General features: G+C 37.4%; 3 protein-coding genes across 4 annotated transcripts; 2 read left to right on the forward strand and 1 right to left on the reverse strand.

Moving 5' to 3' along the window:
- Positions 1-3,820: 3,820 nt before the first annotated feature.
- Positions 3,821-7,391, reverse strand: LOC106060330 (hatching enzyme 1.2-like). Its single transcript, XM_013218159.2, has 3 exons — positions 7,227-7,391; positions 6,391-6,549; positions 3,821-5,339 (listed from the first exon to the last, which is right to left on the reverse strand). Exons 1-3 carry the CDS (start codon positions 7,272-7,274, stop codon positions 4,266-4,268), a joined length of 1,281 nt encoding a protein of 426 aa, XP_013073613.2. The 5' UTR covers positions 7,275-7,391; the 3' UTR covers positions 3,821-4,265.
- Positions 7,392-33,313: 25,922 nt separating this feature from the next.
- On the forward strand, positions 33,314-59,034 carry LOC106060323 (uncharacterized). 2 transcript variants are annotated; one of them, XM_013218150.2, is made up of 13 exons: positions 33,314-33,588; positions 35,159-35,265; positions 37,366-37,457; positions 38,301-38,395; positions 40,150-40,305; positions 43,395-43,596; positions 45,457-45,570; positions 48,027-48,150; positions 50,008-50,129; positions 51,125-51,232; positions 54,141-54,260; positions 56,949-57,026; positions 58,367-59,034. In XM_013218150.2, exons 1-13 carry the CDS (start codon positions 33,556-33,558, stop codon positions 58,876-58,878), a joined length of 1,863 nt encoding a protein of 620 aa, XP_013073604.2. In that variant the 5' UTR covers positions 33,314-33,555; the 3' UTR covers positions 58,879-59,034. The 2 variants fall into 2 exon arrangements, with proteins under 2 accessions (XP_013073604.2, XP_055870420.1); XM_056014445.1 differs by having other exon boundaries at positions 35,172-35,265.
- A 576-nt stretch (positions 59,035-59,610) lies between these two features.
- On the forward strand, positions 59,611-60,714 carry LOC129923297 (uncharacterized). Its single transcript, XM_056013567.1, has one exon. The coding sequence runs from the start codon at positions 59,611-59,613 to the stop codon at positions 60,712-60,714; it is 1,104 nt and encodes a 367-aa protein (XP_055869542.1).
- Positions 60,715-60,948: the final 234 nt, after the last annotated feature.

The following is a 60,948-nucleotide window of genomic DNA, read 5'->3' on the forward strand; positions in this document are numbered from 1 at the left end:
ATTAAAATTGTATACAATTTTCATCTTTTTTTAGGACCTCCTTAGGTCGTCTCGCGGACCCCTGGTGATCCGGGTACCACAGTTTGAGAAACACCACATTAATGCATGCACACTCCAGAGTACACTCGTGGTTAGGTTGAAGAGGATGTAAAGACAGGGGAAACCACTCATCCTTTGATATGAGTCAAGTATGAGCTTTACATTAACGTCTATACCAGAGTATCTCAAACGTGAGAGTAGTAAAGTTCCCATTTTTGACCTTGCGATGTATAGGGCAGATGATGTTAAGGTCATCTGTTTCTTTGACCAACGGTTAACGAGCAGGTTGTCATGTGGCCAGCACAACGACCAACCGTGTTTACTTTCACCATCATGTACCTATTAGACTTAGACTTAGGTCCTCCCGAGCCGTTGGGCGCATTGGGCGGCAAGCTGTCTCCATATTAGAGTTGGGTGGAATCAGGGGCGCCCTAAAAATCCCGTAATTCAAAATCTCAGTTATCACCGAGATTCGAACCCAGTCCCCAGGCTCCGAAGCCAAGTGCTTAACTACTCAGCCACCGCGCCCCCGCGTAACAGAATACTGGTGGACAAAAAATGAGGTTTTCAATTAAAGAAATGTTTGTTTGACAACGCAAAGCCTGATAGAGCAAAAGCATGTGAAGTTTCCCCTCTTCTTATATTTTCTCTTGAGTTGGACGTGAAATCGTGAGGACAATGAGAGTATGTAATGTTTTAGAGATTGCAAGTCTTGTGTGTCTCTACTGGTGTTGACGGTAATGGTGATTTTATTGGTGTTGGTGATGTTGTTGTTGATGTGTAAGATTTTGGTGAGGATGATGTTGCATATGGTGTTATTATGCTGTTTGTGATGTTATTGTTGAAGATGATGTTAATAATAATAATAATAATCTTTATTGTCCGTATGAAAATTTGTCTTACAATTTGTGCATTACACCAAACAAAAAACATTATAACTATAAGAAACCAAAGTGTACATTCACACCAGACTCACTCATAATTTACACATGACGTTGGTAATGATGTTGGTATGATGCTGCTCATAATGTTATTATGATGTTTCGATGATGATGTGATGATGATGTTGGGGATGTTACTGTTGTTTGTGCTGTTGGTGATCATGTTGTTGTTGATGTCGTGATGATAATGAGGATGTGGTCGCAGATGTTATTGATGCTATTGATGTTATTAATGTTGATGTTGTTGATGTTTTCGCTGATGTTATTAGTCAGTTGATGCTGTTAATGTTATGCTGTCTATCATGGTATTGATGTATTTGTTACTGCTGTTGTTACTTTCACTGTTAAATGTGTTTACTGTGGCTGTTGTTGTTGTTGCTGGGTGCTGACGTTTCGTTGTGGCGGAAGTAGCGTGAGCATTTTTTTGCGAGAACCATTAATGCACTTAGCCTTTCTTCGCGTGACGTTAAGGTCACTGTCATTGATGTCTTAGTCACGTGACTACATATTGCTGACATTACAATCTATTCATGTTGTCCAGGAACCAGGCTATCAACTGAAATGACCTACATATCGGTCTAGCCTTTTGGTAGCTCATTTAGTTCAGAACCATCGTTACGTAAAGGGCTTGGGACACCTAAAAGCCTTTCGGAAATCCTCACTTAGTTCAAACATCAAAAATAAAAAACTAGGAGATCAGATGAAATAGATAGACGAATTATCCAATTATTTTATCAATTAGTGATAATCAATTAATTTTGTTTTAAATGTATAAGGGGAGTTAAACCTTACAATAGCAAGAGTGGTAGGTGCAATTGGACAGTGCTCTCTCGTAATCTTGTGCTTTAAAAAAAATACATTTTTGTTTAATGTACTTGTTTTTGTACAATGCTGTATTCAACAATAAATTATAAAGGACTAGTATAATTTACCAACAATGCCTACTAAATAGCTGAATCATATTTAAATGTAACCTATTACTTATTTGGGTTGGGCCTTTACCGAACTAACTGCGACCCTCTTAGCTCATTGTTTTATCTCCAATTAAACAATGTCAAACTGTTTCGTCTGCTGTTTATCGTTGAAAAACTGACATCCGTCAAACACTTATGATGTTGGGATGCTGCTTTCTTTGGACTGGCTTCCTAGACCACTCCACCAATTCATTTCAAAGTATCACTTGACAGATAGATAGATGTCACATGTAAATTATGAGTGAGTCTGGTGTGAATGTACACTTTGGTTTCTTATAGTTGTAATGTTTTTTTGTTTCATGTAATGCACAAATTGTAAGACAAATTTCCATATGGACAATAAAGATTGTTATTATTATTATCATTATACTATACTCAAAACTTATAATATATATTAAATGTAATACTTGCCAGTATCAAATGTGGGACACCATTCAATATTAAATGCTCGAAGTTCATTTAACTTTATATATTGAAAAATATACAATTACTATATAAATATTCTAACCTTTTGATTTAAATGTTAAGTGCAATTGTTTTCCCTTGTTCGATACCAAAACAAAATAATTAATTACCATTAGTGAATTAATGAGCTGGTTAACTTTTTTACTGATTCTTTTGTTAGTTAAAGAAATAACTGTGCCAAATTTCAGCTAATAAATTCGTGATAATTCATTTTAAAAATTCGACTAAGAAAAAGGGAAATAAATATTAAGGAATTGATAAATATGGCTGTAAATGTGCGATTCTTTCCCTTATATAAGCTTTGTTATTTCAAAAAAAAAAGTTTGTTTTTCTTGTTGTTTTTCGTGTCTTTTTTTTTCTTAGCAATACCTCTATTCAACTCGTACCTTCATGGAAACGTCTAGATGGGTGGACTCAAAAACATTGACACGGATCTCGAAAACAGCTCAAACGATTTTCCTAACCATTTGACAGTTGATGTTTGTCGTTGTGAAAAAAATTACTACCAATTACCAGTTGGGAAAAACTCTAGTTGACCGTTAGAATTTTTCAAAGTATAAAATGGAATAACTTTAAATTTTGGCTCCAGAACTAGGAAATAGTTCTCTTGAGCAGACTATACCTCTTTGGTTATTTACACTGGTTGGCCCGAGTCATCAAATAGCTTAACCAATTGATATTCAGGAAAATGCTCGCACTGAGCTCTAACACTAGATATAAAGGCCTATCATAGGAATGTTATAAATTGTACCGTCTACATACATGCATTAATCAGGTTCGATATTCAGGTACGCCGTGTAGATCTTGAAGGCTCTTGATATAGCGGCATCGTTTTGTCTAGGCTTATTTATGTTTCAGAGTGTTAGTCCTGGGTCTATATTGTTTACGCCTATGGAGCCGTGACTAAGCCAGGTATTGGGCTGGTCAGTAAGCCTTGAATAGTGTATAGCCTTGCATCCCCCTTGTAGTAGTAGTTTGAGTTACTGGGCCGTGGAGGGCCGAAATTAAGTGTGCAAGTGCATGCGTGAGATGTGTTACTTTTGCAAAGCTACTAATATATGAAATTATTATTCACATTCGTATTTACTTTGTATATTAACATTCATTATATATTTATGTTTTATTTTTAAATATTTATTGTTAAGCGATCGTTGTTGTTTCATACCACTACTTCTGTCAAGTACGATTTCTATCCCTTGTTCGATACCCCAAACAAAAATTACCAATAGTTAATTAACTAATTGGTTCATTTTTTTTATTGATTCCTATTTAGTCAGGTACTAGAAATAATTGTACGAAATTTTGCAAAATTGGATGTGGGGAAATAACGTGTACAAACTTTTTACCTCACAGAGTGAGTTCATATAAGCTTTTGTGAAAATAATAATACTCAAATATAGGCATATTGCTATGTAATAATAACAATAATAATAATAATCTTTATTATCCATAAAGAAATTTGTCTTACAATTTGTGCATTACACCAATAAAAAAAATTATAATTATAAAAATATATATATACATATACATATATATATAAATATACATTCACACCAGACTCACTCATAATTTACATGCGGCAAGTTTATATCAGATAGTTTCTATACAAATGTAATTCACCCATAACCTATAATTTTAAATCATGTTAAGTACCAAAAGGGTGGAATGAAATATAAAATGCATACAGTGTACATTATTTGACTTTATTTTTACAAATTTTAGAAAATCAGAAGATCCAAATACAATTTTCTTTTGATTTCTACATTATTGACTTTTAAGCTAAGATAAGCTCTCAACTAATGTAACAAACTGACTAGTTTGGTCCTTAAATTAGAATCGATGGCATCTACGATTCAAATCTAGGTTTTGACTTCGCCTGTTTGTCGCATGTTTTGCAGGTTAACGGGCACATGGACCTCACATAAGTCTTGTAGATGCCGGCGGTACAATAGCCTTGCTTTTTGTAGCCTGCACATTTGTCGCTCGCGTCCTTACAGACGGGCGTTGGTCTGGTGCTGGTCTGACAATTTCCACAGGAGGCTCTGCAGTACATGCTGATGTAAGAGATTCTATTGCAGTAACCGGCCTTTGCCCAGCTCTGACAGCGGGTGTTCATGTCGCTGCAAGTTGGGGCTGGAGAGGTAGCTCGAGTCACAGGCTTGGGCGTTGTCTGCACGGTTCCAGTTTTCGCGCAGAGCTGGACAGGACTTCCGGGGCACCAACATCTGCAGTCTTTCCCCACGAACCCTTGCTGTGGGCACTGGATGTTGCCGCAGCGGTCGTGGCACTTGTACATAAGGTTGGCCAGCTTGATGTCGTTGAAGCTTAGACCTTCTCGGTTTCCTATGACGTTCTGGTACCTCGGATCCTTTGTCTGGATGGTAAGTCCATCATTATTGGAGAAGGCGCGCCCTCCGTAGTGCATCACGCTGCTGTAGTCGTAAGGTACCCCGTATGTATTGACAACATTGGCCGGGTACTTCACGAATTCCGTTAATGCATTCTGCAGAATGTTCTGCTTAAGAATAGTCACGTGGTTGTCCCTGTCGGGGCGGTTCTGCTCGTGAAAGAAACCACTGGCGTGTCCTAGCTCATGTATAATTATACCTTTATACCTACACGCGCGAGCTAGGTGAAGGGTCTGGGGCCCTTGAACCATTCCTACGTTGGAAGAACACCCGTTCCCGTTGTCTATTCTGACGTAGTTACTGTCTGATCTGGTAGCCCTTCTAAAGTTGATACATGTGTAGTTCTGCCACTCTGCGATGGCAGCATTGATCTCCCTCAAGTCACTGGTGCTGAATATGTTTGGAACTATTTCGTAAGGTATCTCTTTCTTGGGCCATCGGTAAACCTGGTCCCTTATAGCCTTTCTTTTCCATCTCTTTACCTTCTGCTCACCGCTGGCAGAACTGGATTCCTGAGAATTAAAGAAACACACACAAATATTGTCATTTCTAAAAACCCATTAATACACAGAACAAGCATACGACTTCAGAGTTTTCTATTATACTTAGTAATAGACTTCATTTTCAATTATACTTAGCAATAGACTCCAGAGTTTTTAATTATACTTGGCAATAATGGGGCGCAAAGTTAATTTCAAATTTGATTATATAGCGAGAACTACTGGCGCCAGAGACGACTGCAAAGCCAGGAGCGTTCATGATGCTCATGGCCTATATGCATATGTTCAATGCTAATAAAGGGCGTAGTCAAAGCTTTGAAAAAGGAGGTTTGATACACAACTTAATGTGTGTATGTACTGTGTTTCATATACAAAGACATGTAAGCATCTGCTAATTAAGTGACGGCAAGTTGAAACTCATGCGTGGTGTACAATCCTCTGCATAAAGACGCTCAGTTACAATCATCTCTTTAATTTTTAGTAAAGCTAGAAAGCTAAATGCACTGCTACCACTACGGAACTTGATGTAGATACCCTCATGCAGATGTATCACCAGCACTCTTGGCTTTATTCTTTGGATCAATGCTCAATTAAATTAAAGGCATAATAAATACAAACTAAAGGAACATAAGTAAAAAAAAAAAAAGCAAAGTTCCCCTTTCAGACATTGTGGTTAGGGATGTAAAGTTCATCTGATTCTGTGGCCCACGGTTAACGAGGGTGTCATGTGGCCAGCACAATGACCAACTGCTTTTACTTTCCCCAACTATCGTCAGGTACCCATTACAGCTGGGTGGACTCAGAGGCGCCCGAAGATCATGAAATAAAAAATCCCAGTCTTCACCAGGATTCAAACCCCGCACCCCGGTTAGGTAGTCAAGCGCTTTGCCGCTCAGCCAACGCGCCTCCTAAAGGAACCTGAAATATATTTTATAACATCCTTACAGCATACAACATGGAATGCAACATAAGGCATAGATCTACCAATAGAAAAACTAAAAAAAAAACTTGCTCTACTCAGTGTATAGATAAGAACTCACACGAATGTTCAGGATATACTTACATACAAGGCATTGTATTGATCTTTGGTCAATACCATATCTAGTTCACGCATGACCATCCCCGACTCTACATCTTTGAGATAGAAGTCACTCGACTCGGATGCCAAGACAATCAGTTCATCTATAGATCTACACGAAACCGGAAACAGTTGGGACGTCAGCTGAAATTTTAAACAAAAAATATAAAGAAAATCGAAGGTAGCATTCATTTTTCTAAAGGTCCATAAAGACATTTTTTTTGGAAGTTAAAAGTAAATGTTTCCTTTGCCGATAAAAGGGAATATCTGAAAATTGCAACAATGTATGTTCAATACAAAAACTCTATACACCGATCTTCTTACAAAGCTTTTATCAACTCTCTCCTTGCGTTTCTCTATCTGGTAAAAAGTTTGTACACGTTTGTTTTTTCTCAAATCTATTTTCGAATCAAGTTGAAACTTTGGTCAATTATTTATCGGTATAGACAAGACATGAATTAAAAAAAAAACTATGACTACGATAGTGGAACCACCACCACCACTACACCAAAACCAAATAACATTGAAGGCTTTGATTTAGATTTTATCCTGAATGTATCAGTATATTTATATCGCATTTGGGTCTGCATAGTCATGCGAATCACTGTGCGCATCCTTAATCTTCGGAATCGAAGACATTGCCATTATTATCAGTATATTTACAAAAGACATGCCAATGCATGTTAAGTAATAATTGTCATGACACTTCACTCTTCTACCTCTTCTTAAAATTAACAAATGTCAGCTTTCCATTGCCCCTAGGGGACGAACTTTCGTAACAATGACATACTCTGTCGCTAAAATTTTATAGCATAACTTACCAATATAACATGTATTAGAAAATGAGACTTTAAATCTACGATCGTCATTTTTGCGCCACTTTCATCCACTTAAAAAAATTTCAGAAATTTTAGAGTTGTCAAGCTGAACAAAACTCCTTAAAATATTTTTTTTGTAATCTATAGTCGAATGTGTGGACTATAGAAGTAATGGATATTAATGTCTTCATTGCCAATATGACTTTTTGGTTTATATAATGGCTCTTCGACAGTGCCACCCTTTTGTTCGTCTCAAGTGGCTTTCGTAACAATCTGCAGTGACTCAGATTTCATTCATGACGTGACTCTAATATCCTGGTTATATTTCTCACGGCATTTTTTCACTTAACATTGAAGGACAAGATCCACACCTAACGACTTCATCTTTGTATGTAAATTAGGACAACGAAACGAGGGCTATTCGTTGTAAAGGAGGTCCCAAAGAGTTTGTGTTAATAGGCTCTGTTCGAAACTTTTTCATAAAATGAATATTTAAAACAATAAAAATAGTTTTTAGAAATACTTTAAAAATAAAAACAAACTTGTTATTAAGTGCAATTGTATCAATTAGTTTGGATCAGTTATGTTATTATATGTAGGCCTATGACTGACCTAGACACATAAATCTGTGCTGTAGAAATATTTTTACCAATTGTTTTTGTTTAGCTGTTGTAGTTTTTTTTTTCAATACGCTCTGATCCTATCACTTGTCTAGGCCAGTTGTGAAAGGTGGAGGGAAGAAAGTCGTAACTTGGTGAATGTTTACATGATCGTTTTTTAAATGCATACAAAAAATGTTCACTCAGTGCTCAAGATTCCTCAAAGGGGACTAATTCAACTTATACCACCATATCTGTCAAGTACGATTTCTTTCCATTGTTCAAGATACCTAACAAAATAATTACTTAAAAGCTGAGACGAAGGCTCTTCGAGCTCTAAGTTTGTATGCCTGCTGAACAACCGTTATGTCTGGAAGAGATCCAAGTCTATGCCTATGTCTATTGCTATTTCCGATATATCTGGCACTCCGGGCGCATGGACTAGAATGCATGGCCGAAGGCCGAGTACACCGGATGCAACCGCCATATCCCTATGTTGGACCAAGCTAACCGTGCTAACCATTAGTGTAACGGTCCCTTGAGGAACGGCACATGGATTATCGACAGGCACAGGGAAGCTCTCTTTCAACTCCGCACCGTGCAATGGGAAAACTCTCGCATTCCCTTGGACACTCCCACAGGAGTTTTGTTTTGCTATTCATTTAGCCTAATCACTTCCTCAAATGATCGTTTCCACACGAGTGCCACGTTGAGGCAGAATGGCGTACCCGGGTTAGATATATTCCTTGTTGATGTCTAAGAGCTGAGCCGAAGGCTCTTCGAGCTCTAAGTTTGAAAAAAAACCTGTTGGGACGCCAAACAGTAAAAAAAAAAAAAAAACCTGTGTGAACACACAGTTCTGTTTGGGAGACACCCTAGACAATGCCTATGTAAGGCATTGCTGTTGACCGATACGTTTGACCCCCGACACGTGGGCTAGATACACGGCCGAAGACCGAGAATGCACCGGGGACTTCTGCCATTTTCCTTCAATGTACCAAGCTAACTGTGCGGGATCCGCCATTTGTAACGGTCCCTTTGAGGAACAGCGCATGGATTGGTGACATGTTTGTGGGGACTTTGTTACAACCCCGCCCGTGCAATGAGTGGACTCTCGTCTACCCGTGGGCATCCCCACGGGAGTCCTGTGTTGCTACCCATTTAGCCTAGCCACTTCCTCTAGTGGCCGTTTCCACGCGGGCGCCACGATGAGGCAGGGCAACGTGCCCGCGTAGATATATTCCTGATTGTGGTTAAGATCTAGTTCTAGGGCAATAACTAGATATATTCCTGATTGTGGGTTAAGATAAAGGGCAATAACTAGATATATTCCTGATTGTGATTAAGATCTAGTTCTAGGGCAATAACTAGATATATTTCTAATTGTGGGTTAAGATAAAGGGCAATAACTAGATATATCCCTGATTGTGATTGAGATTTAGTTTTAGGGCAATAACTAGATATATTCCTGATTGTGGTTAAGATCTAGTTGTAGGGCAATAACTAGATATATTCCTGATTGTGGGTTAAGATAAAGGGCAATAACTAGATATATTCCTGATAGTGGTTAAGATCTAGTTCTAGGGCAATAACTAGATATATTCCTGATTGTGGGTTAAGATAAAGGGCAATAACTAGATATATTCCTGATAGTGGTTAAGATCTAGTTCTAGGGCAATAACTAGATATATTTCTAATTGTGGTTAAGATCTAGTTCTAGGGCAATAACTAGATATATTCCTGATAGTGGTTAAGATCTAGTTCTAGGGCAATAACTAGATATATTTCTAATTGTGGTTAAGATCTAGTTCTAGGGCAATAACTAGATATATTTCTAATTGTGGTTAAGATCTAGTTCTAGGGCAATAACTAGATATATTTCTAATTGTGGTTAAGATCTAGTTCTAGGGCAATAACTAGATATATTTCTAATTGTGGTTAAGATCTAGTTCTAGGGCAATAACTAGATATATTTCTAATTGTGGTTAAGATCTAGTTCTAGGGCAATAACTAGATATATTCCTGATTGTGGGTTAAGATAAAGGGCAATAACTAGATATATCCCTGATTGTGATTGAGATTTAGTTTTAGGGCAATAACTAGATATATTCCTGATTGCGGGTTAAGATAAAGGGCAATAACTAGATATATCCCTGATTGTGATTGAGATTTAGTTTTAGGGCAATAACTAGATATATTCCTGATTGTGGTTAATTTCTAGTTCTAGGGCAATAACTAGATATATTCCTGATTGTGATTGAGATCTAGTTTTAGGGCAATAACTAGATATATTCCTAATTGTGGTCAAGATGAAGGGCAATAGCTAGATATATTCCTGATTGTGGTTAATTTCTAGTTCTAGGGCAATAACTAGATATATTCCTGATTGTGATTGAGATCTAGTTTTAGGGCAATAACTAGATATATTCCTGATTGTGGTTAAGATCTAGTTCTAGGGCAATAACTAGATATATTCCTGATTGTGGTTAAGATAAAGGGCAATAACTATATATTTTTCTGATTGTGGTTAAGATAAAGGGCAATAGCTAGATATATTCCTGAATGGGGTTAAGATAAAGGGCAATAACTAGATATATTCCTGATTGGGGTTAAGATAAAGGGCAATAGCTAGATATATTCCTGATTGGGGTTAAGATAAAGGAAAATAACTAGATATATTCCTGATTGTGGTTAAGATAAAGGGCAATAGCTAGATATATTCCTGATTGTGGTTAAGATAAAGGGCAATAACTAGATATATTCCTGATTGTGGTTAAGATAAAGGACAATAACTAGATATATTCCTGATTGTGGTGAAGATAAAGGGCAATAGCTAGATATATTCCTGATTGTGGCGAAGATAAAGGGCAATAACTAGATATATTCCTGGTTGTGGTTAAGACATATATCATGGGCCATAACAAAAACATATCAGATGTGTTATTAAAAATTAATATATCACCAAAAATCTTCGGCCCTCCTATACATAAATATACATTAAACATTACAATGGTTATGTTGTCTGTGTAAAGCATCGCGTTGACTTTTTAACTATTCTTAACTTTAATTATACAGTTATTTTTCACTTTTCTGCTGCTGTAATGAGAAATATTTTTCTATCTATATGCAGTATGGGCATTATGTATTGCATTTACATATGTATAAAATATCAGACACACAGGAATATATTTTCAAAGAGATAAGATTCTGGCTATTTATAAAAAAAAAAAACAGCGACACTAAAATAACCTTACACTTGACGGTTCTTAAGGAACTAATGTCCTCAAATAGTACCTACTGAGAATCCCTCAAAGTTACTTCCGGATAAAACCAGTTTCCTGTGTGGGTAAAAAAAATGTGTACAAATTCCTTTTTTAAAAGCAAAGCTTATCTAAGGAGAAGAACCACTGAACCACTGTCGTATATATCAATCTGTGGCATTTTACGTCTCGAGAGACAATCTTTTCCCTTTGCAACTTCTTGTGTGACTAAAGAGGCCAATCCTTGATACACAGCTGCGGTTTCAGGTTGGGCATATGTGATCACCAGGCGCCGTTGCATTTTCACCCTTCTTTCTGCTTCTGTTGTGTATGACATCTGCAATGTGGAGAGTGCCACTTTTTCCCACCTGCTAGTGTCGATTTTGAAGAGCTTCATGTCGCGTTTGCATATATCAGTATACCATAAAAGTGGGCTACCAGCGGCTCTCCTGCCTTCTATTAGATCGCCATACAGAACGTCCTGTGGAAGTCGACCTACTGGCATTCTTCGAACGTGGCCAAGCCAGCCAAGGCGTCTTCTGCTGATAACAGAGCGGATGTCCTGGCACCCTGCGCTTGCTGAATAAGCTGCCCTTTTTCTATATGGAACTCAATTAAATAACTACCACTAATTGATTACTTAATTGGTTCATATTTATTGCTTCGTGAATGGTCATCATCACAATTAGAAACTGCAGAACAATAAAACTCGAGACTGGAAAGTGGGAATAGAAACGTGGACAAATAAAATACATGTGCAAACTTTCAGCTTCATCCCAGATTAGTTGACTGAGAAATAAGGTGGACAAATAAAATACATGTGCAAACTTTCAGCTTCATCCCAGATTAGTTGACTGAGAAATAAGGTGGATAAATAAAATACATGTGCAAAGTTTCATCTTACTCCCAGATTAGTTGACTGAGAAATAAGGTGGACAAATAAAATACTTGTGCAAAGTTTCAGCTTGATCCCAGATTAATTGACTGAGAAATAACGTGGACTAACTTTGTACCAGACAGACAAAGTTTCATCTTACTCCCAGATTAGTTGACTGAGAAATAAGGTGGACAAATAAAATACTTGTGCAAAGTTTCAGCTTACTCCCAGATTAGTTGACTGAGAAATAAGGTGGACAAATAAAATACTTGTGCAAAGTTTCAGCTTACTCCCAGATTAGTTGACTGAGAAATAAGGTGGACAAATAAAATACTTGTGCAAAGTTTCAGCTTACTCCCAGATTAGTTGACTGAGAAATAAGGTGGACAAATAAAATAATTGTGCAAAGTTTCAGCTTACTCCCAGATTAGTTGACTGAGAAATAAGGTGGACAAATAAAATACTTGTGCAAAGTTTCAGCTTACTCCCAGATTAGTTGACTGAGAAATAAGCTGGACAAATAAAATACTTGTGCAAAGTTTCAGCTTGATCCCAGATTAGTTGACTGAGAAATAAGGTGGACAAATAAAATACTTGTGCAAAGTTTCAGCTTGATCCCAGATTAATTGACTGAGAAATAACGTGGACAAACGTTTTACCAGACAGACACACAGACAGAGTGAATTGATATAAGCTTTGTAATTTAAAAAATTGACCATTGTCCTTTCGATGCCTGAAAGCTGACACCTCGACCTTGTACACATTTATTTTAACTTTGTTCAGTGATGATGGGGTTTTAAGGTTAGAAACACAACATTGATGAAGGGGTTAAACAAAATAGTTTTATTAACACTTAATTTTCTTACTGCAGTCAGACAGCGAGCTCAGATGCAATAGTCAACGCTTTCGACCAATGAGTAGCAGTGGTCTTGTACCATGTCTCTTCAGAAGACACGCATATATGTACACACTCAAGTGCAGACACTTCATAGACGAATGATTAGAAAAGGCAAAAGAAAAGCGGATTCTATCTTTGAGTTTAAGTTTAGTGCGAGTTTTAATGATCAAACGTTGACGTCAAGACCAGTGTGACTCAAACCTGCAAGATCGGAGCACTGGTAAATAAAATAAAAAAGCTTAATCCTTAAGCTATTGTAATTGATGATTGCAGTTATGAAAAGTTTGTACTTGGTAACCCAAATCTTGACCGCTTAAAAACGTGTGTAGTTTCCCCTCTTTTTTTTTATTTGCTCTTAGGATTGAGTGTCGAGTAGCGTAGATTGCATGTATATGTAAAGTTTGAATGATTGCAAGCCTGTCTTCTTGTTGTTACAATTGTTTTTATTGTTTTAGTTTATGAATTTATTGTTGTTGTTATTGTTGTTATTATGCTGTAATTATGCAGTGGGTACCGAGTCACATAGGTGTGACTGGCAACACAATTGCAGACTCTTTGGCCCACCAGGGAGGGCAAATTCCACCCACTGATGAGGCTGTAAGCTTTCATCAAGCCCTGGCTATAATACAAAAAACAAAATTGGAAAAGTGGTTTGAGTGCTGGGACAAGTCCCAAAAAGCCCGTGGAGTCTGGGAGCGCATGAGGCGCCCTGGCCGCACTTCCCCGTGGTGGAGACTGTCCAGGCCTGAGCAAGCTATTATAGCACAGTGCAGGACAGGCCACTGTCCTGTTGGCTCATATTTCTCACGGCCAAATTTTGATTCACGGTACCCCCGCTGCGGGGAAGAAGAGGAAACCGTTCCTCATATTCTGTTTGACTGCCCCAGACTTGCTGATCTCCGTCTCGACAGGTCTGGGAAACCCATAATTCTCGACCTGTATGGCGACATTTATGCACTACGCAAGACAGCAGGGTTTCTGTCCAGGGCTTTTGCAAGAGAGGATTTGAGCCTCTCAAGCCCTCACTGTAATGGAGTTTGATGATGATGATGATTGTTGTTGTTGTTGCTGTTGTTGTTCTTGTTGCTGTAGTTGTTGTTGTTACTGCTGCTGCTGCTGTAGTTGCTGTTGCTGTTGTTATTGAATGTGTTATTGTTGCTGTAGTTGTTGTTGTTACTGCTGCTGCTGCTGTGGTTGTTGCTGTTGTTGTTGCTGCTGTGGTTGTTGCTGCTGCTGTTATTGTTGCTGTTGTTGATGCCACTGTTGATGCTGTAGCTGATAATGCTGTTGTGGTTGAACTGGTATTAGTATTTTAAGTGCTTTTATATAGCATGCTTATAGTATAGGCCAATTTTATTCATTATTTGTGTGTGCGTAGAGGGATGGGGTATCTGGGGTGTTCGTGCTGCCTTTAAGACCTTAGCTCACACATTTCAGCTCCATTCGGGACTCGAACTCTAGCCCCCCCCCTGCGAGAACTTTAAAATATGTAATCCGTAATCTTCCTTTGCGTGACGTTACTGACACTGTCATTGATGACTTAGTCACAAGACCTCAAGTAGCTGACTTATGACGTCCAACAATTAGGCTGTCAAGTGTCGTGACCTACTTCAACGGTCAAGCCATTCAGTAGCTCATTCATTAACTTTTTGCCATCGTGACATTAAGGACATTGGACAAGCAAACAAAAATATTATCAATCATAGTTACTAAATAAATTGTCGAAATAAAATCACAATGACTCAAAGAAGATAAGATAAGATAATTTTGTATAATTATAAGTATATCATAAAAAATAAGTTTTTAAAACATTTCTCTTTATGAAACTCAAGAGACGCAATAAAAAGATTACTTCGCTCTTGTTAGCAAATTAAAGATAGATTTTAAAACAACGTCCCACTTTCCCCACACCTCGAAAAAAAATTCTGGTTATACTCATGTACAGATCTACACAGAGTATAGAAAATTGGATATTGGTGATATAGAACCAGTGTTGTGAACATTTACAGAAGTAGTCCAGAGTCTCATGTTACACAGATTAGTTTGTGATCTGTTTATAAATAATATTAAGCTTTTATTCATCAATCATTGACAGAGCAAATAAAGCAATAAGGTAAATAAAAGGAAAACAATTATTACGAATATAAGTATGTTATTTAACAGTTTTGCAAAATGCTCAGCAACACAGCTATTTACAAGACATGTAGGTATTCAACTCCGGTTCGGCTGAATATTCTATTTTACTAACCGGCCATATCCGGCTCCAACCGAATATCAAAAAGTACTATCCGGTGCACTAGTAGTCTAGACTAAAAGACTATTGCAGACTTTAGACTAAAATACTGGAGCTAGTAAGAGATAGAACAAAAAATTGTATAAGTATTATATATATTTGAATTAATTAAAGCAAATAATTCTAGCAGTCCAGCTAATAAGACGGTGCGCAAAGTAGAATAAAGTTATTTCAAGATGATTATAGTTTGAAATAGTATTACAGCCAAACCAGGGTTTTCACTGTGTAGCCAATGAGCTCGTAATTTTTTTCCCAAAGATATACATAAACTGTCAAATTTCTAGGAAAATTGATAGAGCCGTTTTCGAGATCCGTGTTGAGGTTTCAGTTTGCAATTTTTAGAAGCCATGAAGAGTTTGCAAGCTAATTGAAGACCCAAAATGCTTTATTTTTCTTTGAAAATGCGTTCTGCCCCATTATCGACTTTCTCTTCGCATACCGGTACACTCTGAACCACTTCACCCGATAGTATAAAGTTTACTGGTTGGTTATACCACTTTATCCAATAGATTACTGGTTGGTTATATCTATTCTGCTGAGTATTCTCAAGGGTTAATATTATTATTCCCGCGCCGACGCTAATGGTGCGCATCAGAGCACCGTTCACCACGAGTAGGAGAAGAGAGGTTGATGCTACAGCAGGGGTTCTCAGCCTGTGGGTCGCGACCCCTTGAGGGGTCGATTGACGATTTGTCAGGGGTCGCCTAAGACCATCGATAATATGGATTGTATTTAGTGTATTCTTCTATTGCTGTATATGTTATGGGGGGGGGGGGGTCGCGGCAGAGTGGGGGATAGTAAAAAGGTCGCCGAGCTTAAAAGGTTGAGAACCGCTGTTCTACAGGAAGGACTGTTGTAGATCCGGCTGAAGGGATCTGCAGGTTATAGGAGTCTGAGCTATCTGGAGCTAAGTGTACTGTATCGACGCCCTGGAGCGACATTGGGAAGTGTGTCCGTGGTCTGTTCTAGTGCTAAATTAAGACTTGTAGAACTTTACTCCCTGTGACTTGATAGCTGAAGTCCAGGTCTCACTGCTTGGTTATAGCTTGTAATTAAATACATCGTCTATTGTTACCTCCATCCTTCCGTTGAGTGCTTGCCTTCGAGTTACTAACATATTATTAGTATGTATTAGTACAAGTTATTAGAAACGTCTCAACTCTTATAAGCCCCCGATTGATGTGCTATACAAGATGAAACTGTGTAGCGGTCAAGCACTAACCATGAGATGTGTCCATGGTATGAAGATCCACCTATAGTGATGGAAATAAAAAAAAAAGAACAGACTGATGTTGGACAGGTTTAAAAGAACAGACTGATGTTGGGCAGGTTTAAAAGAACAGACTGATGTTGGGCAGGTTTAAAAGAACAGACTGATGTTGGGCAGGTTTAAAAGAACAGACTGATGTTGGGCAGGTTTAAAAGAACAGACTGATGTTGGGCAGGTTTAAAAGAACAGACTGATGTTGGGCAGGTTTAAAAGAACAGACTGATGTTGGGCAGGTTTAAAAGAACAGACTGATGTTGGGCAGGTTTCCTTAAAAATGTCGGAGAACAGAGGAGCGAAAATTGTCTACCGTTTATCACGAATACGATGTACTGATGGTGTGGAGGCAGATCTACAACAGATTGGGGTTCGGGCATGGAGACAAAAGACTCAGGAGAAATCTGAAGGAGGGGTGGGATGAGACAAGCCTGAGCCCTCCATTCGCTGTAGCGCCACTGGGATATATGGATGTGTCAAATTCGCGCTCTTTATTCCTGTGTGTTATTACAGCATGGAGGGGTTGCCTGAATCAGCCAGGAAATCCAATGGCGTATTAGAGTCTCTAATTATCATGCACGGATAGATTAGACACTTGAATTGGCTTAGGAGGGGTAACTATCTTTTGTTTTATAAGGAAAGTCTGTGAGTTATAAGATGGCACCTTTTTTCATAAAGGCTCTCTTGATCAAACTGGAGTTTATTGTTATGTTTATTTTAATTTCATTTTAATATTGCTGTATTCAACAATAAATTATAAAAGACTATTATTCTTATCAACGATACAATAATTTTTTTTTAAATGCCCGAATCAATCATATTTTGTGTAACAAATGTTTGGGGCCCTTGACCTTTACCAAACCAGCTACGCCCTTGTCAGAAAAGTGTGTCTTCTTTTCGGGACCTTGTTGATACGCTCCTTGGTCATCACCACATTCTTATATGCTTGCAAATCTTGGACGCTAACTGCAAAACTAGAGAGGAGGGAGTTCTTGCAACGCTAAAGATTCTTGGTATCACCTTTAAAGAACGCATCACTATTGAAGAGACTCGAAACAGGATCCAAGTGGCATGTTGAACACTTCCTTTAAAAAAACGCAAACATAAACTTTATGGACGTATCACAAAGTCCTTAGGTCTCGCAAAGACCTTCCTTCAGGGAACATTATCAGGGGAAAGAAGAAGAGGCAGACAGAGAAAGTGATGAGAAAACAATATAAACGAATGGACGGGCCTGCCATTGAAAGAGATTCTATTCAAGTCAAAAGACAGAGGAATAGAGAAAGACGGTTGACAGATCATGTATGGTGCCCCAAAGTGTTTGGCCCTTTATTTACTAATGTTTCAGCTGTTGAATGTCGTTGAAAGCTGACCTACTTGAAACACTTGTTGTTAAGGGGGGGGTGCTGTTTTCTCTTGACTGACTTCCTCCACCATTCAAGCAATTCATTTCAAAGTCAAAGTATAACTTTGATGTCCAATCTCTTTATACACTTTAGGCTCGCGTCCCAGGCGACTGAATTTGAAAGCCGACATAGTTCTAAATAGAAAAGAAAATAGGTGCGTGTGTGTGTGTGGAAGGAAAGTGTCTGCGTAAAATGAAGTTTTGTCAAGGAATTCATTTTCTTCTTCTGTCCAGGTTGAAAAATAGAATGGAGTTTTTCTTAACTTTTCACCGCCATAAGGGATTCGGGGTACTTTGGAGAAACAGAATGAGGACTGCTGCTCTAATGTGTTAAGAGTATTTTCTAAGGGGTGGCTCGATAAATGTTTTCCGACAGGCAGACACAAATAGATAAATGGAGAGAGAGAAAAGTACAAATATACATACAGATATGAGAGCACAATTTAAAGATATTTCTTTTGGATAATTGCTTGCTTGGCTGTTAAAGGTTCTATGTTGATACATTCGCGTATTTCCTACAGGTAATTCAAGCTTCAGACGATTCCCTGGTTTTGACGAGTTCCATCAACAAGAAGCTCACTGTTTTAGGGGCTCCAGATAGTCGTCTTCACCCTTTCACCTGTCAGTAAAACAGTTACACCGGTCTGTGGCTAAGCTACTTAAAGGGATGGTAAAGGTGAACCCGTTAGTTTACACATTTCTTCGGGTATAACTCTACCGTGTAACTGGATTGCATAAAGATGTTTGTATGTTTGTTTTTACAAATATGTAATAGATTGACAAACTTATTGAGGAGCGGGCCAAAAAGTTAAAGGAAAAATTTTGCTGGCCATATTTTGTTTTTTAAAGAAAATACATTAATTTAGTATCGCATTTAATGATATCAAAATTTAACTAATGTGATGTATGAAGCTTCGAGTTTTTTTTATAATAGTTCTTAATTTGGTTCAGCTTCGGACGTAGTTATTATTAAAAGTTAATTGAGTAGTTCTTCTGTTAATCTGTTTCTGACATAAGGTATTTTGAAATGCTTCTAGGTATTTTATGGTATATACACAGCACCTAATCTTTGTGCATGAGATTTTATTTTTGAAATCTTTTAGAAATGTTTGAGATGATTTTTTATTTGATAGCAGTTCAATTATTTCAAGTTGCAAGTCTGATTTGACTATTTCTCAATCACTACTTGTCAATCACAACTTCTCAATCACTACTTCTCAAATACTTCTCAAATACTTCTCAATCACTATTTCTCAATCACTACTTCTCAATCACTACTTCTCAATCACTATTTCTCAATCAATACTACTCAATCACTACTTCTCTATCACTACTTTTCAATCAATACTTCTATGTCACTACTTCTCAATCACTACTTCTCAATCAATACTCAATCAATTCTTCTCAAATACTTCTCAACTACTTCTCAATCACTACTTCTCAATCACTATTTCTCAATCAATACTTCTCAACTACTTCTCAATCACTACTTCTCAATCACTACTTCTCAATCACTATTTCTCAATCAATACTTCTCAATCACTACTTCTCAATCACTATTTCTCAATCACTATTTCTCAATCAATACTTCTCAATCACTACTTCTCAATCACTACTTCTCAATCACTACTTCTCAATCACTACTTCTCAATCAATACTTCTCAATCAATACTTCTCAATCACTACTTCTCAATCACTACTTCTCAATCACTACTTCTCAATCACTACTTCTCATCACTACTTCTCAATCAATACTTCTTAATCAATACTTCTTAATCAATACTTCTCAATCACTACTTCTCAATCACTACTTCTCAATCACTACTTCTCAATCACTACTTCTCAATCACTACTTCTCAATCACTACTTCTCAATCACTACTTCTCAATCCACATTAAAAGGCATAGTGAAAATATCTAAACCTCTGTCAATAGCACTGAAGTTTTGAAATCTCCCTTCCCATTTACTTCCAACTTGTCTCAAGCTATCTGCATTGATCTCGGGTAGTTTTGATTTTTTAAAATCCAACAAGCCTAGATATCTTCCCCATTATATTAGGAGTGTCCTCCATCCAACGTAATAATGCATACTCCTTATGTAGATACTTTCAAAATTCTTAGAAATATTTAGCACTTTTGTTGCTCCCTTTATAAGGATTGTATGAATGAAAACTTCTCTGACGTCTCATTAATGTTTTTTATAAGTAATAAGTATAAGTTATGTGAATAAGATTAACATTTGTTTTTCAGTCTGTACTTCTGGAGCATATCATAAAATTGCCAAGTTTTTAGGCTTATACCACTACTTCACCCTGCAAGTGAGACACGTATGACTAGAGACTATGACTAGAGACTACGACTAGAGACTATGACTAGAGACTATGACTAGAGACTATGACTAGAGACGACTAGAGACTATGACTAGAGACTATGACTAGAGACTACGACTAGAGACTATGACTAGAGACTATGACTAGAGACTATGACTAGAGACTATGACTAGAGAAGACTGTATAGTTATATATTGTTTGTTTCAATTTAGGGCGGCGCCCTATAAATGGGACTAATTAAGCTTATACCACCACTTCAGTCTAGTACAATGTCTTCCCCTTGTTAGAGATACCAAAAAAAATTAATTACCAATAGTTAATTAACTGATTAAATATTTTTTAATGATTCTTGTGTTGCCAGGTGAAAGTAGACAAAACGTTGGGCAAAATTTCAGCTTAATCCGAGATTCGGTGTCGGAGAAATAACGAGTTCAAACTTTTTACCTGACAAACTGAGTGAGCTATGTAACAAAAAAATAAGTTATAGTACGTTTAGATATATTACTAATTTAATGCTAATTGATACAACTACGCTTAATGTATATAAAAAAAATGTTTTTTTTTTTGGTACTAATTCTAAACAGACTTTGTGCGAGTTTAATTAATTAGTTTTAACTATCATTTTGCTGGTACTGTATAAAAAAAAAAGCTTATAATTAGCCTAAATAAAGAATACCGAACCAGTTTTCACAAAGCTTCTATAAAATCACTCTATCTGTCTGTTTGGTAAACATGTTATTGTTCACACAATCATTCTCGGATCAAGTTGAAACTTGGCATAATTATTCATTGATATAGACAAGACATGAATCAATAAAAACAAGGTTACAAAAGACAGTTTGTGTGGAAACACAAACTCAAAATCGGCCCACGAAGTGGTCCACCCAGGCAGGCTTTAATATTTTCAGAAAGAACATCCGAATGAAATTATATCAAAGACAAATGAGAGATAAGAATGGAGAAAGAAGATCTTGTGTAGTGCCCCAACGGTCCAGCAGATCAAAGGATAGGTGAAAGTGAATGTAAAGTTAGATGTGAACCTGGCCTAACTAGTTCCCCTTTCAGACCTTGTGGTCTATAGGGCAGATGATGTAAAGTTCATCTGTTTTTGTGGCTTACGGTTAACGAGGGTGTCATGTAGCCATCATAACGACCAACCGCCTTTACTTTTACCCAACTAATGTCAGGTACCCATTAGAGCTGAGTGGACGCCCAAAGATTCCAAAGTTAAAAATCCCATTCTTCACCAGGATTCGAGCCCGCGACACCGGTTCGGAAGCCAAGCGCTTTACCGCTCAGCCACCGCACCTCCCCTGGCATAACTGATGTCTTATAATTGATCTAATTGTTTTGAAAAATGTTCAATCTCTTACTTGAATCCTCAAAAAAAAAAAAAAAAAAAAAAAAATTCCACAATATAAAAAAATAGTTCATGAAAATGAAGTTTGTAAGATTACTATTCGTTTTCAATTAGGTCTAACTTATAATGCATACTAATTAGTTTTTTCTCTTTAAAAAACAGCTAGCATAACTGATTTTAAAAATTAGATTTTTCGCTTTCAGAAAAAAAAAAGTAGCCGTTGCATCAGAACTTTGAATGGTCTAAAATATAGTGATGTCGAATTTTCAATATCTTTTCTAGTTTACGAGATCTAAACGGGACGGACGGACAGACGGTCAGACGGACAGACATTTCGCACAAAACTAATAGCGCCTTTTTCCCTTTCGGGGGCCGCTAAAAAAGTAACTAATCAGACAATTAATTACTGGTCATTATGTTTGTGTTTAGTCCCTTTCATTATTGTGAACGCTATTTCTCCCTCATGCATTCTCCGATCAAGTTGATACTTTAAACAATTATTTATTGTACCTAACAAAACATGAATTTAAAAAAAACAACTTAATGAGCCAATTTAATTATTGGTAATTCATTATTTTGTTTGATACCGAATAAAGGAAATAACTTGGACATTATTGGTAGATATAGTTCTAAGTGCGAAGTTCTTCCTCATTTAGATAGGCTTTGTTTGTTTTTTTAAAGGATTTTTTTTAATTTTGCTTGTTTGCTTGAGTATCACCATACAGAATATTAGCTGTAGGTAATCTCAAGGAGCTCTTTTGAGATTACAGACATATACCGTTAGCTTATAAAAACTTGTAACGTAGTAGATAGCTTATCTGTATTGGAGAAAAAAAATAACTTGGACATTATTGGTTGATATAGTTTCAAGGGTGGAGTTCTTCCTCATTTAGATAGGCTTTTTGTTTTTTTTTAAGGATTTTTTTTAATTTTGCTTGTTTGCTTGAGTATCACCATACAGGCTACTAGCTGTAGGTAATCTCAAGGAGCTCTTCTGAGATTACAGATATATACCATTAGCTTATAAAGAATTCTAACGCAGTAAATGCTTATCTGTATTGGAGAAAAAGGTGTGTGTTGGCTGGAGATAAAGCACTAATACACTGCGTTTCAGTGTGCGTGCGTTGGAAGGGGAAAAATGGGCTGAATCGGAATGCTTTTATTAATGTCAAGTAAAGGACTTATGTCAACAGCTATATTAATTGATTATGCTGATTTAGCACGCTATATACAAAAAAGGTATAAACACTGCTTATATTAAACATATAATAGAACTAGTCGACCGGCGGCGTAGCATACGCCGTTATTTAGTGAAGGGTCAACACTTCTTGAAAGACACAGTTGTTCAAATGGAGTGGGTTTGGGCAAACGACTGTGATTGAATGAAAAGAAGAAACTCTGGAGAGAGCAACATACAATTGTCCATGACTGAAAACAGGTTTTGGAAGGTACAGGCCTATCTTTTCTTTTAAAGTGATATTTCTTGGTTGCTATTTTGTGACTACGCATGTTCTCCCCCCCCCCTCCCTCTTTTTTCTCGTGGACTACTTGCAGAGTGATCTTTCCTTTACTTCTTGTTTAAACTGTTGAGGGAAGAAGAGAATTATATATATATATAGATTATTAAATATATTTCATGAAGGCCAAAATGTCAATAATTTTGCCTTCTCTTTGGTAAACTATTTCTAAGCCTCAACGATTCATTTCTCTATGAAGCGATTGTCGGGTGAGTTATTCATCATATGAACCACTTGTCCAAGTAATGCTTTATCAAACAAATCGGCCTTAATTAAATTAAATTTTCTTGTCAATGCTTTGTCGGGATCTCTATTTACATTTAAGAAAAAGGATACCACACGTATAGGAGGTCACCCAACATAAATAAAACCATCTTGTATCACAACGGTGTAATCTACAAACTTCAGGCAATCATACACAAATATTTCAAAGAGAACGTTTAAACATTGATTTTTACTTTGTGGGTTTGGGTTTTTTATCAAGCTGTATTTTTTCAGTTAAACTCATTAAATTCGCTGATGATACTGCCATAGTCGGTCTTATTTCAGGAGACGAAACTCAGTATCGAAGCTCGATAGAAGAGTTTACAAACTGGTGCACCGACAACTTTCTAGAACTGAATGTAACAAAAACTAAAGAACTTATAATAGATTTTAGAAAGAAAAAACAAACTATACGTGAACTGCAAATAAACACTACATCTATAGAACAAGTAAAGGCATATAAATATCTAGGCGTTATCATCAACAATAAGCTTTCATGGGAAGACCACCTTGGAACTCTGACAAAGAAAACAGCCCAGCGACTCTTTTTTCTATACAAACTCAACAGTTTTAAATTAAACAAGAAGATCCTTGAGACATTTTACGGCGCGACTGTACAAAATCTGCTAACATACGGAATAAGTTGTTGGCAAGGCAAAGCCTCATCTAAACTGTTGCAACGTCTAGAAAACATCATTAAAAAAGCATCAAAAATTACACTCACAACATTACCACATTTAAAGGAACTTTTTGAACAAACGTGCCTAAGAAAAATCGAAAAAATCTTGGAAGACAACGGCCACCCGCTCCATCAGAACTACGCCAGGTCGTCGCGAAGTGGGCGACTGCTGTCAATCAAAACAAGAACGGAGCGGTACAAAAACTCGTTCGTACCTCACTCGGTCAGACTCTATCACCGCCACACATTGATCAGGGAACATGAAATGCACCAAGATACCTGTGTGTAGTCGCTGAATGAACTCTTTATGTTGTCTGTTGTATTTATGTGTATTTTTCTGTTGTGTTGTCTTTATATGAGAAACGAGTCCTTGTAATCACAACAAATTTCCGTAAGGATCAATAAAGCAGTCTTAGTCTTAGTCTTCATTCTCTAATCATTCACCTTCAACAATCTCAGTCTGTTCAATCGTTGGGGCACAACACATTGTCTGTTGACTGTCTTTCTCCACTTCCTCGCTGTCTTTTGCCTTGAGTAGTATGCCTTTCCATTCTTTGATGTTGCCTTCCCGTCTGCCTCCTCTTTCTTTTCCTTTTGTTCTCTTCCCTGAGGGAAAGTAGTTGCGAGACCTGGGGGGGGGGGGCTCTATGATATACCCATCAAGTTTTAGTTTGCGTTGTATACAGCGGTCAGCCGTTCATGGTGAAGGTTCGAGTGTCGTTGAGATCCAATTTCTAATCTCTTTCTTTGTGATGAGGTCTTTGTGATGAGGTCTTTGTTTGTGATAAGGTCTTTGTGATGAGGTCTTTGTTTGCGATGAGGACTTTCTTTGTGATGAGGTCTGTGATGAGGTCTTTGTTTGTGATAAGGTCTTTGTGATGAGGTCTTTGTTTGTAATGAGATCTTTCTTTGTGATAAGGTCTTTGTTTGTGATGAGGTCTTTGTTTGTGATGAGGTCTTTGAATGTGATACCCAGGATCCTTCTATACAATATACCATCTCACCTCCATTGCTAGGATCTGACGACTTCTACAAATTAATCCATCGAAAGCATTATTGTAGCTACATAGGCACTCCCATATTGTCTTTATTAGTTAATTCCACATATATCCCCCTAAATATGAGTTATTTAGTTAATTTATTGGTTAGTTAAATAAATTATTTAATTAACTACTCTTTTTTTTTCTTTTTTATCGTTTCTTTCTTTTTTTTTTTTTTGCTAATTAATGTTTAGTTGTTGGTTGATTTGTTGGGTAGTTAGTTAGTTAGTCTATTAGTTGGTTAGTTAGTTAGTTAGTTTGTAAGTTTGTAAGTTAGTTTGTAAATTTTTAGTTTGTAAGTTAGTTATTTTGTAAATTAGTTAGTTAGTTAGTTAGTTAATTAGTTAGTTAGTGACCATAAGCTTAACCTGTATGTTTGTTATATTATTTATTAGTATTATGTTAGAAATGAATGGATATTCATTCTCTGACACCTTGTGGCTCCGATAACATTTAGTGGTTCTATCGCAAACGTTAACGGTGAACTTAGACAAAGATAGTACTTTAGCCCTAGTCTTTAAATGCCTCCAATGTGGACTCGCATGATAAGAATTGATTTAAAGGGTCTACAAGAATTTAAGAAATACTAATATCATGAATACAACTAGATCTGTATCGATTTTTGGTGCAGGAACTCGAAGCTCGAAGGACAAAATAGTTTTAATCAGATATTGATTTTTAAACACTAATTTTGGCATGTCTTCAAGTCTGACAATTTGCAAAAAGTAGTAGGCCCTACTGCCACTGGCGGATCCAGAACTTTTGAGTGGGGGGGGGCGATTTTTTTCCAAACCCTAACCCTAATGCCCAGTAAACCCTAACCCTATGCATAAACGTGCGTATATATATATATATATATATATATATATATATATATATATATATATGAGAATTTTTAAAAAGCAGCATTTCTCAACCTTTGGTGAAAAACAAAACAACTGGGGCATCGCTATAAGGTTTTCAAGTGGGGTTCGGGGCAAAGCCCCGACGACGAAAGCGTTTTCTTGCTTTTTTCACTGCAGAAAAGTATTCTACTGACATTTACAGCTCATTATTCATCAATGGAGTTCGGGGCGAAGCCCCGCCGCCAAAAGCGTTTTCTTGCATTCTTCACTGTAGAAACGCATTCTCCTGATATCTAGAACTCATTATTTATCAATGGAGTTCAGGGCGAAGCCCCGACGCCAAAAGCGTTTTCTTGCTTTTTTCACTGCAGAAAAGTATTCTACTGACATTTACAGCTCATTATTCATCAATGGAGTTCGGGGCGAAGCCCCGCCGCCAAAAGCGTTTTCTTGCATTCTTCACTGTAGAAACGCATTCTCCTGATATCTACAACTCATATTTATCAATGGAGTTCGGGGCGAAGCCCCTACGCCAAAACCGTTTTCTTGCTTTTTTCACTGCAGAAAAGTATTCTCCTGACATTTACAGCTCATTATTTATCAATGGAGTTCGGGGCGAAGCCCCGACGCCAAAAGTGTTTTCTTGCATTATTCATTGCAGTAACGCATTCTCCTGACATCTACAACTCATTATTCATCAATGGAGTTCGGGGCGAAGCCCCGCCGCCAAAAGCGTTTTGTTGCATTCTTCATTGCAGTAACGCATTCTCCTGACATCTACAGATCATTATTCATCAATGGAGTTCGGGGCGAAGCCCCGCCGCCAAAAGCTTTTTTTTGCATACTTCACAGAAGAAACGTACTCTCCTGACCTAAAACTCATTATTCATACTATTAAAAAAGGACCTTTTGAATAATGTTGTACTTGAAAAATATTCTAATATGAATTTATAGGCCCTTAATACATTGCAAAAAAATCCGATTTGTTCCTTGAAAAGATAAGATACCCCACATATTTAGATTTTGGCTTTGAGGATCTCCGCCGAAAAAAAATTATTCGATAAATCATATTCAATAAAATCAAAGTATAAATTGTGAGTTATAGTCCCAAATTTATTTAACTAGAAAAATATCAGATTGAGTAAAGGTTAGAAAAAGGCGACTATGAAAAAATGATTTGGGTTTAGAACTCATCTCATTCATTTAAGTTTAGAATTCATCTCAATCGTGACTCTTATACTGAAAAATTTCGTTTGAATTCTAATTTTTTGAATGCAAAGTCTTTCTTAAAATAGTTATGATAAATTCATGTGAAATTACACAAACTCTGTCTGGAAATGGGAGGAGCGGTAGAGTGAAAATGATTAATCCTCGCTCCTTTAATAGTTTCTGCTAAAGATTGCATTTGGCATTAAAGAATAGGGGTGGGGCGACTCGATATAAGAATTTAATTTATAGTATATATAAATTATATTAGTGACAGATGTTTTTGTTTTGTAATTTCCTAACTGTAATACAAAAAGAAAAAGTATTGGTTTGTCCGATGGGGGAAAGGTGATTGCATGAATCGCCCCTCCCACCTGGTACAACCCTTTTTCATTTAAATTTTACTAATAAAATTTGAGATTAGAGTGAGGTACGACATAATATACAATGAGTTCACATATCAATATATAGTTTATATCATATAGATATTCAACTAATTTTGTTCACAAACTTTGATTCTCCATAAAAATAGGACCGCCCCCCCCCACTCAGAGGGCTAGAATGGGAAGGGCAGTACATGCAATATACCCCTCCCCAACCTCACCGAAACGGCCAAGATACAAGAAGGCAAGCGACATAATATAAATCTATATATTAATTCAACTAATTTTGTTCACAAACTATGATTTCTCCATTAAAGTAGGACCGCCCCCCCCCCTCAAAAGGTTTAGGTGGGAAGGGCAGTAGAGATAAATTGGCAAACAGGGAACGACATAATACAAAAATCGGTTAAAATATCATTAACAAGTTTTAATCACATAGATATTTAATTGATTCTGTTAGCAAGCTGTGATTTCTACAAAGAAATTGGACCGCCCCCCCCCACTCGAAAGTTTATGGGGGGGGGGGGCGGTATTGATACCATCGCCCCCTCCCGACCCCACCAAATCGGCCAACATACTAGAGGGGGGGGGCGGAATAATCTAAAAATAGGTTGAAATATAAATAATTAGTATATAATATTAACATAAGTAATGAATTCGTATACAAATTGTGTGAATTCTATACTAAAATTCGTCCGCCCTCCCCCCCTGAAGGGGGGGGGGGGTCGGCCGAGTGGGGGTGGGCGATCGCCCCTACCGCCCCCCCCCCCCCTGGATCCGCCAGTGCCTACTGCAGTATGTCACTGGCTAAGCATTTGATATATATTTGTATTAAGGCGAAGAGGACGCACAGTCCGATGTATTTATGGCACGTATGTACGTGAATTTAAAAAAAAAAATTCAATACAAGGAGACAAAATTTTACTGCAAAAATTAGTTTCAGTAGTTTGAATTGTATTGATGAAACTTTAGTTAGGAAAAATATGTGAATACGTTAATTGATATTTTATAAGTTAAAAAAGGAAGACATTAATATATTTATTATGGCTAATTTCATTATAGTTCCTTATTTTTCTATATTTCAAGGATGGTGGTGTTATTATCGATGTGTTATTCGGATTATGGAATTGAAAATTAAACTGTGAGTATGGTAAATAAAACATTTACATTTCCTCGGTTAAATAAAACAGAAAATGATTGACCTTTGATTTTAAACAGTAACCTTTTCTATCTGATTATTATAGGTAAGTGAAAATAAAATCTAATGTATTTTATAATTAATTTTTTTTAGCATTCAAATGAGGAGTATGTTCTTTTTAATCGTTTTTCTTCCAATTATTTTCTGTATGGAATTGTTCCAATGTAGATTTTATATGCGCATTGGGACTGATTTTTTAACGTTCGTTTGGGCTAGATATCATTCATTATCATTTTCTGTATGCTTATCAATGGTAATAAAGGCAGGGGGTGGTGGTGACCTATTATATGGAAACCTTCTGTGGAGCTGTGGATCAACAATGGAGCCATATCAAACACCTATCATTGCGCATGCCCTCTATTTTTTCCCTTACTTCCGGTATTTCATTTTTCCGGGAATTACTAAAGGACTTAATTGTTAAATATGGAACATGAGCCCTTTGTTGTAATATATGGAAACCTTCTGTGGAGTTGTGGATCAACAATGAAGCCATATCAAACACCTATCACTGCGCATGCCCTCACTTTTTCCCATACTTCTGGTATTACATTTTTCCGGGAATTACTAAAGGACTAAATTGTTAAATATGGAACATAAGCCCGTTGTTGCTGGGGTTTTTTTTCCTATTGAATCTATTTTTTAAAAAAAGATGATAATATATTTTAATAAATATAAATCTTTGACATTTTTTAATAATAATTCCTTGACTAAATAAATATTTAAAATATATACACAATTTTAATTTTATTTCGTTTAATTTAAGCATATTATTTCATATAACAGTTTTAATTAAAGCAGTTAATATTTATAGTGTAGCCTATTCTAGTTCACAACAGTCTACTTCAGTGTTTCCCGAACAGTGTTCCGCAGGGAAGCCATTTTTGTTTTCCTGTTGTATCCGTCATTGTGATACTGTCCTAAAACTTGAAAATTCTCATCTTTTTGAAAATGAATATTCCAAATGTAGTTGGCGATGCCCACAATGCAAGAGCGACTTGTCCGGTAGAAGAATGCGGCGATCGAGAAAATGACAAGAATTTAGAAACCAGGGTCATTGCAGTCATCCCAAGACAGGGTGTGGCAGCGCCACCTTTTGAAACCATCGTCACTCCAAGAGACTTTGTTTTAGATCGCTACATGAATATCAATATCCGAAAATGAAATGAAAGTACTCTAGGTAAAAGAAAATATTCACATTTGTACCCAATATTGTTAATTCCAATAAGATTCATAAAACCATATCATATATTAGACTATGAGTTACTATGCTCTTTTTATGAGTGAGTCTGGTGTGAATGTACACTTTGGTTTCTTATAGTTATATATATTTTGTTTGGTGTAATGCACAAATTGTATGACAAATTTCCATATGGACAATAGATTATTATTATTATTATTATTTGATATAACTAATAGTGTAAGGACAATATAGATTATAAATACTATTTTTTTGATTCTGTTCTTTTTCATTCATAATACCTAATACTTTTAGGCCAGTATATTTATAAATACTATTTTTTCGATTATGCTTTGTTTAATTCAAAGCACCTAATAGTTTTAGGCCAGTAAAAATAATAAAATAATATGTTTAATTAATTTAATTATTTATTTAATTACTCAGGGTGAACACGGTGTGAACAGAAATATCAAGACGTCTTGTTCTGCTGGCCTACTCCTAGTGACTTGAATGAATATAATTGTTTCTCTTATTTAACTGATTTGTTTTTTATATAATTGTTTCTCTTATTTAACTGATTTGTTTTGTTAACCTCAAGACAATTTAATTATATTTCTACTTAAAAGATTTTAGTATAGAACTAGCTTTCGTTTATTTATTTTTTTAATTGCAGTGTTTATGTAATTTATTTGTCAGCCAGTCAGTGGCTTACACGTGAATAGGCTTGACATGAGCTCAAGGGCTTACAAGAAATAATTTCAATTCTTATAAATAAATCAGATTCTGTAGACTTTGAGATATGCAATATGTAATCATCTTCTTTTTTTTGAAGTAACGTCTGTATCATATAAGATAAGATTAGATATGTTGGAGGACTAACATTTGAAATAAAAAAATATAAAGTATGTCTATCGCATAGATACATCAGCTATAAATACTAATAACCAATCTCATACTGCTAAATTTTTTTTATCTATTTGGTTTTAGAATTGATATTTACTAATCAGGAGTTGTTGGTTTGTTTTTTTTAGTCTATTAGCCTACATTTTTATTCTATACCGGAATATATATACAGTGATTTTTTGTGACGATATATATATATATATATATATATATATATATATATATATATATATATATATATATATATAAATGTTTAAAGGTAATGTATATTGGTAATATTATAGAAATATGTACATTATCTACGTATATCTATCTATTTAGATTGCACATATGTAATTGAGACACCCATGTATACAATGCTGTCAGTGTAAACGATGCTTGTACAGTATTAAGACCTAGTGTGGCATACTAATAATGTATTTGTTATCTAATTTGTTTTAGAATTGAAATTAAACAATCATTTTTTTTTATTCGATTATATTTTTATTCTTTATCCGAATTTATATATATACATTACATGTATAAAGGTAATTGTAATCTAGATTAGATTTAAACAAAGAAGACTGTGCGTGTAGAGTTATAGAATTATATACATTAGCTACATATATCTATCTACTTAGATAGCACGTATGTAGTTGAGACGCCTATGCATATGATACGGTAGTGTAAACGATGCTTTTACTGTATTTGTATTAAGTCCTAGTGTGACATGTTAATAATGTAAAAATTTGATTTCCACAGCTCTTCTTACAACTATTATTTGTTATTTTTTAATTTGTTTGTACAAGGACTACTGCCAATTCTTCATCACTGTGATGCTTGATCAGCAAAACGTTTCATTTCATGTAAATGTCTAGAGACAATACACTATTGGTTCACTTGCTCTTTTGTACGCAATTCATTATTTTTACTTGTCTTGTTGGTTCCATTTTTACAGAGGCTATATCAAGGTGTAGGCTAAGCATGGGAGGGGGGGTGTTAATGTTTTTGGGCTGTGACTAACAAGAAAAACAGTAAGAAAAACATTTTTTAAAAAAAAAGACAAGACCTCCATTATAAAATTTAAAATATAATAAAATATTCAATCTGGGTATGGAACAGGGGTGGACTGGGAATCAAAATCGGCCCGGGCATTTCTATACCATTCGGCCCATAATTTATATTCTATAAGATGGACATCCAGTTCTAAGTCTACCTGTCCTCAAAATCATTATGTTAAATTTGATAATGTATCGATAGATGTACACATGCTGATAGTAACACTAAGTCCTTATAAAGAATAAAGGCTTTATGTTGCTTTTTAATCGCAAAGTGTATAGCCCCTAAAATGATGAAGCTCTATGGATGTAGGGCATTGTAGGCTATTACATTATTTCGGAAAATATGTTAGATTAAATTATTAGGCCTTAGTAGAGTCTGTAAAAGATTTTTTTTTTAAATACTTCGCTCAGAGGCCCCTTCCCCTGAAAAAGGAATACTATAAAACATTTAACAGTGGCATCCATGCGGCCCTTATCTTATAAAAATACAGACGTGATTTCAAAAAAGAACATGCTTACTGTGGACCTACCGGCCAATTTGGATGCCGGCCCACCGGGCATTTGCCCGAATGCCCATATAGCCAGTCCGCCCCTGGTATGGAATTGTAATATGACACCGTTAGCTGCGTAATTGTACGTGGTTACCGATTTGGCCAGCGGGCATGCATGTGTCCATGTGACATCTGACTTGATTACTTTCTTTGTATATAAATAATTCACTTTTAAGCGGGCTTCTTCTTGTTGTTTTCACCTATATACGAGATTTCGAACACTGGAGAATTTTAAAAGCTTTGCTTTTCTCTGTTGTATAAACAACATGAGATACAAATGTTTACACAAATCCAAATTTTAAGTTTGGAAGAAAATTAATGTCTTAGGGGAAAGAAGGCCGAGTGGTAAAGCGTTTGGCTTCAGAACCGAGGGATCTCGGGTTCGAATCCTGATGATAACTGGAATTAAATTTGGAATTTTTAGGACGCCCCTAAGTTCGCCCTTCTCATGGATACCTGCCTTACGTTGGGGTTGTAACGGTAGTCCATGTGCTGGTCACATGACAGTGATGACACCCTCATTACAGGCCGGCCTCAGGTAACTAGAGGCCCTTGGTGAAGTGAACAATGTGCTTTCACGAAAACATCAGAGCCTTCTTGAGCCCTTTCATCTTGCTTCGTACAAGTGGCATGATCTCCGGTACTCTCTTTTATAAAAGCTCCCCTTTTTTAACCTTGCGATCGATAGGGAAACTGATATAAAGTTCATCTAATTCTGTGGCCGACGGTTAACGAGGGTGTCATGTGGCCACAACGTCCGCTTTACTCTCTCAACTAACGTCAAGTACCCGTTAGAATTAAGTGGAATCAGGTGCGTCCTAAAATCCCGAAATTCAAAATCCCCATCTTTACCGAGTTTCGAACCCTAGATACTTCGGTTCGGGAGCCAAACGCTTTACCATTCAATACTTAACCGTTTTATTCTTGACACCTTCCATACTTACCCTTTAAATTGGTCTATCTTTGGGCTAATTCTAATCATTAATTAATCTCGGAGAAGTTGCACCAATCTGCGCAGCCTCTGCACAACATAGAACACTTCCGGAACAGACCAAATTTAATCAATATTATTTCGGGAATTGTTTTACATTACTTCTAGTCTAAATGGTCTAATCTAACCCTAGTTCCATGATCTTACAAAGACTAGACCAAACTAGGAATGAACTTCACCGCAAAGTCTTGAAATTGAAAGATGCTATATAATGTCAAAATAGTTTTATCTTGTGTTTGTGTCTGGCTCATAGATGGCAGTAGTGCATCTAGTTCTAGATCTAGAGGTAAATAAAAAAAAAAACCTAGATCTAGTCGTACTTGGTGTAAACATAAATCTACTGATCCATACCCTAAGACAAAGTCGTAAAAGTGCTCCTTCTTCCCTGGTACCATTAGAGAATGGAAGAGGTTGCCTGAATCAGCCAGAAAAACCAACGACTTAGAATAGTTTAAGTCATTGATTAACATGAATGACGTGTTTGACACATGAAATGCGTAGGGCGTAATTATCTTCTTTTTTAAGTAACGTCAGTAATATATAAAAAAAAAGTACGTGGATTTTTTCAATAGGAGCATTTCACATTTAACTAGAACTAAATATCTAGTGTGTTTAGAATCTACATTACATTTAGAATTACTGAATATGATTTCTAGGTATTTAGCCCCCCCCCCTCTAATCTTTGATAGGTAGCCAAGCAGTTTATGCCATTCAGACAAATATTACATGTACACCTTTATCATTATTAACATGATTATTATGGTAAAATACTCTGACGCCTCCAAGACCGAGATTCGAGAAAAGGAAAATAAAATTGCAGTAAAAAAAACAAACTTTTTTAATCATGTGTTAAGTCCACTGCAGTACCGCCATCAGGAGGCAATGAGAAATTTCCAAGGAATGTTCAGGGTCACGAATATGTATGCGAGGTCATCAGGTCACAACCCATTTGGCTGACATTACAATCAAGGAAATTGTAATTTAGATATCCACGGTCACTTAATTTCAAAGATTAGGTCATCATATTTTGTGTACGTTTCTAGCATTATGGGATAGTGACACTGTAATGGCAGTGATTGTGGCAAGCGTGGTGGACAGGCTAAGTACGCTTGAACTTGGCTTGGCTACCTATAAAGAGGGGGCCCGAGGTTCGACACCCGACTCGAGCAGAGTAATGTTTACTGAGCGCCTAAGGGCAGCACGGAAAACCTTCTCCCAGATATCCCCTCTAGCCACTAGTCCACAAATGAGATTGGACTATAGCGCTCTGAGCATGCTACATGCAAGAAAGTAGTTCTATATAAAAGCTATAATTATTATTATTATATTAAATACGATTTTTTCGTAATAATGAATGCAGTGTTCATGAGGTCGACTAAAATATATTATCCTTGTCTGCGACTTCTATCCTCAAATAATGGGACTACTGTAATGACACAAGATGCGTAGAAGTTGATGTGAATCGGGTTTTTCCTAAGTAATGTGACGAGTAAGAACAGAGTAGGATTACGAACAAGAAGAATAACGGACAAGACGCCTAAGAGGACGACGCTAGGCTAGCGACGACAGAGGACTGTGCCCTTTTTATTGTTTATTAAATTGTTGAAGTTATCAGCCTGCGTTATTAAGTATATTCTTGATTCATTCTGTTGTTGTGTCATATGGACTCGCATGCACCATTAACATATATATACTCATCAACAAAATAGACCATCAACACTACCTACAAATCTCGAATTTCAAAATCACAGTCTTCAAACCTGTGGCCCCCAGTTCATAAGTCACGAGTCTTACCACTAGACCAGCAAGCCGTCTAGTGACAACCTTAGGCTTTGATTTCTTTTTTCTTACAACAGATTTGCATTTCAGATGCTCTTTTGGATAACCTTTTGAATCCTTATTGGCCATGGTTCGGTATATGTTACTCCAGATGTAAATCCGAAAGGAATTGCTTCAACCTCAGGTGAGGTATAAAAAAAAAATATTTATGATAATATAAGATTTGTGTTACGGTTGACTAAACAAGCAAAATATTTTTTTAAATCCTTTAAAAAAAAAACAAAGCTTAGCTAAGTGAGAAAAACGCCCCTCCCCCACTTAAAACTATATTCGATCAATAGTGTATTAGTTATTTCCCTTATTCGATATCAAACAAAATTATTAATTACTAATAATTAATTGACTAATTGAGTATTTTTGTTTATTGGTTCATGTTTTGTGAGGTACAATAAATAATTGTTTAAAGTTTCAAGTATCGGAGAATACGTGAGGGAGAAATAGCGTTAACAATAATTTAAGGAGAGTAAACCCAACAAATGGAGTCATATCTGTGACTACTGAAGTACTGGTTTCCCTTGTTGCTATTAAACAATAATAGTGAATTACCAGTAATTAACTGTCTAATTGTTTACTTTTTGTTTTATTGATTTATGTGATTGTCTAGGCCAATAAATAATTGTGCGAAGTTTTAACTTGATCTGAGAATGGGTGTGGGAGAAATAAAGTGTTCACACTTTTTACCAGACAGACAGACAGACAGACGGAGTAAGTTGATATAAGCTTTGTAACAAAAAAAAATACAGCGTTCGTGGTTATAGATGTTATGAAGGTGACAGAGCATACTCTCTCATGAAGACGGCCCCAGTGTAGGTATACGAAGGAATTCCAAGGGCTCAAAATAAGACCAGTGTGGGCTCAGGAGCCATGATTCCGCAAAAACAGATGGCAGTGTATGATAATTTAGTTGATGGTTAAAAAGTTGCGAAATAATTAAAAAACAATTATGACGTGAATCAAGTTTCAGCATCTAGCATTATCTGAAGAGCTAGTCAGTGGAAGTGGCTGATTTTGTAGAGCTTATCTTGCACTCTTTTCCAGTGTTTTGTAGAGCTTATCTTGCACTTTTTTCCAGTGTTTTGTAGAGCTTATCTTGCACTTTTTTCCAGTGTTTTGTAGAGCTTATCTTGCACTCTTTTTCAGTGTTTCCTACCCTTAAAACTTAACTAAACATTACACTTTGCCGGCTTTAACAATGACCTGCCGTTACCACTTAGCCGGCTTTAACAATGACCTGCCGTTACCACTTAGCCGGCTTTAACAATGACCTGCCGTTACCACTTAGCCGGTTTTAACAATGACCTGCCGTTACCACTTAGCCGGCTTTAACAATGACCTGCCGTTACCACTTAGCCGGCTTTAACAATGACCTGCCGTTACCACTTAGCCGGCCTTAATAATGACCTGACGACAGTGGCGTAGCATCCATGGCGCGAAGGGGTTCAATGAACCCAGGCCTACGACCAATAGGGGCTCACAGCTGTGGCGTAGCAATCATGGCGCGAATAAGATCATTACGCTTGTGCCCATGACTAATGACCAGTTGGTGCCCACAACTTAGGTAGAACATTTGTTTGCTCATTTGAAACACTTTTAGTCGTTTAACTCTATTAACTAGTTCTAAAAACATTGACATTTAAAACATTATTACTTATATGCAGTCTTAACTGAATCAAACGTTATGACATAATTACTTATTTTTTAAAAATGTACGATCTTTTCATTGGAATGTCTCCACATTTAGATTACTCATTTTTTGTCTCTTACTAAAATTGTCTTATTGTCTGGAGGGGGGCCCACCAAGATGTTCTTGAACCGGGGCCCCTAGGGTACCTTGCTACGCCACTGCCTGACGTTACTACTTAGCCGGCCTTAACAATGACCTGCCGTTACCACTTTGCTGACCTTAACATTTAGCTGCCCCTAACACTTTAGCTTCACTTTTCACTAAGCTGACCTTAATAATTAGCTCCCCTTAACATGCAGCTGCCCTTAGCCCGTAGCTGCCCCAAACACTTTGCTGCCTTTAACTAACAGCTGCCCATAACAATCATCTGCCCGTTACACTGTGAAGATCTTAACACTGAGCTTTCATCTTAAGTTAGGTTTTATTAATTTAAAAAAAAAACTCGCTGTTTTTTTTTTCTACGAGGAAGAACTCTAACAATATTTTGTTTGTTGTTTTTTTTATTTAAATAACTTGTTTTTTGTGTGTGTGTGTCCACAGAAAAAATAAACTTTCCATTTTGTGGCGCGCAGGATTTTTTTGGACTAAGAAGCTTTTGGTAGATGTCCACGTTGTGTTTCAAGCTCAAGAAGGTAGGTCACTACTTCTGTACACAAAGTATAAAACAAATCACACAGTCTGTCTCCATGCTGTCCGGTCTTGAGCAATCTCCTCCCACATACTTTCGTGGAAATATGAGGTTCTCATGTCTCGATTGATGACATCTCTTTAGGTTAGTTTTGGGCGGCCCTTTGGGTCTGACTCCCTCCGCAAGATCAGTATATAGGAAGTCTTTAGGGATTCTTCCATCTGGCATGCGGATGACATGTCTGAGCCAGCGTAGTTTTCGCAATATCAGAAGAGCAAAGATGATGTTCATATTTGCCACTTTCAATACGTCCTGTTTGGAGACTTGATCTCTCTAAGAGATGCACATTATGCGTCGCAGGCTGCGTAAGTGGAAGCTATTTAATCTATGCTCTTGGCGCATGTATCTTGTTCAGCTCTCACTGCCATAAAGCAGAGTGCTCACAACACAAGCATTGTAGACTAAGATTTTGATTATCGTAGTCAATTTAGCATTTTCCAGGACGCGCTTGGTGCAGAAGCCTTTCCTATTCTCTCTGTCAGCACAGTGTTTCAGTGATTCAAGAGTTTGATAAATTAATGCTCAGTAAAACTTGTGCGATAAATTAATGCTCAGGAAAACGTATGCGCATTGTCTTCTAAGACTAGATCTTAAGGCCTATCGATGGATTCTTTCTCGGGGGGAATGGGGAGGGTGGTGGGGAGCAGCAAAAATGTTTCTAATTTTTATACAACATTAATTAGATAATAAGAAGGAAAAAAAACGATCGCTCTATACGTTGTAGAAAGCAGGTATTGTCTTTCTTTTTTTAAATTATTTTTAATAATTTTCTTTTTGCTGTTTCTAGATCTGGTTGAAATATGTGGTAAAAACCAGTTGCTACCAAAAGTGGAACCTTTCTCACTACATCCTGAGGGTCTGCCCTACGATGAGGATTTACAGGTACGTTTGTCAGTGGCTGGTATGGTAAGACTGAATGAATGGATTGGGGGGTTTTTTAGGCATAAAAGAGTTAATTAACTTGTTTTTTATTTTCATAGAAGACGCAGTGGCTGAGTGGTAAAGGGCTTGGCTTCCAAGACGCGGGGGGGGCGGGTTCGAATCGTGGTGAAGAATGGAATTTTAAACTTCGGGATCTTTGTGCGCCTCTAAGTCCACCCAGCTCTAATGGGTACCTGGCAATAGTTGGGGAAAAGTAAAGGTGATTGGTCGTTGTGGTGGCTACAAGACACCCTCGTTAACTGCGCCCCACATAAACAGATGACCTTTACATCATCTGCCCTATAAATCGTAAGGTCTGAAAGGGGAACTTTAACTTTTTACTTTAGATATCGTCAAGGTATAATAGTGAAGAGCGAATACAATGTATTGACAGAATGTTTTGATTTCCTTGTATGACAAGGGTAATTGTTTATCTCTAGGACTTGAAGAGGACAGCTGTATCATTTTTTTAATAGTTTTTAGTTGTTTTTTTGACACTGAAGTTTCTCTATATGTTCTTTCATTGAAAGCTGTAGTTTTTTTTTATTATTATTCATTTAGTGGTATCGTTATATGTAAATTAGTGTATATTATTGATCTGCAGTGGTTGAAGTTCTAGCGACTCAATGTACCCCTATTAACCGGTGTAAAGATACTGACCTTTTTATGTCTGGTTTTGTGAGGGACAACATTTTGAAGACACGAACTATCAACAGAGAAAAACAAAATCAGTTACAGCTTCTACAATGATCATTAACATCGCATTATTATTATTATTATTATTAATGCTTTTGTATAGTTCAAATTTCATGCTTTGCGCTATGGTCCAATCTCTTTTTGTAGAAATAGTTGGGGAAGGGGGGTATCTGGGAGCTGATTTCCATGCTGCTTTTAGGAGCTCAGAAAGCACATCTCAGCTCAACACGTATTTTAAACTCAAGCCCCCTTAATGGGTAGCAGAGTAGTTTCACAATGTAGCATAAATATTACCATCAATTTAGCATTTCTCAATGTTGTATATATAAATGTTGATAATGTATGCATCAAGTTGTTGTTTTTTAATTTATTAATTTAATTTTAAATCCTTAAAGTATTAATGACTATGAATATCTGACCCGAAAAAAAAAAACATGTTTGTAGTTTGTCTGTTTGCATTTGCATGTGAAGGACAGAAATGATTTATCTTCCCATAAAATCGAACCAAAAATGTTACCTACCATCTTTGTCTTCACCCACGCAACAAGGGAATGTGATTGGAGCTTTAAAATTGAATGGAATGACGCCATATCCCTTCCCCCCCCCCTCTAGCAAGAGGCAGTTGCTCTGTGGCTTGTAGTTGTTATGTGGTTTGTAGTTGTTATTTGTTTGGTTTGTTTTTCGTACTAAATCATTATATCCTCTGATTGGTGGGCCTCCTGGCATCCTTTTCTTTAGTCACCAGTGTCCCTTCCCTTCTCTAGCAAGAGGCAGTTGCTATGCGATTTGTAGTTGTTATGTGGTTTATAGTTGTTATTTGTCATTTGTATGGCATGTTTCTCGTACTAGATCATTGTATCCTCTGATTCCTGGGCCTCCTCGCCACCACTATAAATCTTTTTCTTTAGTCAACAGTGCCATGAGCCTTCGGTCCGACTGGTTTTAAGCTTTAGACGCTCTACAAACGACCAGAGCGTAGAGATCTCTTTGTTTACATCTATCTGATTGGTCTATTCCAGCGAGGCGCCGAAGTGTTCCGCAACCCTCCGCGCGTTTCTTGGGAAGCGCAAGAAGACAAGCTCTACAGTCTGCTGATCTACGATGTGGGCTACTTCAGAATACGAGGATGGTGGAACAACATTAAGAAAGACAAAAATGGTCTTTTAAAAGGAGAGGTGAGTCTAATATTCTGTTTATTATGTAAGCTTTTATAAAACGTGTCAGGGTCGCCTAAACGAACAATAAGTTAATTTGCTGCATATATCTGCAATGTCAAGGAAGTTTTATGAAAGGATCACAGTTGACATGGCCGGGTAAAGTTGACGGATTTGATTTAGTGAAACTGTCACGAAAGTCAAGGGACAGACGAGAGTTGGCAACTAAATACTAACAGTCAGTTTGTGCTTAAAGAGCTTAGAAAATTGATTTGACAATTCTAAAAAGTGCAAACAATTTACTTGTAGGATGGATGCCTGGTCGGGCGGTATGCGCTCTGGACTGTTGTCTCGATGGTCTCGAGTCTGAATCCTATCCGCCGCCATCCCCTCGTCGTCCTGCGGGAGTATAGGGCGGGCTAGTAATTAATAATCATTCATTCTAAAATAATCATCAGCACTTCCTATGTCTGCAAACCGGATGCACCAAAAAGGTAAAATTCCTATTTCCCGTTGCTAAATGACACTAGGATAGGTATAACCTTTTAGGGATTAGCATTTACTTGTGTGTTAGATAAGATAAGATAAGATAAGATCATTTTTATTGATCCAATCTAATGGATTCAGTTTGACTACAATTGACAAGCTCAGCGAAACTACAGTACAAAAACAATATTGATAAAAAATATTCGAACAACATTCACTCAAGAAACACATACACATTCACAACCATCGCTTTATGAATTTGACTTCTATGTAATTCTCGATGACGACAGCTGATCTTGTAACACTCTGACCGAAAGTGGGCTTTTAAATCTTTCAGTTTTAGTCCTAATGGAAAGGAGACGACCACTTTGTTCAGATCTGATGTAACAGTGGTTTAATGGGTGCAGGTTGTCTTTAAGAATCGTGAGTGATTTGGAAAGGCATCTTTCTTGGTAATGCTCTTCAAGAGATGGTAGCTGTACTTGAATGATATACGATGCTTTTTTAATTAGTCTATTAATTAGTTCGTCTTGCAGTTGTTGTGGTCAACGCTACTCTTTGTTGATGTGTGGAGTCGAGCTGTTGACATCCATTCCCCACCCACCCGACACGTAATTAGTGTTTGACCTGCGTTCTAGCCAAAGAGGTGCGGTGGCTGAGTGGTAAAGAACTTGGCTTTCGAATCGGGGATTCCGGCTTCGAATCCTGGTGAAAACTGGGATTTGAAATATCGAAATCTTTAGTTCTCCTCTGAGTCCATCCAGCTCTTATGGGTTGTGCCTGAGATTAGTTGCGGAAAAGTATAGGCAGTTGGTCGGCCGGCTGGTTGTTGTGCTAGCCAAATGACACCCTCGTCAACTGTGAGCCACAGAAACAGGTGACCTTGACATCATCCGCCCTATAGATCGTAAGGTTGGAAAGGGAACATCACTTCTGTTTTTATTCTAGCGAAGCCGCACAAAATGTGTAGCTGATCTTGTAAGATACTGCTAGAACGTTGACAGTATGATGTGGTGCCAAAGCAATGGCTGGTAGTTTTGCTTCGTTCCAGAACTTAAGACGTTCCTTTTCGTTCTTTTCTGACACCCTGTGTTGCTGACGGCCGTTGACTTGTAGCACCAAACTTCTGGTAGACAACTTAACCGCTGTAGGCTTATTATATTTTTACTTGTCAAACTTGAAATGACCTGAATAGCTTCATTGAGAACAAAACTAAATATTACTTTTATTACAAATTCAACCTGAGATAAAATGAAATAAAGTAGACTTTGAATAGAATATGGTATGTTGAACAATATCTAACCAATTACAAAAACACGTCTTTTCACTCTAGCATTCCGGAGTCGTCTGGCCTACCCAAGGCAGCTTACGACAATGCCGCTTATCTTGCATCATTCACACTGTATAGTCACCAACCAATCGTTAACATCTTCTCACACACATACACTCCATAACAAGGGGATCATAAAAAATTTTGGGCATTGTGCTGACAACCTTATACCATCGTTAAATCTGCAGGCCTTAGAGCAGTGTTTCTCAAACTGTGTGCCGCGGCACACTAGTGTGCCGCCGAAGATTTGCAGGTGTGCCGCGGGAGTTTTCAGAACGCCACACGTGCAGGCGTTACACAGGTCTGCCTACTATTTAATGTTTATTTTAGGTTGCGATGACATCCCAACTTACAACGACCAGTGATAGTAGTGGTGCGCTCCATAGTCACCCCCGAAATTCTGCACACTTTGACACACCTGCAGTATTACTTCCCAACAGTTGGAAAATAATGAGTATGGATGGGTCAGCTATCTATTTGGAAACAATGAAGCTACAAATCTTACAACTAAAGAAGAAGAGCAGCTCATTGATTTAAAAACGATGCAGTTCTTAAGTCAAGTTTTGCCGACAAAAGCCTGGATAAGTTTTGGATTTCAATCAACAAGTCATATCCTGCAATCAGTTTAAAAGCAATCAAAATAGTTCTTACATTTGCATCTTCATGGTTTTGTGAGTTTGGATTTTCAGCACTGACTGAAATCAAGTCTAAGAAAAGAGAGAGACTTCTTACAAGTTTGTTTTTCGACTCTGGAGCCTCGATTAGATTGCATTTGCTCTCAAAAACAGGCACACCCTTCACATTGAATGTAATACTTAAAAATAGGTCAAATCTTTTTTTTCTATTTATTATAAAACAACTATTGCTCTTCATGGTGTGCCGCGAAATTTTTGTAGTTTTTTTTACTGTGCAAAAAAAGTTTGAGAAACACTGCCTTAGAGAGTGGTACATAATTTTAATTTCCCGAAGCCTCCTTCACCTCTTCTTCCTCTGTATCTCAAATGGAATTGTGCAACTTACGGTCCATGGTGATTATTATTAAAAGTCCATCTCTTGCAAGGTAATCTTAATCAAGGTGTCCACTTTTTTGGTCAAACGACCAATCGACTTAGCTTTCTCGAACTAATGTCAGACTAGGGATCGCCAATCTCAAATTCCACATTCGTTATTGGTATTCAAGCTCGCGACCTCTTCAGTTCGAAATCAGAGTGCTCAACCCACTGGGCCACATCGCCTCTCGCTTTTCTTACAATTGATATATTTGATATGCACCATGGACTTCTGCTCACTACAGGTTGTCTACAGATACTCACCCCCTGCCAACCCCAGTGACAACGCCAACCCGACCCTCATACTTGTGTTTGAACATGAAGGTCGGAGCACGCCGAATTTGGAAGGGGTACAGTATTGCGTCACACACAGAGCCATTTACCAGAACACAGCCGATGAGTGCTACAGGAGTGTGCATGGGGAATTTATCAGTAGTAGAAAATATAGTGAGTACGTAATGTGATCCGTCCGCTCACTTCAACCAACTACGGAACTAAAACACTATCAATATAAGATGGAAAAGGGGGGGGGGCACTTCTTTTCATTGAACAAAACAATTTTAGAAGAATTTCAAATTTCATAAATTAAAAAAAAACACTATAATATGGCAATTAAAACTAGATATAGTAAAAAAAAAAATAACTTTGAAACATTATCTTCTTTATAGCAGCATCTAAATTATATCTTCATTTCACTATTTATATATCGTCTTATCAGCAACAGTCTCTATATGTTGTTATAGGTGTAGTTTAATTGGGAATTTGACAAGACTATAAATAGACTATGTTAGACGGAAATAGGAATGATGGGATATTTTTTAACGGACAGGAGAAACGACTCACTCCTCTTTTAATGACGAGACATCATCTTTAGTAACTGTTGACATTTGGACTGTGCCCCTTCATTTTGGATTAAATATTATGTATCAAGTATAAACAGTTTTATCAAGTATTTTATAGAATTTAATATATGTTGGTTTTGGTTGTAATCGAACTCCATTATTTATGAAGAAGACAAGACTTCATCTAGACCTAGAGTAGATCTATTACAAAACAACCAGAACAATGTAATCTTATTATTACCATGTAGATATAATCTTATCAAGAGCTCTCTCTAAATAATATCTGCTTCATATCACCATTTAAATACAAAATAAACATGCATATATGTGATCCTGCGGGACAACGTAAAACAAATAACGTTTGGGCCACGAGGCCTTCATCAGCTACAAAACAAACAAAAAATAACAAACAATTAACACAAAATAGTCTTAAGTTAAAACTTATATGTCCGATGTTGTTCTCTATAGAGGCAGAAAAGAAATGAGCTACGCTGGTGTAAAAGCGCGGGAAATCAGAAGGGGGCGATGAAGTCAGGCAAGGATGAATGGGTTAGGGTGCATCACTATCTAAATGTCATCTTCTCACTGTTATTGCCAAGAAAATATCGTCTTCTTTAAAATCGCTCTTTAAATATCACCCTTAACATCTTAACATTTCATATTCTTGATATCACAATTTACAAATCAGCTGTTTAATATCACCATCTATGTAAATTAGATTATTGCTTTAATATAGCGCTACTTTCATGCTTATAGCATGCTCAGAGCGCTTTGGTCCGATCTCGTTTGTGAACCAGTGGGGAGATTTTCCGTGCTGCCTTTAGGCTCTCAGTAAACACAACTCTGCCCGACTCGGGTGTCGAACCTTCATAGGTAGCAGAGCCAAGCCAAGTTCAAGCGTACTTAGCCTCTCAACCACGCTTCCCGTACATAGCCGGCCTTAGGGTGATTTGACCGATTGCTCCAAATTGGGTCCCGCTTGTCCGCAATTTACATTGAGCATGGCTTTTAATGATGTAGGACTTACACGGTTAACTTATTTATTGTGTCATACGATTGACGTAACTTTAATAAAGCCACTGACACTCACTATTGTGTTTGAGATGCTTTTACGCATGACTGCATGTTGTGTAATAAAGGTTGATATAATGACCTAATTAATAGAAATTGTTACTAGTCGACCGGCGGCGTAGCATACACCGCTATTTTGCAGAGCCGGCCTTAAGCCACTGCAACCTATGCGACCGCAATGGGCCCCGCACTTTCATAGGACACGCCTTTATTCTAGGTATATACATTTTTTAATTAAACCATTTTATAACTTATAACAGATTTCCCGCGGCCTCTTGATTTACCAGGAACTCCTGGAAATGTACTGAAATTGCAAAATATACGAAAAAGTCCTCGCTATTAGTAATAATATCACTTTTTTAAATAGCGTCCTTTTTTTTTTCTATCCCTGTAGAAGTGATCGGAGTTCAGGTGTTTTTCACCACGGGACAGACTCTATTCGAGCGACACCAGGCCTGCACTGAAAGTTTCAGTTGTGATGTGAATTGCATTCATTCGTTTCAATCGGGTGAGAGTGTACTGTGGAAACTTAGATATATGTTTAGGATTAATCACAGATCTGAGCAACCACCAGCAAGCACCAGTGTTCAGATAAATACACTTTCAGACATCACTTTATAAAAGTAGAGTACCGAGTGACTGGAGAGAAACTAATGTCACTCCATCATCATCCTCTTTCCTTTGCGTTCCTCATAGGTCCTCACTAAAAGCACGCCACTCTCCAAGGTCTCTTATTAGTTTTTTAATGGCTGTTTCCTGTCCTCTAGGCTTTATCTAGTACACTGCCTGGACAGGTTGTTTTTAGTCTTCCTCGACGTCTTGTGACATGTGTGGGTTCCAATCTTAAGGCCTGTCTAACTCTGTTGTTGGTATCTTGTCTAAGGGTGTGACCAATCAAACTCCACTTTCTCACTAAGATCTAAATAAATAAATACCTTTTCAGACATCACTTTACAAAAGTAGAGTACCGTCCGACTGGAGAGACACTTATGCCACTCCCCTATTTAAAAATAGGAGATACATCCGATCCAGAGGCGTAGTTAGCAAAACGTGCCCCCGGGGCAAGGTACTTTATTGCTACCTTTCTCCCCATTTACCATGTACATCACATTGTCTGCGTGTGGCGCCCCCCCCCCCCCGAGAGTAGAGCCCGTGGCATTGTGAACCCTACTGGTCTGATCCATTTATTTCTTCTCATCACAGTCCTTGTATCACTCACCAGCATGACTTGTAAAAATGCAAGATACATCATTTACCACTTTGATAAACATAATTTCCTTTATCTATGTCAACAATTGAAATTTTTGGTTAATGTGAAATTTAAAGGTCCAATAGTAAAAACTCCAATTGATGAATTTTCAAAAAAAAAAAAGGCTAAGATCATAATAAGCGAATCGATGCCCTTTTATTAGACTTCTCTGAGGCATTTGATAAAATTCACCACCTGTTAGCTAAAAAATATGTTTATGTTAGTATACTATCCTGAAGCGCCTCTAAATTTCGTGAGTCTGAATTGGACTATTCTGTTCTGCTTTGACCAAGATTAAATATCATTTTAGTTCGTAAAAAAAATATTTTAAAAAATTTCGTTCTATCGACATTAATTTCACTTAATATGGGGATTCCATGATAATTTGTATTTTTTTTCAATAGCAATACCCCTATGGCCTATTCAAGTCACTCCTTCATGGAACCTTTATCCATGAGCCTTGATCCACGAACCTAGACAGCTGATCTCAAAATTGATTCTGATGATTTCCTAGAAATTTAACAATAGATTTATATCGCTGAGAAAAGAATAACTAGCTTGTTGGCCACACGGTGATAACTCTAGATTGACCGTTATAATTTTGTAAAGTAAAAAATTATAAAATGTAAATATGGTTTGACTAAAAAATTTGGTAAGCCTTAGTGTTCCGAAGTTACAGCCTATGATAACAGCGTCAATTTAAAGCTGCTACAATTTTATTGAGATTTTTACGTAAATCTAATAAAGATTACATCTAGATTCTAGATCGAGAGGAGATGGACACTAGATCTTTGTTTTACATGTTTCGGATGTTCCTTCAGAGTTGAAGATAGTTTACTTCCTAGTCCAAACCTCCCGCAGGACGACGGGGGATGGGAGCGGGCAGGGTTTGAATCCTCGACGGTCGATAAATCCGAACGACAGTCCAGCGCACAAACCGCACGACCAGGCAGCCATCCAGTATTAATGCAGAGGTCTAGGTCTAGTATTAGATCTAGATGTCCATATAATGATAGTATCAATAATAATCACAAACATACGATGACTGAATTGGTACGTACGCATCAAAAGACGTTCAAGGTGTCAAAATCACGGGTTCCATCCCCTGTTTGAACCTTTTTTTTTTATTTTATCATATTTTAAGTTTTATTATTGAGGTATTGTCTTTAAAAAAAATTTTGTTTGTTGTTGGTTGTTTTTTTTTGTTTTTTTGTTTTGTTTTATTTTTCTTGTAGACTTAATTTTTAGGGAATGTTTCGATCGAAAATCTTTTTTTAAAATAATAAAGCCACTGAGCTATCCAAGAACTTATAAAGGTAGAAGGTTTTGTATTCTACAGTTAGGTTTGAAATTGTAGCGAGCGACCAAATTCTCTTTGCGAAGCTCAGAAGCTCATATCACGGGTTTAAATATTATTTCATTTACATTGAAGCATCACTTGGGGGATGGAAACATGTAGAGAAAAAAAAAACAGGTCAGTCTGTTACATGTGGATGTGGAATGGTGTGGATACGTGTTGAAAGAGAGAGAACCAAAAATGGAGTGAGATCAGCAGAATAGTGTTTAAAGTGTTAACTATTAAATTGAGATTAACCTAATTATATCTTGTATGATTACCATATTGATGATCCACTAAAGAGAGTTTTATTACGTAACACAATCGAAAAAAAAAAAGGTTTGGGACGATTTGAATAAAATAATTTATTTCTTCTCAGCACAGTCCCTGTCATCGTTAGATGTTATACTTGATCTTCTGTCGGAGTCAAAAGGAATGGATCATTACGTGGGCATCAGATATCAATCGGTACATAAAATATGCTACGACGAGACTACCGCAAGGTTAGAGCAGTTCTCTCCCCTTCTCGCTTTTTTTTAAATTTTTGGTACGACTTTTGACAAAATGGTTAATTTTATTTTAAACCAGCATCGTTAACTATCTTCCTAACTTGGAAAATCCACTATAGGTTTTGTCTTGTCTGTTTGTCCTTCCGTCCGTCAGTCACGTTTATCTATCTCATTTAGTAAAAGTACTATCGGGAAATTAGATTTCACCATCCCTGGCTACTCTATTCTGCCTCAACGTGGCACTCGGGTGGAAACGATCACTAGAGGAAGTGATTAGGCAAAATGCATAGCAAAACAAAACTCGTGTGGGAGTGTCCAAGAGAATGCGAGAGCTTTTCCATTGCACAGTGCGGAGTTGAAAGAGAGCTCCCACGTCCCTGTCGACAATCAATGCGCCGGTCCTCAAGGGACCGTTACACTAAAGGCGAGTTTTGCACGATTATCTTGGTAAAACATAGTAAGATGGCGGGGGTTCCCGGTGTGCTCGGTCTTTGATCATTTATTCTAGTCCATGCGCCCGAAGTGTCAGACACATTGGAAATAGCAATTTTTTACATAGATATTGACTAAGACCTCTTCCAGACATAGCGGTTTGTTCAAGCAGGCTTGCACGCCTAGAGTACGAAGAGCCTTCGGCTCAACTCTGTTGACAATATCTCTATTTCACCATCGCTTTTGTCGTCTGTGACAAATAAATATATGTATATGATTCTTTTTTTTGGGGAGGGGATAATAGTCAAAGGAATGCAAACCAAACCAAAAAATGCAAATCGTTCATATGTTTTCTGAGATGCCACAGCTTCCTATGTCCTCTCCAAAGAGTACCATTTTGTTTACGAAAAAACAAGTAACATTGAAAATATTTTTTTTAAGAAAATTTCCCCCTTTAGGCATCTGATGAATTTATGAATGATAGATTTTTAATAAATAGAACAATTTTTTTCCCTCGTCCCGATTCCTCCCTCCCTCCCCCCCCCCACTACCGGATAAAATTCTGGTAAAACGAATGTATAAATCTACTCAGAGTTTATCGAATTGAATTCATAGGCCTATAGATTTAGACTTACAAGACTCTACGTAAAATGTACCTAAGCCTCTATCCATTTATTAAACCCTTTAGAGCACAGACCTTGGAAATCACTCTTCTGTCTCAGAAAAATAAGGATCTTTAGTTTTCAATGTATAGTAGACTATAATTATAAACGAATAAAGCTTAGGCTTTTAGTTTCCATGGTGATAAGAGCAATGTCACCGTTTCGGAAATCCTAGATCTAAATATTTCAAACCTGTTGATTTTAATCATCTTATGATCTTACATTGTAGATTTCTTTGTCGATCTAAAAATTAAAAACTAGAATATTGATCTTTAATGTCATTACCTTCCCATCTGAACAAAAATGTAACTGCCGTTAGACCTAGATGTAGACTCAGCTAGTTTTACATAATGTATATATAGGTTATGTTTGAAACAAAAAAACTTTACCTCTGATAGTAACTTTACAAAACAACACCCTGTTTCAGGATATGGAGTAGCATTAAGAAATCGGCGCGTCTAGTCTAAATATAGATGTAGTATAAACCAGAAAAACAGCGATATACATCAACTGTTAAATTTCTAGAAAAGTCGTTAGAGGCGTTTTTTTTAGATCAACCTTCTGGTTCCAGAAGGTTCCACGAAGTTCTGACATGAATAGAGGTATTGTAAAAAAAAAAAAGAAAGGAAATGAACATCACAGAAACCATGCTTCAACGGCATTTTAACTCTGAGCTTTAAACCTATATTCATTTCAAAGAAGTTAATTTTTGTACCTTTATATATCTATTCGGCTTGTAACCTATCTGTACTTACAGGTTTATCAACAGCAGAGGTTCAGATAGTGAGCAGAAGGCTATTGATGAAAGAGACACCTTCCTATCCACATACAATGAATTCATAATTGAAATTGGAGTGCCGCCGAATGATTTTTTCAACAGTAAGTTTGTAAGTCTCTTTGGAGTTATGAATTGGTAGCAATTGGGATAAACTGTGTGAAAATCGATAGGTATTTTTAAAGGGTTTTGGGTTTCATGCATAATCAAAGTTTTGGTTTTTAGTCTGTGTGTAGTTTATATTGTTATTATATTTCCTAGTTAATGTTTCGTTTAAACTGGTCTGGCTCTGTCGGCCTCTAATTTTGCATTTCAAGCTGTGTCTCACATTACTAAGGCTTGTCCTTGTTTGGCGTTAGCCATGGAAAACTCTTAATTCAAACCTCTGCTGCTTTGCAGCTATACCCAATCACGGGAAAGGCTACGAGAGTTAATCCTAAGAAAAAATCAGGAGCCGGCGACCTTTAGGTACTTTGCAGCACTTGCTGGTCCTTGGATACGCCTTTGGATACATCAGTTGCGTGAAGAGGGGGAAACTGGTGTGTAAGTGACTTCGTTCCGACCAAAGCTAATGCCCATGACATGAGCCAAAGTCGCTTCGTGATTGAATAAAAAGAGAGGTACTTTGCAGCAATTGCAGGTCCTTTGGATACGCCTTTGGATACATCAGTGTCGTGGAAAGGGGGGAACTGGTGTGTAAGTGAATTCGTTCCGACCACAGCTAATGCCCATGACATGAGCCACAGTAACTTCGTGATTGAATAAAAAGAGAGGTACTTTGCAGCACTTGCTGGTCCTTTGGATACGCCTTTGGATACATCAGTTGCGTGGAGAGGGGGAAACTGGTGTGTAAGTGAATTCGTTCCGACCAAAGCTAATGCCCATGACATGAGCCATAGTCGCTTCGTGATTGAACGATGCCATAAAAAAAAACCTCACCCTGTCTGTCTGACTGTCTGTCTGTCTGACTGTCTGTCTGTCTGTCTGTCTGACTGTCTGTCAAAAAGTTTGTACACGTTATTCATCCCAAACCCAATCTCGGATCAAGCTGAAATAGTTTGTGCGTCTTGTTTATTCTCTAAATTCTTTCAAATTTCAGGCTCTGGTCAGCTCTATACAGCTATGGTTGTTCGTCTGCAAAAGGTTGCAGGATCCGAGGAGAAAGAGTTAATTGGTGAACTATATATTCACGATATTTCACTCACTTGTAAGTCGGAAATTTCCTTCGCCTGAACATTTTAGGCTTTTACACCCTTTTTTTTTTCTTTTAGAGTTTCACAAGCAATTCATAGTGTTACCCAAGCGTGATTTAGATCTAATGGAAGGACGTTGCTATGGTTTACTGTCAACATACCGCATCACAAACGAAGAGATTAGAGACAGCGTTACTACAGCGACTGGACTCCACGATGACCTGCTATTGTACAAAGAAAAAAACGCGAACTAAAACTCTTTGGCTTGCAAAGACCTTCCTTCAGCGAACAGTAACTGGATAAAGAAGAAGCGAAATGAGAAACATAAAAGAATGACCGTGCCTGCCTTTGAAAGAGGTTCTATCTAAAGCAAAAGACAAAGAGGAATGGAGAGAGACCCTCGACAAATCTTGCGTGGTGCCTCAACAGTCCGACTGACAACAGGGATAGGTGATGGTGAGGTTGTGATACCTTGGTTTTGATTTTTGTCTTTTTTTTATATAAATTGACTTAAAAATCTATTCTAGGACTCTTGAAACTCTATACGACATAAGTTCCCCACCACCAACTTTTTGAAAAAATTGTTCTGTCTGGGAGAGATCCAAGCAGATGCAAATTTACCACATTCCTATCTTAGCGATGGCCCGTATCTCAAGACGCTCGGGACTAAAGGCGAGGCCGAAAGCCGAGCACACCGGTAATCTTCTTCCTTTTCATTCATCGTACCACAACAGCCTTGCGAGTGTCCATCATAAAACTTTTCTCTTGAAAACGGTGTGTGGATCGTCTTACATCCCTGCCAGTGCAATCAACAAGATTTTAAGTTAACGAACAGGGGTTTTGCTTCCCTGTCGGTCTAGCCGTCTTCTCTTATCTTATCTTATATAATACAGACGTTACTTCAAAAAAGAAGATGATTACGTCCTACGCGTCATGCATTTAGTCATGCATATTAACCAATGACTTAAATTCTGCCAAGTCACTGGTTTTCCTGGCTAGCTCAGGCAACCCATTCCATGCTCTAATAGCACTAGGGAAGAAGGAGTTTTAAATCGGTTTAAATCAGTTTTAAATCGGGCAACTTTTTGAGGCTGGGAAGCGTTAGCCTCGGATATAGTTCACTAAACCGCAGCGTAACTGTAGTTCTGAAGCAGGACGTTTTGGCGTATCCGTTTTTACGCGGGGGATGTTATGCGCGGAGGACGTTTTGACGCGGAATGTTTTAGTTACATTATGTATGTTCCTTTTTTGTTTATTATGTCCTTGAAAAGAATGAATACATATTTATGTTTTGTCGGTGTGTTTGTGTTGATATGCATTTTCTATGCAGAAAACACTAACTCTTTTCGTCTACTAATTTTGGGATTTAAGTTTGTTATGTAATTATTGTTTTATCATAACATATATATGAATATTGTAGTAACTTTAGTGGCGGACTGAAAGGGTTAATGTGTGTGCGGCCTACTGATACACATGACTCAGGCCAATCACACAGGTCAACGGGTCAACGGCTGTCGATAGTCAAGGGACAGTAATGCTATTTCACGCAAGTATGACCCGTGCTGTGGTCATGTGACCCAGAGCCTTTACGGTCGAGAGACAATGTGTTAAAACGTGACCTCCGTGGCCAGTTTGTCGAAGGCGCCGGTTAAAAAGACAGTTGAGTCCAGGACAGCAAGGCAGTAAGAAATGTGTGCTACAAAGTGAGTCCTTGAAAATGTAGCTGTACGAGTCTAGAAGTAGACAGAGAAAGACTTGTAGTGTTTAGCAGGCAGTTCTATTGTACTAGAAAGCATTTGAATTTGATGTAGCCAATTGTGCTGAATTGGCTTTTGATGTATTTGTCATTAAACCGCCACATTGTTACTTGAAACTCCTGTTGTCAAGTTCTTGTGTTAGATGTGCTGTGTTGTGTTTAGCAGTGTTTACAGAAGGCCTGATAGAGAAGATCGTAACAATATATATATGTAGGTTTTAATATTGTCCAAATACAAAATGAAGCAATGATTAAAAAAAAAATCAATGTAATTTTTAGTACACACGAAAATTATTTATTTATTTATAGTACCTCCAAAAAACAAGCAAAAAAAACAAGCAAAATATTTGTAAAATCTTTAAAAAAAAACAAAGCTTTTCTAAAGGGGAAGAACTCCGCCCTTAAAACTTTATCTGTCAATAATGTACAGGTTATTTTTCTTATTCGATATCAAACAAAATAACTAATTACCAATAATTGACTAATTGGGGTTTTTGTTTATTGATTCATGTTTTGTTAGCTACAATAAATAATTGTTTAAAGTATCAACTTGATCAGAGAATACGTGAGGGAGAAACAGCGTTAACAATTATTTAAGGGAACTAAACTAATCCCAACACATTTAGCCATATCTATGGAAACTGAAGTATTAGTTTCCCTTGTCGATATGAAACAAAATAATAAATTACCAGTAAATAATTGTCTAATTGGTTACTTTATTTTATTGATTCGTGCCTTGACTTTCAATTGGTCGAAGTTTGAACAATGGGTGTGGGAGAAATATCGTGTACACATTTTTTACCAGACAGACAGACAGAGTGAGTTGATATAAGCGTTGTAATAAAAAGAGAAAACCGTTGGATGTCAAGCGTTTCACAAATATCTCATATAATTTATTGTGTTGGAGGAAATTATACCATTAATTAAAAGTTTGAGAAACGCTGGTTTCAAAAATAAAGAAATAAAAGATAGATCTAATAATATTTAAAATAACAATTAACCAAATGCAATGATTTTGCTCATCGAAAAACTTCATATCGGGGAAATAATCAAAATAAATAGTGCATAAATAAGACGGTATTTGTTATCTACCTTTTCATACTACTTTATCATTACAAATTTGTGTTTCCTTTTCTGTATAAATAGGACAAGTTGTATCATTGCAGATTATAATTACCTTTATCAGGGTAATCGTCTGTGTCCAGAGGACAATGTTCAAAAGTACTTCCTTTTACTTTACTCTCACGAAGGCGTCAAAGACTGCTGCCAATACAAGGGAAACACAAGTACGTCCACTAGAAAACATCGAAGCAGGACGTTTTGGCGCCGCCGTTTTGGCGCGAAGGTCGTTTTGGCGCCGCCGTTTTGGCGCGAAGTTCGTTTTGGCGCGAGCCGTTTTGGCGACGGGACGTTTTGGCGCTAAATACATTATGTACGTTTATTGCGTTATTTCTTTTAAAAGAATTATTCATATCTATGTTTTGCATGAGTGTTTGTGTTAAGACATATTTTTCACGTACTCAATGTAAATGTGTGTTTGTTTTTCACATCATTTTCTTTAATAAACATTTTGGCTTGTGTATGTGTGTTTATTAAGAGGCACACTTTTATTTTCAAAAAAGTTTTTTAAGATATTAATTTAAAATTAAAAACGGTGAACGGTGTTAGAATTCATGCTATACATACAATATTATGGTAGAGTGAAATAAACATTTTTATAAAAGCTACGTGCTTATTAAATAATCGTCAAATGATATCTCGCGCCAAAACGTCCCGTCGCCAAAACGGCTCGCGCCAAAACGTCCCGTCGCCAAAACGGCGGTGCCAAAACGTCACGTACCGGAAATCACATATCTCAAATTGTCAAACATAGCCAAACTCTATTGCTGTGTCTGGTTAGATTAGCTCTAAGATTTACCTTGCTGTTGATTTGCTGTTTGTTGTTTCTGTAGCTAGTGGTCGAGAGGCTGAGTACGCTTGAACTAGGCTTGGCTTGGCTACCTATGAAGGGGGCTCGAGGTTCGACACCCGACTTGTGCAGAGTTGTGTTTCCTGAGCGCTTAAAGGCAGCATGGAAAAACTTTCTCCCAGAAACCCCCCACCACCACCACCACACCACCACCACCACCACCACCCCCACCCAGCTGGTTCACAAACTAGATTGAACTATAGCGCTCTGAGCATGCCCTAAACATGAAAGTATAGCTATATAAAAGCTATATACGGTAGCTAGCCCTACGCCCAACCCTCCTCCCTTCTCAGTCGGTCTTGGGACCGTCCTATGGCGGAGCTTGGATTTACCTTGGCTGAAAGTTTATTAGCAAAAGTTACATTTACTTGTTAGGCTGTCAATGTTAGAAAACCTTTTTGGTCAGAATGGCGTGACGTTATTTCGAGTCTGTTGCATCAAAGGCAAACGAAAAGCTGTATGGCTTTAGAAGAAATGGTCATCGAATTAAATTTAATCGATGCGGAGGAAAGTCGGCGTATCGGGTTCGAATGGAAAGATTTAGGCATGTGGTCATCTTCAATTAGCAATAGAAAGTTGAGAGAACATATTAATTGAGCTCGCTAAAGATTTCGATGTTTTTAATAAAATGGGTGATTTTATTTTTTTGTTGTTTATTTTTTTAATTTTTATTTTTATCTATTGTTATTGTTTGTAAACTGAAATATTAAAATAATAGGCCTATTTTTAACCTTAACCCAATGTCTTCGATTTCGAAGATTAAGGACGAGTGTAGTACGTGTTTCACATGACTACGCCCAGTTGCGACCAGCATATTTTCCCGCATTTTCTTTCCGTCTAAAATGTTTGACTCGCAGCTCTCCAACAGTCTCTCAGAGGTCATATGCTGGCAGTTACTTTCCTTCAGTTGATCTTAACAGCGCTTATAAAGGGGGGGGGGACCTCTGTTTTGCCGTCCTCTTTTTTTTTTAACTGGCTGGTTAACCTCTTGTTACTAATTAATGATATTAATATGTGTATAAATGTTTAAAAGAAGTGCAGAATTGATTTTCACAGGGTTCCCCCACCATTCTTAGATTAGTATTTCATGAGATTTCCAAGAGTTTTCCAGGAGAAAATATTCGATTTCAGGATCGGAAAAAACGCGAACTATATATTTAGTAATACATATAAGAGTTACCATATAATATACATGTATAAAATTACAAGATCTCTCCTGAGCCTTTCGTCTCCATGCCCGAAACCCAAGCTGTTGTAGATCTGTCTCCATACATCATCAATCCATCGCATTCGGGATCTGCCTTTTGGTCAATCAGCGTGTGTGGGGGGGGGGGGGGCGGAGATCGAGTTGATGGTGATTAAGTGCACTGAACATAAGTTCTTTAAAAAAAATAGTTGCAGTAACGAGAGTTTATGAAATAGAGAGTAGTACGACGTGGACTAGCCTATAGGAAGGTGGCGAGATAGAATTTTGTAGTTTCTTTCTTTCTTTTAAGAAGCAATTGATCGGAAGTTTCGTAGGCTATATATAGACATCAGTTCCAAGCAAGGAAAGGAGATGTGGAACACGAGAAAAGTGAAAAAAAAAAATTAGGCCTAATGCCACAAGGAGGACAATAGTTATAATGCTTCATGGAAGAAGTTAGATGATAGAACTATTTGAAGCATAATTTCCTATAGTTTAACAAGCTATTTCGCTATTTTTTACGGCCTTTCGCTCATTATGACTCGCTGATTAGGTCCGACCCCTACCGCAAGTTGACTTGAATTATAAATTTAATAGCTGATATGGAAAAAAGATTCAAATTTAGTTTTATCACCCAATAGCTGAGGAGTCCGCAGATGTTTTCAGTTTTTTAATAAGTTTAACTATTGCAGAGTTATAAATTCTAAACTAAAAACTGGCACAAAAGCGTTCGCCATAGGTCCTTTCCCATATATATTTTCATAAACTCTTAGAAATGATGTTTTTAATTAATTTTATTTTCGCCTGTTCCTTCAACAGAATGGGACTTGAAACAGCTTCCAAAAGACTTCCATCTGAGAGCTATAAGACCCTTCTACGTCCACAAATCCTACACAGGTAACAGACGTTCTTGTTGTAAAACTTTTGGTATCATGAGGCGGGAGTAACTTATTTACAAAATAAGACTTGTCTTCGAGTCCGAAGGTTAATAAGAAGTGCAGTATTTTATGTGGCTAAGCAGGCCCATTCGCGACCTACATATTTTGCCATTTCCAACGCAGACATAACCATTGTCCGCCGGTGGTCGATTTAGATTATTTTTTCGCCGTCTACGTCTGTCCTCGGCAGTGGATTTCTTTTGTTCTCAAATAAGTATCCTGCGGATTTGTGAGTGACCTCCAACTGTTTCGCTCTGAAGCCGCATGCAACCAGGTGCTCTCTTCTATGTCAGCTAAGGAAAGTTGGCACCTAAGCTGGTCTTTAAAGCGTTTCTGTGGGGTGCCTCTGTTACGTCGACCACCTTTTAGCCCACCAAAAAAAGACTGCCCTTTGGCATACTTTCGTCTCCCATACGGGATACGTGCCCTGCCCAGCGTAACTGTCGGACCAATAAGAAGTCCTTCTATTCTATTTCTTTTGTTCTCAAATGTGTATCCTGCGGCCTTTGTGAGGGACCTCCAGCTGTTTCGCTCTGAAGCCGCCTGCGACCAGGTGCTCTCTTCTATGTCAGTTAAAGCAAGTTGGCGCCTAACGCCCTAACCTGGTCGTTAAAGCGCTTCCTTGGGGCACCTCGGTTACGTCAACCACCTTTCAGCTCACAAAAAAGACTGCTATTGTCATACGTTTGTCCCCCATACCGTATACGTGCCCTGCCCAGCGTAATTGTCAGACTATAAGAAGTCCCTCAATGGTCTATACTGTCCATACCGGCGTTCACAAGGACATCGCTGTTTGTAGTGCTATCTTGCCACCGTATGTCAGTGATGGAGCGCAAGCATCTTTGGTGAAAGGGTTCAAGTAGTCTTAGTTTTTTTCTGTATAGCACCCATGTCTCAGATACATATACAAGGTTATAAGCGGAGGAATTAAGATAGCATGATTCTTCAGCGCTAAAGTGCATAGAAAATATCAAAGACCTTTTAAAAAGCATCGTTCGTCACCACTTCCGGTATTTCGTACACCGGATGCACCAAAAAGCGAGCTATTTATAGTTTTCTCTAATGAATTCATCAGAATGATTTAAATTTTAGCTGGCCGTTTATTACAACAAAACAAAACACTTATTAAAACATTTCTAAAAGTTATGTTTCAATGATACTATTTTAATTCGTTCTTTTGTTGATTTATTTTGTTTTTTTTTATTACTGCACGCGCTTGTTGTCAGTTAACTAAGGGTTTAAAACAGTTTTTATTTTCCCGCCACATTTTAATGACAAGATGTTGGTTGTGTTTTGCAGACGTTCCGTGTACAGAGCGGAAACCTACTCTCAACTGTGATATGTGGGCCCCGGACTACGACATACTGAACAACGCCACGTTAGAGCTGCAAGAGCGGAAGAACGACCAGGCCACGTTCGAGCTCCCCTGCAACGTCACGACAACCACCCGCAGAACAAGGAAGCCCACATCCATGACAACGCCGTACACCAACCCTCCAGCCCCTACGACGCTCAAACCTGCAGAAGCGCCTACGACGCCAAAACCTGCTGAAGCTCCTACGACGCCAAAACCTGCAGAAGCTCCTACGACGTTAAACTCTGCAGAAGCCCCGACTACAGAAACTGGGGACAATTTCACGAGTACCCCCGTGCCGCCATATTTCACCAGGGCCCCGGTCACAACAACGCCAACGTTTGAGAAGATTACAACTGCTCTAAGCTCAGCAGTGCAGTCTTTCGCAAAGAAAACAAGTCTGTTAGTCATCTATTTTATTGTGTACTTTCTGAACAAAGCAGTAAACGGATACTAAAACTTTTGAGGGGGGGGGGAAGAAACTGTTCAATTAAACTCTGATTTCCTTTTATTTTTGTAAGTCCATGACGCTCTGTACATTTTGATATTTCATTCAACCAGAACAGATGAAACATTTTTTTAATAAACTTTTAAAATATTTGTTTTAACTGTTTTGCATGCTCCTTCAGAATTGAAGATCATTACATCCTATGATCCTACACCTAACCTCTCACAAGGGATGTGGTGGCAGTGAGCAGGGTTCGAACATGGAACCTTTGAGACGACAGTCCAAAGCGCATACCTCACGACCAGGCAATCATTCGCTTGTCTTCAGCTTGAATGGTATGACTAATTACAAATAATGTAATCGTTGACGAGGGGGGGGGCGATTTGAAATTAGAGATTTAAACCGAGTACCAAATACTAGGTTAGTAAATCTACCATCTTCTCGAAATTTTTACCTAATGGTTAAAATTGTAGAAACTTAATATTTGGCCGAAGGATAATTACAGATGGTGGAATAAGGCAAGTATCTAGTTATAATATTGATCATGTCGAGCTAAATGAATCACAATCACTTGGAATAAATCAGGTTTCTGGTAATGGTACATATCATGTCGAGCTAAATGAATCACAATCACTTGGAATAAATCAGGTTTCTGGTAATGGTACATATCAGGTCGAGCTGAATGAATCACAATCACTTGGAATAAATCAGGTTTCTGGTAATGGTACATATCAGGTCGAGATGAATGAATCACAATCACTTAGAATAAATCAGGTTTCTGGTAATGATACATATCAGGTCGAGCTGAATGAATCACAATCACTTGGAATAAATCAGGTTTCTGGTAATGATACATATCATGTCAAGCTGAATGAATCACAATCACTTGGAATAAATCAGGTTTCTGGTAATGATACATATCATGTCAAGCTGAATGAATCACAATCACTTGGAATAAATCAGGTTTCTGGTAATGATACATATCAGGTTGAGATGAATGAATCACAATCACTTGGAATAAATCAGGTTTCTGGTAATGATACATATCAGGTCGAGCTGAATGAATCACAATCACTTGGAATAAATCAGGTTTCTGGTAATGATACATATCATGTCAAGCTGAATGAATCACAATCACTTGGAATAAATCAGGTTTCTGGTAATGATACATATCAGGTCGAGATGAATGAATCACAATCACTTGGAATAAATCAGGTTTCTGGTAATGATACATATCATGTCAAGCTGAATGAATCACAATCACTTGGAATAAATCAGGTTTCTGGTAATGATACATATCAGGTCGAGCTGAATGAATCACAATCACTTGGAATAAATCATGTTTCTGGTAATGATACATATCATGTCAAGCTGAATGAATCACAATCACTTGGAATAAATCAGGTTTCTGGTAATGATACATATCAGGTCGAGCTGAATGAATCACAATCACTTGGAATAAATCAGGTTTCTGGTAATGATACATATCAGGTCGAGCTGAATGAATCACAATCACTTGGAATAAATCAGGTTTCTGGTAATGATACATATCATGTCAAGCTGAATGAATCACAATCACTTGGAATAAATCAGGTTTCTGGTAATGATACATATCAGGTCGAGATGAATGAATCACAATCACTTAGAATAAATCAGGTTTCTGGTAATGATACATATCAGGTCGAGCTGAATGAATCACAATCACTTAGAATAAATCAGGTTTCTGGTAATGATACATATCAGGTCGAGATGAATGAATCACAATCACTTGGAATAAATCAGGTTTCTGGTAATGATACATATCAGGTCGAGATGAGTGAATCACAATCACTTGGAATAAATTAGGTTTCTGGTAATGATACATATCAGGTCGAGATGAGTGAATCACAATCACTTGGAATAAATCAGGTTTCTGGTAATGATACATATCAGGTCGAGATGAGTGAATCACAATCACTTGGAATAAATCAGGTTTCTGGTAATGGTACATATCATGTCAAGCTGAATGAATCACAATCACTTGGAATAAATCAGGTTTCTGGTAATGATACATATCAGGTCGAGATGAGTGAATCACAA

This window comes from Biomphalaria glabrata, chromosome 16 (assembly GCF_947242115.1).
Source record: "Biomphalaria glabrata chromosome 16, xgBioGlab47.1, whole genome shotgun sequence".
Classification (NCBI taxonomy): domain Eukaryota; kingdom Metazoa; phylum Mollusca; class Gastropoda; family Planorbidae; genus Biomphalaria; species Biomphalaria glabrata.

Bases quoted from the DNA above. Each gene is read 5' to 3' on its own strand.
- LOC106060330 (XM_013218159.2), bottom strand. From the start codon at position 7,274: ATGACGATCGTAGATTTAAAGTCTCATTTTCTAATACATGTTATATTG. The intron at 6,550-7,226 runs GTAAGTTATGCT...TTAAAATTTCAG, and splicing joins TTCTAATACATGTTATATTG to CTGACGTCCCAACTGTTTCC. The intron at 5,340-6,390 runs GTAAGTATATCC...TTTAATTCTCAG, and splicing joins ATCAATACAATGCCTTGTAT to GAATCCAGTTCTGCCAGCGG.
- LOC106060323 (XM_056014445.1), top strand. From the start codon at position 33,504: ATGCTATATAATGTCAAAATAGTTTTATCTTGTGTTTGTGTCTGGCTC. The intron at 37,458-38,300 runs GTAGGTCACTAC...TGCTGTTTCTAG, and splicing joins TGTGTTTCAAGCTCAAGAAG to ATCTGGTTGAAATATGTGGT. The intron at 40,306-43,394 runs GTGAGTCTAATA...TGCTCACTACAG, and splicing joins ATGGTCTTTTAAAAGGAGAG to GTTGTCTACAGATACTCACC.
- LOC129923297 (XM_056013567.1), top strand. From the start codon at position 59,611: ATGAATGAATCACAATCACTTAGAATAAATCAGGTTTCTGGTAATGAT.